Source organism: Phocoena phocoena, chromosome 6 (assembly GCF_963924675.1).
Source record: "Phocoena phocoena chromosome 6, mPhoPho1.1, whole genome shotgun sequence".
Taxonomy (NCBI): Eukaryota; Metazoa; Chordata; class Mammalia; order Artiodactyla; family Phocoenidae; genus Phocoena; species Phocoena phocoena.
Genome location: NC_089224.1, coordinates 27473881 through 27545969, shown reverse-complemented (window position 1 = coordinate 27545969; position 72089 = coordinate 27473881). Strand labels below are relative to the sequence as shown.

Sequence of the window (72089 nt, the reverse complement as noted above, 5' to 3'; positions counted from 1 at the left end):
AAGAAAGAAAGGAAGAAGGTAATGTAAAATAAAATAAAGTAAAATATAATAAAGTTATTAAATTAAAAAATACTTATTAAGAAAAAAATTTTTAAAAAAAGGACCAATAGAACCTTAGGACAAATGTTGGAAGTAAAGATATACACACAAAATCTCATAGAGAAGCATACACATACACACTCACGAAAAGAGGAAAAGGGAAAAAAATCATAAATCTTGCTCTCAAAGTCCACCTCTTCATTTTGGGATGATTCATTGTCTAAAGGAGGGAAGGAAGGAAGGAAGGAAGAGAAGAAAGAAAGAAAGAAAGAAAGAAAGAAAGAAAGAAAGAAAGAAAGAAGGAAAGAAAGAAGAAAGAAGATAAAGTAAAAGAAAATAAAGTTATTGAAATTAAAATTAATTATTAAAAAAAAAAACGGATGGATAGAGCCCTAGGACAAATGGTGGAAGCAAAGCTATACAGACAAAATCTCACACAGAAGCATACGCATACACACTCACAAAAAGAGGAAAAGGGGAAAAAATCATAAATCTTGCTCTCAAAGTCCACCTCCTCAATTTGGGTTGATTCGTTGTCTATTCATGCATTCCACAGATGCAGGGTACATCAAGTTGATTGTGGAGCTTTAATCCGCTGCTTCTGAGGCTGCTGGGAGAGATTTCCCTTTCTCTTCTTTGTTCGCACAGCTCCCAGGGGCTCAGCTTTGGATTTGGCCCCACCTCTGCGTGTAGGTCGCCGGAGGGTGTCTGTTTTTCGCTCAGACAGGACGGGGTTAAAGGAGCTGCTGATTCGGGGGCTCTGGCTCACTCAGATCGTGGGGATCAAGGGGCACGGAGTGCAGGGCGAGCCTGTGGTGGCAGAGGCCAGCATGACGTCGCACCAGCCTGAGGCCCGCTGTGCGTTCTCCCGGGGAAGTTATCCCTGGATCCCGGGACCCTGGCAGTTGCGGGCTGCACAGGCTCCCTGGAAGGGAGGTGTGAATAGTGACCTGTGCTCGCACACAGGCTTCTTGGTGGCGGCAGCAGCAGCCTTAGCGTCTCATGCCCGTCTCCGTGGTCCGTGCTGTTAGCTGTGGCTCGCGCCCATCTGTGGAGCTCCTTTAAGCAGTGCTCTTAATCCCCTCTCCTCGTGCACCAGGAAACAAAGAGGGAAGAAAAAGTCTCTTGCCGCTTACGCAGCTCCAGACCTTTTCCCGGACTCCCTCCCGGCTAGCCATGGTGCACTAACCCCTTCAGGCTGTGTTCACGCCACCAGCCCCAGTTCTCTCCCTGCGCTCCGACCAAAGCCTGAGCCTCAGCTCCCAGCCCCGCCCGCCCCGGCGGGTGAGCAGACAAGCCTCTCGGGCTGGTGAGTGCGGGTCGGCACCGATCCTCTGTGCAGGAATCCACCCGCTTTGCCCTCCGCACCCCTGTTGCTGTGCTCTCTTCCGCGGCTCCAAAGCTCCCCGCCTCCACCACCCGCAGTCTCCGCCCGCAAAGGTGCTTCCTAGTGTGTGGAAACCTTTCCTCCTTCACAGCTCCCTCCCACTGGTGTAGGTCCCGTTCTTATTCTTTTGTCCCTGTTTTTTCTTTTTTTCTTTTGCCCTACCCAGGTACGTGGGGAGTTTCTTGCCTTTTGGGAGGTCTGAGGTCTTCTGCCAGCATTCAGTAGGTGTTCTGTAGGAGTTGTTCCACGTGTAGATGTATTTCTGGTGTATCTGTGGGGAGGAAGGTGATCTCCGCCTCTTACTCTTCGCCATCTTCCCCCGGAGCCCTCTAAATGGTAACTTTTAATCATGATTACGGACTGAGTTCTCTCATGGTGTATAAAGGTGTACAGGTCAAATTCTTAGGTAAGTTCAGAAATTTACTGCTCTGGAATTGGCTATTCATAGTCAATTTAAAAGTGGTTACAAGTATGAGACAAACCCCCAGGTCTGATGGTAAATATGTACTGAGGGAAACTTGTTAATCTACAAAGGTCAACTTAGATGACCTTTGATGTATCCTCAAGAAATTACAGTGTGATGTGAGTAAGATTACATATAAACAAATATTACAAGCACAATACATTTAAGGAAAGCATTCTATTATGAAAATAGAAGGGTGATAGTACACCTAGAGTGCAAGAAAAAGGGGGAAAAGTGAGAATGTATGGGGTTATGGGGTTTTGCCACTGTTCTGATTCCATAGTCACTAAGCACCATTCTCTGGTTAATTTGGCCCTGAATGTTGGCCTTGCTTTGCAGGTGGAAGCATTCACCAAAAAGTTGGTACAATGATTTTGAATCACCTAATCAAAATATTCCTAGTCCCAAATTACTATACTGTTATTCAGATTTATATCATCTTTTGGATAAGTTTGGTTGGTGCTAATCTGTTCCATAGCCTCCAAACTGCTTTGATCCTTCAGGAGCCCACCATCTGTGGGGTGGTGAGATGCTTTAGACTTGCCAGTTAACAGTATTTTGGTTTAAATGGAACATTTTGAATTTGAGCATTTGGTCTGTTTAAAGTCCCATTGGATATCAGGACTGGTTTAAATATTCTCTTACGTATGGCTCTTAGACAAAAGCTCAGTCTTTGGGATGTCACCAACCTGTTTTTCCCCTTCTACAGCATGGTGTCCCAGAGTATGAAGTTTGTTATTTATAATAAAGAGTTTGCCTGGCCTTTGTCTTTGGTTCCTGGGAGGGAGACTAAATCCTAGGAATTTCCTGAGTAATAAGAGTGTCTTTGTTATGCATGAGCCTCTGGGATCACACCCGCGTTTATCCTAACAAGATAACTCAGAATGGAGGTTGGTTACCAGAAAGACCAGCCATGTAATTAGAGGGTTGAGGTTTTGAGCCAGTCTGACCTCCAGGGAGGGGAGAAGAGCTGGAGATTGAGTTCAATCATGTGGCCAAGGACTCCACCAATCATGGCTACATAATAAAATCCCAATAAATACTCTGGTCATTGAAGCTTGGTGAAAATTCCTGGTTGGTGAACACATTAACGTGCTGGGAGGGTGAGGAACCCTGATTCCATGGGGAAAGGGCATGGAAGCTTTGTGTTCATAACACTTTCAGATCTTGCCCTATGTATGGTTTCTTTTATCTGGTCCTGATTTGAATCCTTTGTAATAAAACCGTATTTATAAGGATAGTATTTTCCAAAGTTCTGTGAGTCATTCCAATGAATTATTGAAACTAAGGGGACTCATGGGGACGTCCTGGACTTGTAGCCATTTGGTCAGAAGTACAGGTGGCCTGGGAATCCCTGAACTTGTGGCTGGCATCTCGAAGGGGGACAGTCCTGTTGGGGACCTGTGGAGTCTGATGCTAACTCTGGGTGTTTGCATCAGCCTTGAATTGTATTGCCTTATACAAAGGTTGTACTCATGGCACAAGAAGAGATATATCTGCCCTGCCCTGGTGTCCTTGGAATTCTTGCTGGGCCACATCCCCCAGGTAAGATTAGTTTCTCTTAATTCATTTATTCCATGTCTTTTATCTCTAGAGGCACATGTGTCTTGGTAAAGAATCATCAATGTATAAGCTGGCATTTTTGGTTACTGTTATACCAGTGAAACAGCTTGTAACTTTTCTTTCTTACATAGTTAAAAAGTCGAAATTTCTCGGGAGGTCTGAAAATCATATTTTCAACAAGTGGTGGTAGTGCATCCAGTATATGGGCTTTATCCAAAATGATGTTGAGCCAATTGATGTCAGTGCCATTCTCTGAAAAACTAATTCCAGGATTAAGCATTGAAGGGGACAAAAGGAACTGCTCATGAACATGGAAGCTCTGCTGCCTTAAGAAAAACTCACCCAGAGGAGACAGAGTTGGAGACCAACCACTCCCACCATTATTCATCTCAGCCTGCTACACAAAATCCCTGGATCATGGGGTCTGTTGAAGGACCTTCTGCTCCACCTCTGGGGTATCTTCTGTTCTCTTGGTAACTGCAGATGCTCCTCTGGCAGCAGCTGCCATCATCCACTTCAACACTAGTGCAGGTTCCTCATCCCTAGCTACAGGTTAGAATTACCACAGCTGTCCTTATCTTCAGAAATTCTTGACTACCAAGGCGAGGTAGTTCTCCTAGGCTCTGCTCATCATGGCCTCGCAAGGCATAGCACTTGCCTGCAGTCTTCTGGCTTGTTTAACACCAGAGAGAAAAGACCTCTCCCTAGCTGTGTCTCCCAGTTCACTCTTGGACCAGGTACATTCTGTCTCACTCTTAGGTTTTATACCTAGAAAGAAAGTTGTCAGCTTGAAATGCTTCATCTAGTTTTTCAGTTCCTATGACACATCTCTAAATTAATATCAACAAAACCAACAACTACCTTATTTAATGAGAACTTACACTGTGCTAAGGGTTTTACATGCATTTTCTTTTTCTTAGCCTTTTTATTGTGAAATATGACATATACAGAAAAAGTTTATCAAACATAAATATGCATCCAAGAGAATTATCACAAAGCCAACACTCATGTAGCCATCACTCTTTCTCATTACACCCTCATTCCCCATCAAAAGTAGCCTCCACCCTGACATTTAAGGTAATCACTTCCCTGTTCTTTTTGATTGTCCATCACCAAATACGCATCTCCAAAGTTGGGTTTTATTCTGCAGTCTGTCAATTTCTCACACATGGAATCTCACGTATGTGTTTGTCTGTGTCTAGCTTCTTTTGCTCAGGTATCACTTTTGAGATTCATCCATCTTGCTGTATGTAGCTGTAATTCATTCATTTTCATTGCTATATAACATTTCATTACATTAAAAAATCCTCTTATCCGCTCTATTGTTAGCATCTGAAGCAATTCCCAATTATGGTCATTTTAACAATGTTGCTATGAATATTCTTGCATGTGCCTTCTGATGCCCACATATTAGTTCTCATGTTAGCTGTCCTGATGAGTGTGTATGACAGCCCACCATTGTTTTGCTTTGCATTTCCCAATACAGTGAGGTTGAACACCCATCCTCCTATATCTTCATTGACCACCTAGACATCTTCCCCCGAAAAGTGGCTGTTAGTTCCTTTGCTCATTCTTCCACTGGGTTATCTGCTCATCTCTTATGATTCTCAGAACATTCTGGATGCAAGCCTTCTCTGTTATAAATGATGAAACACCCCCTTCACTTCAAAGCCTGACTCCTCATTCTCTTAAATGATATACCCAGATGAATGGAGGTTTCAATTTTAAAGTAGACCATGTACATTTTCTCATGTGATCCTTCTAAAATTTCTGTGAAGTAGAATTATTTTCCCCACCCTGAGGGTGAGGAAACTAATGCTTATGGAGGTTCACTAACATGCCTAGTAATTGGTAGACCTGAGATTAGCTCCCATGTCTGTCTGACTCCAAAGCCCATACACTTGACTCCTTGGCTCTACTAATAACAACCTTGTCACAGTCCCAGCAAGCAACACTTGAAAACCAGACTTGTAGGTTTCTGTTCCCTTTGTTAATCACTCTCCCAACCATGAGAGTTGCCCATTAACATTTGACAGTTAATTATTAAATATTTACTTTAAAATACTGAGAATTTAATCCTGGGAAGAGTCTTGGAATATAAGTATCTTCAGGTCACACTTGGTAAAAAGTTAGCTCCAGTTAACCACTCTTATTTATTTATTTATTTTGCGGTACACGCGCCTCTCACTGTTGTGGCCTCTCCCGTTGCGGAGCGCAGGCTCAGCGGCCATGGCTCACGGGCCTAGCCGCTCCGCGGCATGTGGGATCTTCATGGACCGGGGCACGAACCCGTGTCCCCTGCATTGGCAGGTGGACTCTCAACCACTGCGCCACCAGGGAAGCTCTAGCCACTCTTATTTTGTAAATCAAGTTTTAACACCCAAACTTTATCACTTGGCATCATCCTCCCACTCATAAGACCTGACTGGGAAAAGAGCAAACATGATAACTCAAGCGGCATCTTCTGGGACCCCTTCATGTCCACTCATCATCACAGGGTCTCCACCCTGTGCTGCATTTGGGGGCACTTAGTTTACTTAATGTGGCTTAGTTGGCAGGTAGATAGGACAAGAATGATGTCACATTCGTGATGTTTCACCATATGTTCAACGCGCGTCAGACCAAGACAGTGGAAAATAGAGAAATGGAAAAAGAATACCCAAAAAATGCCAAACAAAGAAAACTGGGGTAGCAATATTAATGTTATGTTAAGTCTAAACCCTGTGATTTCTTTGTTCCACATTTCCAACCCCACTTGCCAGCCACATTGCTCAGTCTTCTGTACTCACCCAGAGGATGAATCCTTGCATTCTATTTATTTTCAAATGGTCTTAAAAGAAAGCTTAAGGTTCTTCTTGGTCACAACCCAGACACTCTCGTAGTGCGAGGCTGACAAGAGAAGGCTCAGCTCTGACCTGACCTTGAGGCATTGCCATTGATCCTGAGGTTTTGCACCAAGACTGGTTTCTCTTGAGACCTGCCTCTGTTCTCAGCTGTTTATGATCAAATCCTCAGAGTCAGATCTTATGTTTTAAATTAACTTCTGGAAGGAGGAGGAGCACTTGTCAGTTGACCTGGAAACAGAGATGGGTCAACCTGAAGGCTCACCCCCTGACTAGGGGAAGACTGCCTGGGACAGGGATCCAGGTGGTGCTGTGGGACTTCGCTCAGCTGGACCCTCCAGGAGACTCCAGGTGCTGGTGAACAAATGGATACTGCAGAAAAGAAAATGCTGATTACTTGGTCTTAAGAAGTTCAGCCTACTCTGCCTCTCCCTCTTATTTAAGCTAGAGAAAGAGGTGGAAAAGAGTAAGTACAGAGAGACAAATAGTCAAGGGAGTGAGAGAGGGAGGAAAAGAATCAATGTTTAAATGCTGATCCTTGGAAAATATTTGATCAGTCTCCAGGACTGGGCCTTCCCTGCCCTTGCAGCTCACTCACCTTCCTGTGCTGTGGAAGCCTGGGAAAATTTTTGCTCTGTGAGGGACCCTTCCTCAGTATACTGTGAACTTTTATCCTAGCCGTGGCTATATGCTACTATTTGAATTTTTAATACAGTTGATATCTGAACAATGTGGGGGATAGAAGCCTGACTCCCTGCAGTTGAAAATCCACATAACTTTACATTTGGCCCTCTGTATCTGTGGTTCTGCATGTAGGGAGTCAACTAACTGTAGATTATATAGTGCTGTAGTACACATTTATAGAAAAATCAGTATGAGTGGATCTGTATAGTTCAAACCTGTGTTGTTCGAGACAACTCTACACTGAAATAAATGTGCGACTGTCAATACCTGTTTAGTGCTCTGGAGTGACCAGGACTTCTCACATACCGATCAGACCAGGACAGTGGGGGCTCCTGTGCTGTCCTTACTCTGGGGAAGGAGCCCCAAACCTCCACTGCTCCAACACCACGGACACAAGTTCCAACATATTTATGTACCATCTGTCTTGTTATTTGCTTAATATTTAAAAAAAAATATGCTCACTTCCTTTTACTTAAGTAAATATAAATATAAATATATATATATATATATATATATATATATATATATATATATATATCCTTTATAAGTCTCAATCAGTTTTTCACCAATATATGAATACTTATACACATCAATTAAGCATTTTCTTAAGAGCTTTTTACCATCATTGGTCTGTCACCTAGTGGGAGGTACTGGTAATGAGAAAAGACTGAAAAGACTCATTACCAGTTAGGATCAAGTAAAGGAGGCCTCTTCCACCCAAGGTTTCTGAGGAGCTGTACCACCTCCCTGGCGATGGATGGGGCTTTTAAGGAGCCAGCCTGCATTTATTACACTGGGGTGACACCCTGGGAATCAAAGAGGTATCTGAAGAGAAAAGAATGTTCTCCTTGGGAGGAACTATAACATATTTTGGTACCAGCCCCAAACGAACAATGTTTAAAATATTGACCTCATGACACAAGTTCACAGGCAGGGGTGTCTGACAGGGACTTGTGGTTAAGACCACCACCACTGGAAATGTCCTGAAATGCAATGCAATTATGAACAGCCTTGTCCATCTGCCTCTTCCTCTCCCATTCCAAGAAAACAGAATGTGTGGGATCTAAAAGAAACAAATCTCAAACCACAACCCTGCACAAACCTCAGCTGAGAAGAGCAGCCTTGGCAGGAGGAGCACCCCCATTGCCTTCCAGCAGATGCACTGTGACCACAGCTTACACAATGAAGAAACTCAGTGGGCACTAAAGCCAGTGTGGAGGCCAGAAGTCAAGGTGACCTTGGCTCCCAGCTGACTCCTTTGATCTAATTGCTTAAATCATATTCTTCCACTGTCACCTCCTCTCCACCAGCCTCCTGCCAGGTCAGCAGACTAGAGTATGATCTGCTCACTGCCCTCTTGTACTTGGACTTGGGTACAAGAGTCGTCAGATGAGGTAATAATGGGAAAAGTACATTGTGGACTTTAATGCTAAAATGTTAATAGCTAACATTTATTGCAGTCTTTTGGTGTTTCAAGTGTTGTTCAAGCACTCTGCTTATCTAATCTTGACAGTAACCCTATAAGGTAGGTACTTCAGAGATGAGGGAACGGAGTTTCAGAGAGGTTAAGTGACTTGCCTATGGTCTTCAGCTTGGAAGGTGCAGCCCAGGACTCTTAACTGGTACCCTGTGGGCTAGCTGGCCAGAGGCCCCCCTCTCCCCCACTTCCCCCCATACTCTGAAGATCCAGACCACATGGAGCCTTTGGAGAGCCTGACGCACATTAGTATGCTAATGCATCTGAGAAGTTCAGCAGTAAACACTTAAAAATGAAGTTGATTATATTTCTTCAGTCTAAAGCGTCTCACACTTAGTTGAGCAGCCCCCTACCCCACCCCCACCTTTAAATGGGATTCTTATTCCCCAAAACATAGAAGGAAGTGAGCCAGGGCTCTGTGAACATCTTTGTGCAGGCACGGGAGGAGCTTCCTTTTCCGGGGCAGCCACTAATGCTGATGTGCTTGTCTCTGGCCAGGCTCTGGGCCAGTATCTAGCCTGGGATCAGTCATTGTAGCCAGACATTCAGGCAGTATCATTAGGTGCAACCTAGTCAGGGCCCCGGGGCTGGTGCCTGTGTACTGGGAACTAGGTCCAGAGAAGGACTTCTTTTTCTTTAACCATTATTTCCTTACTCTTTACTTTTTTTTTGTTTACAAGAGAGAGAAAGACAACTAAAATGTTTTAAGAAAAAAAAAAGGGTGAAGAAATCAAATGGTCTAGGGGTGAAGTTGGCTCCAGATCTTGTGCTTTGGCCTCATTCATGGACAGCACTGTCCCCGTGGTGACTGACAGCAGCTTCAGGCTCCATCAGCTTTATTGCTGGCAGATCCTATAGTTCCAGCCCAGGCCCTGGACCTATTTAGGTCCTGGGCCGTCCCTGCAACGATCTTTAGCACTTCTTTGATCAGCCAGGCTTGTGTCACAGGTCTGGGGGTGGGGATACCTCTCTTTACCACATGCAAAGTGAGTTGGAGATGGGCCTCTACCTCATCCCCCACCCCATTACAGTCTGTTTTAAGGGAAAGGGGGAATTGACACTGGTCAGGCAAAACCAACAGCACCAGTACGAAGGGGTCTAGTATGAGCCAGGAGTTGTCTTCTCTTGCATGGTCACTCTTTGACAGAGCAGTTTCACCTCTTAGAGTTTATTCTAAGTAGATAATTGGACAGATATATTAAAAAAATATTAAAGAAAATAACATTCATTGAAATGTCCTTTGTAGTGAAAAACTAAAAAGTCTGTCAGAAGGGAATTGTTTAAATTAATTATTTACATCCAAATAATACACAGCCAACAAAAGTATGATGTACAAAAGATTTTTTAATCAATTTTATAATGTCCAGAATATATTGTTGAATGGAAAAACAGGTAAAAAATAATTTGTGGTAAGGTTACACTTTTGAAAAATTATTTATCTTTCTGAAAGATAATATATCTAAATAGAGGGATGCTTGAAAGTTTAAAAGATATTAGCAGTGTTTATTGCTAGTTGGTGAACTTTGGGTGATTTTTATAAGCTTTTTACTTTCCTGAAATTTTACCACAAACTTGTCTATTTTTACAATCAAAAATTATTTATTACAAGTGCAATTATTTACTCTCTTCAAAGAAAACTATTATTTTCTAAGATAATTAATCTAAGGTTCCTGGCGTGGGGGAATGCTATCTTCCCCCTTTAGCATCTATGTTCTCAAGGGGCACATGGGCAAGCAGAAGCTGAGGGGGTTGCCTGTCCTCATTCCTGTCCTGTTGTGGTCCTCTGGGGAAGCCTGGCTTTGTTCTTCACCTGCATTTCAGCAGTGTTTCAGTGCTCATGGTGTTTAGGGGAGGTGGCCCAGGGTTGCAAATAATCCTTTGATTTATCTAAGGATTATTAGGTCTTTGGGTGCTGCCCATCTCGTCTGAAAGCGTAGGACAGTAAATCTTTTCTAACCAGTGTCCACCCCTCACTCTATGCCCATCTACCATGTCTCTGGTAGCAAAGCCTTCAAGTGCCATGTTGTCTCCTGGCTGGGCACGTGTTTCCGCTTGTCTGAACCAAAGACAGCCTGAGGGCTTGGGCGCTGATCTGGATGTTGAGAGCTCTTCACAATTTTACTGTTTAATTGCTTTTGTGAAAAGAGATATTTTCTGCTTTCATTTCTTCTGTCACTGATACTAAATCATTTGTCCAAAAGACAAAAGGCCTTTTATACCTTCTTATTATCAATCATAAATAAAGTTGTGGTTTAAATTCAGTAAAGCCTTTTTGAGTGGCTGAGCTCATCTCTAATTTGGTGCAATTCAAGATTTTGCCATTTTCAGTTTGTTTCACACAGGGTTATTAAAGGAAATGTGCTAATTAATTTTGAAGTAAAAAGCTGTAAGCTTAAGGGTTTTTTTTTGAGTCACGGCATAAGGCAAATTAGTCATGTTTTGGTCTCTATATTTAATCACTTTAGACCACATTTTTATTTGTATTTTCACTCACCTTGAATGGAGTAGAGATCACATAAGGGGTATAGTTTCCAAATCAAGTTGTTTGGATAAACATAGTTTTAACAAAGACTATCCCTAGCATCTGTAGAGTGCATGCTCCACACCGCTGCCAAGGGTGTTTCATTCAGTCACTTAAGACAAATTCTTAGCAAGTTACTGCCCTGCCTAAAAGCCTCTAATGTGTCTCCATTGCCTTTGGAGACTCATCAACTCCTTAGCCAGCATTTCAAGGGCCTCCCCGTTTAACCCCAACCCATCTCTCCAGTTAAAAAAAGCTCATTCCTGAGGAAGAATGCTGTTCCCTCTCCTTCAAGGCCTAATCTCACCCTCTCTGTGAGACCTCCATGCCTCTCCCAGGCTGGACACTCCACAGCATCTCATGTGCCCTTCTTATGGCCTTCCATGCTGACTCAGTTTCCATCCCTCTTCACTGAGGTATAATTGACAAATTGTATATATTTAAGATATACAACGTGATATTTTGATACATATATACTTTGTGAAATGATTACCACAGTCAAGCTAATTATCATTTCCATCACCTCACATAGTTACCGTTATCTGTATGTGTACGTGTGCTGAGAACACAAGTCTACTCTCTTAACAAATTTCAAATATACAATATAGTACTATTAAACTACAGTGGTTGCCAGGGGCTGGGGCCTGGGGGAAATGGGAAGATGGTACAAAGTTTCAGTTGTGCAGGATGACTAAGTTTTGGAGATCTAGTGTACACCCTGGTGACTGACTCTGTTTTAATTGTTTGTTTTTCTCCACTCAATCCTGTGCCCTCTGGAGAAGACATTTCCAAGTCTGGCTAAGCATCAGAGTCTCCTGGGTAGCTTGATAAAAATACAAAAATCCCTGAGCCCCATACCAGACCAACAGAATCAGAATCTCTGAGAGTGGAGTCCAGATATCCATAAATTTTAATCAGTTTTCTAGGTGATTCTGACCAGCAGGCAGGCTTGGTAACCACTGCCCCATTGCATTTTCCACGGACCCAGGCCAGTGAGAGCAAGAAATGGAATGAGGCAGAGAGTTGAGGTACATGGAGGATGCACTCTGTATCAGCTCCTCTCTAGGAGATTTTACATCTGTGCATTTAATCTCAACCGCCTCAAGAAATAGATTATAGCAAGCTCAAGCCTATTACTGTAGACAAGAAAACCACAGTTAAAGGGGTTAGGCCCTTGTCCAAGATTCCCACTGGTAACAAAACCAGCTCTGCTGTCTTTTTAGGCTCATTCTTTTTACTTAACTCATGTTAATTAAATGTTAGTTAAAATAAGTTAACATCGATGTTTTTAGAATCTCTGTGCCTTGCTCCCTTACATTCAATCAACCTGCAAGACCTACCTACTCTATCTGCCCATCTTCATTCTCTGCCATGTAGACCTCGGAAACAGCCTTCTAATTTGTCTCCTACCATTTCACCTCTAATCCGTTTTCCTAACTGTAGCTGAGTAATTATTTAAACTTGCAAATCTGCCAAAGCCACTTCTCGTGGTATATTTTACCACATATAAGCTTTTCTTTTTTACATATAAAAATATGCCTAATTTTACCTTTATAGCTTTGAGGTTTTCAGACTTGATAATGGGTGTTTAAGTGAGCCTTCCCTGCCCTTTAGACTTCTAATGCAAATGACAATATAGGGGTTAAGTTTTACAATGAATAAAGAGTTTGCACATATTGACGTAGGAAGGCAAACCTCAGAAGAATGGGCAATAGGTACGAGTAGGTAATTCACAGATGAGGAAATTAAACTAATAAACAAATAAATGAAAAGAAACCCCAATCACTAATGGTCAAAGAAACAAAGTGATGTCACTCAACTCCCCTCGGATTAGAAAAAATTAAAAACAGCTATGACCAGGACATGGAACCAACCTAAATGTCCATCAACAGATGAATGGACAAAGAAGATGTGGCACATATATACAATGGAACATTACTTAGCCATAAAAAGAAATGAAATTGAGTTATTTGTAGTGAGGTGGATGGATCTAGAGTCTGTCATACAGAGTGAAGTAAGTCAGAAAGAGAAAAACAAATACCGCATGCTAACACATAATATGGAATCTAAAAAAAAAGGTAGTGATGAACCTAGTGACAGGGCAGGAATAAAGACATAGACTTAGAGAATGGACTTGAGGACATGGGGTGGGGTGGGAGGGGGAAGCTGGGGCGAAGTGAGAGTGGCATGGACATATATACACTACCGAATGTAAAATAGCTAGTGGGAAGCAGCAGCACAGCACAGGGAGATCAGCTCGGTGCTTTGCAATGACCTAGAGGGGTGGGATAGGGAGGGTGGGAGGGAGGCTCAAGAGGAAGGGTATATGGGGATATATGTATGCATATGGCTGATTCACCTTGTTGTACAACAGAAACTAACACAGTGTTGTGAAGCAATTATACTCCAATAAGGATCTATTAAAAAGAAAACAACTATGATACATATTGCTGGCAGCAATGTGGGAGAAGAGTACTCTTGTGAACTGCAGGTTCACAGGGAAGTTTCGTCAGCCTTTTTGGGAAGTGTTCTAGTAACATTTTAAAAGAAACTGCAATACTGTTTGTTCTAATTCCCCACTCCTGGAAATCAGTTTACTTTCCAGCTCAAAGCCATTAGAATAAAGGACCTGTGAACAAGAGTATTTACTGCTGCGTTGTTCAAATGGCAGAAACCTGGATGTAGCATGATTGTCCATCCCTGAAAGAACTGTTGACTTTATTATGGAACATCCACATCCTGGATGTGGAGCTTCAAAAAAAAGGGGGGGAGCAAGTCAAGACAGTAAAGACAAGGGATAAAAGGTTAATAAAAACTAATAAAATCATATCAGCATATGTGATATGATCAAATTTATGCAGTTATATAAAATTATATACATATGTATGTATAGACAAAATCTGAAAAAATTAAAAATGCAAAACTAATCTGTTCATTTCTCTACCTAAAATCTGTCAATGGCTTTCTAATCCCCTGTGGATCAATGCAGGATCTTTAGCTTGGGCCCCAGAGGCCCCTGCTCATGTCTCCACCCTCCTATAAAACAGCTGCCCTCCTCATTCTGTGTCACAGACACGTTTCCTGGTTCTTCACCTCCCAGGACCCCCAGGCCCCCTCCACTCTGCAGCCCTCCTGCTCCTCTTTAGTTCTTCACACATGCTGTTTCTTTTCTTCTGCATGACTCTTACTCATTTTCATGTTTCAGCTTAAACATCAGTTTCTCAGGGGGCTTTCGCTGACTCTCAGATGTGGTTATGTATTCTGATATCTATTCCCATGGTTCTCTGTCCTTACTAAAATTCTATTTTATTATTAGCTTCTTTTCCCAAACTTTGCTCAGATTTTCCCAACTGTAATTTACTGCTTTGTTACATCTGAATTGGATAAGAGCCTATAGCAAAGACCTGAACATTGTACCCTGGATCTCATAACTGTGGGGATGTGGAATCACCTCTCCAACCCTGTTGCCACCCTGTGGACCTCTCAGCCATAAGGATCTCTTTTAGTTTTATAGGGACAGCAGTTTATGCCACCACATAGCATCTGTGAGTGCTGTGATACCCTCCCCAGCACTGTCTGTGTCATTCTCTGGGTCCCTCTGGCCATCTGTGCTCCTTGGCTGCCTCAGGCTTCCCACTCTGCTCCTGTCCCCTGTGAGGAATCCCTGGGTAGAGGAGCCCTAGTTCCTGTGATTGACAGAGTCCCTCCTGATCTGTGACCATGATCATGCTCTGGGCCTGAGAGGAGGCTGCAGTGAAAGTGACTTTAAATTCCAAAACATTCTAAAGACAGCTTGGAGTTGACACTTGCTATAGCAACAGAGAACTAACCACGACAGGCGTGAGGGGTTAACACAGGGCACACACCAGTGAGGGCACGACAACCAAGTTTATTAAGCATTATTTTGCTTTCACTGCATGTTTCTAATTAAATGTTTATTTTTAAAAAATCCAATTTATATGAAGAGAAAAAATTTAGTTCAGTTCATTTTCAAACCATAATGTTAAAAAATTATTATTTTCATAATAACAGCTTTCTTTCTGTAAGCAGTAGCATTTCTGTCTTCACAAAAAAGGGAGAACAGGAAAACAGATTGTATGACTATGTTTTTCCAGAAGACCTAGGTAAGCCAGTTTCCCAACAAGGTCATTGCCCCTGGTAAGCTTGGATAAAATAACAAGATTTTTTACATGAGAAGAAAATGTGGAAATAAATTACATTACATGTTAACTCAAAGAGGTTTTTATATTAGATAACCCGAGATTCTTATCCCTTTGGAGGTCATCCTGTCCTCTGTGGCAGGGAGGATTGAGTTGGATAAAGACTCCCATTAGCACTGGGGGAGGTTTCACATGTAAATCCCCTCACAAATGCGAGAGCAAATAGAGAGTGTCCTGCTTAGTAAGTCAACATAATTTGGGTGCTAGTTTTTTCTCTTAGAAAAGTGCCCTTGGTGGCTTGTTATCTTTGAAGTGGATGAGGCAGGAAGCTCTCAGCCCACAGTGTTTGCCTGCTTTTCCTTCCCATCAGGATTGTCCAACATCCCCAGCCTTTTCTCCAGTCTCTGCTTCCATTCTTCTCTGAGCCTGAGGAGGGGAAACAATATACGTGGTTAGTGCATTTGTCTAGACATCTGCTGGTCCAGAGAAGTTTTTTGTTTTTTGGGTTTTTTCCTTCTGAATAATATTTTTTAAGAGAAATAAATGGCTTTTACAAATTAATGAAGAAAAAAATCAGTAGAGTAATGAGCAGTCTATGAATATGTAGTTTTCTCCAAAATTTATTCCTTCCTACATTGGTATGCGGATTCAGAGTAATATCAATCAAAATCCCAGCAGGACTTTTCTGTAGCTATCAACAAGCTGATTCTAAATTTTATAAGGAAAGGCAAAAGAAGTCAATTAGCCAAAACAATTTTAAAGTAGAAGAAAGATGGGAGACTCATACTACATGATTTTGAGGCTTAATGTAAAGCTACCATCATCAAGACAGTGTAGCATTGGTGAAGGAAGAAACAGATCAATGGAACAGAATGGTGTGGAAATAAACATACACAAATATAGCCAATTGATTTTTGACAAAGTACAAAGGCAGCTCAATGGAGGAAGGATACTATTATTTTTCAATAAATGATGCTGGAACATTATATATCCATATTAAAAAATGGCCTTTGATCCACACTCCACATCTTATACAAAATTAACTAAAAATGGATCATAGACATGAATGTAAAATGTAAGACCAAGGCTTCAAGAAAAAAGCCACAAAATAATATCTTCATGACCTTGGGATAAGGAAAAAATTCTTATATACATTACAAAAAGCCTGATTCATAAAAGAATAAAAAATTTGGGCTTCATCAAAATTAAAACAATTTGTTCTGTGAAAGATACTGTAAAGAGAATAAAAGACAAGCCACAAACAGGGAGAAAATATTTGCAAAATATCTGATAAGGGAATTATTTCCAGAATATATATAGTTTCAAACTCAATGATAAGAAAGTAATATAATGAGGAAAATATTTGAACAGACATTTTCCTAAAGAAGTAACATGGGTGGCAAATAAACACGTAAAAGATGCTCAACATAATTAGGTAAATGCAAATTAAAACAACAATGAGGTACCACTTACCTCATAGAATAACCAAAACAAACAAACAAACAAAAAACCAACTCTTTCCCCCTACCTCCCCTGGCAAAACCAAAAACCAACCCCCACCCCCCAAACCAAAAAACCCTCACAACAAAACTCAAACCAAGTGTTGACCAGGATGCTGACTAACTGGAACTCTTTTTCATGCTATTAAAATGCAAAACGGTGCAGTTTGTAAAACAGTTTGGCAGTTTCTTATACAGTTAACCATACACTTGCCCTATGACCCAGTAATTTCAATCCTATTTGCTCAAGAGAAATAGAAATTTATCTTCACACAGAAATCTATATGTGAATGTTTACAGCACTTTTATTTATAGTCACCCAAAACTGGAAACAACCTAAATGTCCTTCAGTGGGGAGTGGATCACCAAATTGTGATACATCCCTACCACAGAAAAGTACTCAGCAATGAGAAGGAATGGATGTACACAATTGATACACACAACAAGAAGAAAAAATCCCAAGTACATTGTGCTAAGTGAAAAGAGCCAGACACAAAAGACTACATGCTGTATAATTCATTTATGACATTCTGGAAAAGGCAAAACTATAGGGATGAAGTACAGATCAGTGGTTGCTATGGACTGGAAATTGGGAGAGGAGTTGACCACAAAGAAGCTTAAGGGAATTTTTCAGAGTGATGGAACTATTCTATATCTTGACTGTGGTGATTACATGACTCTGAGCATTTGTCAAACTCATAGATCTGTACACAAAAAGAAAAGAAATGCATGGTGCTTATAAATCAATTAAGAAAAAGAAAGTCTATAATCAAACAGGCAGAGGCTACACAAAGGCAGTTTCTGAAGAAGAAATCCAGCTAGTTCCTATGCATATGAAAAGATCTCAACCAAACCTATAATTAATTAAATTCATTTTAAAACAGTGAGATGCCATTTTCACCTGTCAGATTAACAATGATTAAGAGTTTGACAACACACAGTGTGAGTGACTGTGGGAATTGGCATTCCCATACTTAGAGTGGAAGTTTAAAACAACCTCTTTGCAAGACAAGGAGGCAATAGCTATCAAAATTTAAAACACTCATCTTTTGACATATCTTCATTTCTATGAACTTATCCCATAATGCTTATCCATGTATGAATAATGTATGTACAAGTATTCTTATTACAACATTGTTTGTAAAGCCAAAAAATGAAAAACAACCTAAATGTCCTTCAGTGTGATTGTTTAAATTAATTGTCACATCATTATTGTGGAAAACATTAAAGAAGTACTGAAAGTGCCAATATAGAAAAACTTACAAGATAGCATAAGTTAAAAAAGGAAGGTGCATACTAATACTATGTATAAAATAGATAACTAATGAGAACCTACTGTATAGCACAGGGAACTCTACTCAGTGCTCTGTGGTGACCTAAATGAGAAAGAAATCCAAAAAAAGGGGATGTAGGTATATGTATAGCTGATTCACTCTGCTGCACATTATAAACTAAAACAATATTGTAAAGAAACTATACTCCAATACAAATTTTTTTTAAAAATTAAAAAAGGAAAGTGCAGAATATTGAAGATTGTGTAGATCCTATTTTGCATAAAAATACAGCACTTATTTATTTGCTTAGAAAAACTAAAGTTTTGGAAAGATATATATGAGAAACTGTTGATGTCAGTTTTCTCTGGAGAGCAGATCTAGGAGCCTACGTGTGAAGGACACTAGTATTAAAAAGTATACACTTGGGGAGACCTTCAAGATGGCAGAGTAGTAAGACGTGGAGATCACCTTCCTCCCCACAGATACATTAGAAATACATCTACATGTGGAACAACTCCTACAGAACACCCACTGAATGCTGGCAGAAGACCTCAGACTACCCAAAAGGCAAGAAACTCCCCCACGTACCTGGGTAGGGCAAAAGAAAAAAGAAAAAACAGAGACAAAAGAATAGGGATGGGACCTGCACATCTGGGAGGAAGCGGTGAAGGAGGAAAAGTTTCCACACACTAGGAAGCCCCTTCACAGGCGGAGACGGGTGTGGCGGGGGGCGGGGCAAGCTTCGGAGCCACAGAGCAGAGCGCAGCAACAGGGGTGCAGAGGGCAAAGTGGAGAGATTCCCACACAGAGGATCACTGCCAACCAGCACTCACCAGCCTCAGAGGCTTGTCTGCTCACCCTCCGGGGTGGGCAGGAGCTGGGAGCTGAGGCTCAGGCTTCAGAGGCAGACCCCAGGGAGAGGACTGGGGTTGGCTGTGTGAACACAACCTGAAGGGGGCTGGTGTGCCACAGCTAGCCGGGAGGGAGTCCGGGAAAACCTCTGGACCTGCCTAAGAGGCAAGAGATTGTTTCAGGGCACGCAAGGAGAGGGGATTCAAAGCACCACCTAAATGAGCTCCAGAGACGGGCGTGAGCCACGGCTATCAGCACAAACACCAGAGATGGGCATGAAACACTAAGGCTACTGCTGCAGCCACCAAGGAGCCTGTGTGCAAGTACAGCTCACTATCCACATCTCCCTTCACAGGAGACTGTGCAGCCCACCACTGCCAGGGTCCCGTGATCCAGGGACAAATTCCCTGGGACAACACACGGTGCACCTCAGGCTGTTGCAATGTTACGCTGGCCTCTGCTGCCACAGGCTCACCCCGCATTCCGTACCCTGAACTCCCTGCAACCTGAGTGAGCCAGACACCCCGCATTCCGTACCCCGACCTCCCCCAGCCTGAGTGAGCCAGAATCCACAAATCAGCTGCTCCTTTAAACCCATCCTGTCTGGGCGCCCAACAGATGCCCTCAGGAGACTTATGCGCACAGGTGGGGCCAAATCCAAAGCTGAACCTCAGGAGCTGTGCGAACAAAGAAGAGAAAGGGAAATCTCTCCCAGCAGCCTCAGGAGCAACAGATTAAATCTCAACAATCAACTTGATGTACCCTGCATCTGTGGAATACCTGAATAGACAACGGATCATCCCAAAATTGAGGCGGTGGACTTTGGGAGCAAGAGTAGACTTGAGGTTTGCTGTATGCGACAGACTGGTTTCTGGTTTTATGTTTATCTTAGTTTAGTAGTTAGAGTTTATTATCATTGCTAGATTTGTTTATTGATTTGGTTGCTCTCTTTCTTTTTTTTAAAATAGATACATATATATATTTCCTTTTTCTCTTTTTCTGAGTGTGTATGGGTATGCTTCTTTGTGTGATTTTGTCTGTATAGCTTTGCTTTTAGCATTTGTCCTAGGGGTCTGTCTGTTTTTCTGTGTTTTTTTTAAATATAGTTTTTAATGCTTGTTATCTATGGTGGATTTGTTTTTTGGTTTGGTTGCTCTCTCTTTCTACTTTTATAATCACTTTTTAATTTTTTAAATTTTAATACTTTAAAATTTTTTTATTTTAATAATTTTCTTTCTTTTTCTTTCTTTCTTCTCTCTTTCTTTTTTTCTCCCATTTATTCTGACCCATGTGGCTAACAGGGTCTTGGTGCTCCGGCTGGGTGTCAGGCCTTTGCCTCTGAGGTGGGAGAGCCAAGTTCAGGACATTGGTCCACCAGAGACCTCCCAGCTCCATGTAATATCAAACAGTGAAAAGCTCTTCCAGAGATCTCCTTCTCAACGCTAAGACACAGCACCACTGAATAACCAGCAGGCTACAGTGCTGGACACCCTATGCCAAACAACTAGCAAGACAGGAACACAACCCTACCCATTAGCAGAGAGGCTGACTAAAATCATAATAAGTTTACAGACATCCCAAAACACACCACCGGACGTGGTCCTGCCCACCAGAAAAACAAGATCCAGCCTTATCCACCAGAACACAGGCACCAGTCCCCTCCACTAGGGAGCCTACACAATCCACTGAACCAACAGCCACTGGGGGAAGACACCAAAAACAAGGGAACTACGAACCTGCAGCCTGTGAAAAGGAGACCCCAAACACAGTAAGTTAAGCAAAATAAGAAAACAGAGAAACACACAGCAGATGAAGGAGCAAGGTAAAAACCCACCAGACCTAACAAATGAAGAGGAAATAGGCAGTCTACCTGAAAAAGAACTCAGAGTAATGATTGTAAAGATGATCTAAAATCTTGGAAATAGAATGGAGAAAATACAAGAAATGTTTAACAAGGACCTAGAAGAACTAAAGAGTAAACAAACCTTGATTAACAACAGAATAAATGAAATTAAAACTTCTCTAGAAGGAATCAATAGCAGAATAACTGAGTCAGAAGAACAGATAAGTGACCTGGAAGATACAATAGTGGAAATAACTACTGCAGAGCAGAATAAAGAAAAAAGAATGAAAAGAACTGAGGACAGTCTCAGAGACCTCTGGGACAATATTAAACTCACCAACATTCTAGTTATAGGGGTCCCAGAAGAAGAAGAGAGAAAGAAAGGGACTGAGAAAATATTTGAAGAGATTATAGTTGAAAACGTCCATAATATGGGAAAGGAAAGAGTCAATCAAGTCCAGGAAGTGCAGAGATTCCCATACAGGACAAATCCAAGGAGAAACATGCCAGGACGAATATAAATCAAACTATCAAAAATTAAATACAAAGAAAAAATATTAAAAGCAGCAAGGGAAAAATAACACACAAGGGACTCCCCATAAGGTTAACAGCTGATCTCTCAGCAGAAACTCTGCAAGCTAGAAGGAAATTGCAAGACATATTTAAAGTGATGAAAGGAAAAAACCAACAACCAAGATTACCCAGCAAGGATCTCATTCAGATTCGACAGAGAAATTAAAACCTTTACATACAACAAAAGCTAAGAGAATTCAGCACCACCAAACCAGCTTTACAACAAATGCTAAAGGAACTTCTCTAGGCAGGAAACACAAGAGGAGGAAAAGACTTACAATAACAAACCCAAACAATTAAAAAAATCATAACGGAACATACATATTGATAATTACCTTAAATGTAAATGGATTAAATGCTCCCACAAAAAGACATAGGCCGGCTGAATGGATACAAAAACAAGACCCATATATATGTTGTCTACAAGAGAAACACTTCAGACCTAGGGACACATACAGACTGAAAGTGAGGTGATGGAAAAAGATATTCCATGCAAATAGAAATCAAAAGAAAGCTGGAGTAGAAATTCTCATATCAGGTAAAATAGACCGTAAAATAAAGACTATTAGAAGAGACAAAGAAGGACACTACATAAAGATCAAGGGATCAATCCAAGAGGAAGACATAACAATTGTAAATATTTATGCACCCAACATAGGAGCACCTCAATACGTAAGTCAAATGCTAACAGCCATAAAAGGGGAAATCGACAGTAACACAATCATAGTAGGGGACTTTAAAACCCCACTTTCACCAATGGACAGATCATCCAAACTGAAAATAAATCAGAAAACCCAAGCTTTAAATGATGCATTAAACAAGGTATACTTAATTGATATTTATAGGACATTCCATCCAAAAACAACAGAATACACTTTCTTCTCAAGTGCTCATGGAACATTCTCCAGGATAGATCATATCTTGGGTCACAAATCAAGCCTTGGTAAATTTAAGAAAATTGAAATCATATCAAGTATCTTTTCTGACCACAACACCCTGAGACTACATAACAATTACAGGAAAAAAATCTGTAAAATATACAAACATATGGAGGCTAAACAACACATTACTAAATAACCAAGAGATCACTGAAGAAATCAAAGAGGAAATCAAAAAATACCTAGAAACAAATGACAATGAAAACACAATGACCCAAAACCTATGGGATGCAGCAAAAACAGTTCTAAGAGGGAAATTTAGAGCAATATAATCCAATCTCAAAAAAAAAAAAAAATCTCAAATAAACAACCTAACCTTACACCTAAACAATTAGAGAAAGAAGAACAACAACAAAAAATTAGCAGAAGGAAAGAAATCATAAAGATCAGATCAGAAATAAATGAAAAAGAAATGAAGGAAACAATAGCAAAGATCAATATAACTAAAAGCTGGTTCTTTTTTTTTTTTTTTTTTTTTTTTTTTAAATTTATTTATTCATTTATTTATTTTTGGCTGTGTTGGGTCTTCGTTTCTGTGCGAGGGCTTTCTCTAGTTGTGGCAAGCGGGGGCCACTCTTCATCGCGGTGCGCGGGCCTCTCACTGTCGCGGCCTCTCCTGCTGCAGAGCACAGGCTCCATACGCGCAGAGCTCAGTATTTGTAGCTCACGGGCCCAGCTGCTCCGTGGCACGTGGGATCTTCCCAGACCAGGGCTTGAACCCATGTCCCCTGCATTGGCAGGCAGACTCTCAACCACTGCGCCACCAGGGAAGCCCAAAGCTGGTTCTTTGAAAAGGTAAAATTGATAAACCATTAGCCAGACTCATCAAGAAAAAAAGGGAGAAGACTCAAATCAATAGAATTAGAAGTGAAAAGGGAGAAGTTACAACACACACTGCAGAAATACAAAGGATCATGAGAGATTACTACAAGTAACTCTATGCCAATAAAAAGGACAACCTGGAAGAAATCTACAAATTCTTAGAAAAGCACAACCTCCCGAGACTGAACCAGGAAGAAACAGAAAACATAAACAGACCAATCACAAGCACTGATATTGGGACTGTGATTAAAAATCTTCCAACAAATAAAAGTCCAGAACCAGATGGCTTCACAGATGAATTCTATCATACATTTAGAGAAGAGCTAACATCTATCCTTCTTAAACTCTTCCAAAATATAGCAGAGGGAGGAACACTCCCAAACTCATTCTACGAGGCCACCATCACCCTGATACCAAAACCAGACAAAGATGTCACAAGGAAAGAAAACTACAGGCCAATGTCACTGATGAACGTAGATGCAGAAATCCTCAACAAAATACTAGCAAACAGAATCCAATAGCACATTAAAAGGATTGTACACCCTGATCAAGTCGGGTTTATCCCAGGAATGCAAGGATTCTTCAATATATGCAAATCAATCAATGTGATAAACCATATTAACAAATTGAAGGAGAAAAATCATATCATCATCTCAATTGATGCAGAAAAAGCTTTCAACAAAATTAAACACCCATTTATGACAAAAACACTCCAGAATGTAGGCATAGAGGGAACTTACCTCAACATAATAAAGGCCATATATGACAAACCTGCAGACTACATCATTCTCAATGGTGAAAAACTGAAACCATTTCCTCTATGATAAGAAAGAGAAAAGGTTATCCTCTCTCACCACTATTATTCAACATAGTTTGGACGTTTTAGCCACAGCTATCAGAGAAGAAAAAGGAATTCAAATCGGAAAAGAAGAAGTACAGCTGTCACTGTTTGCAGATGACATGATACTATACATAGAGAATCCGAAAGTTGCAACCAGAAAACTACTAGAGCTAATCAATGAATTTGGTAAAGCAGCAGGATACAGAATTAATGTACAGAAATCTCTTGCATTCCTATACACTAATGATGAAAAATAAGAAAGAGAAATTAAGTAAACACTCCCATTTACCATTGCAACAAAAAGAATAAATTAACTAGGAATAAACCTACCTAAGGAGACAAAAGACCTGCATGCAGAAAACTATAAGACACTGATGAAAGAAATTAAAGATGACACAAACAGATGGTAAGATATACTATGTTCTTAGATTGGCGGAATCAATATTGTCAAAATGACTATACTACGCAAAGCAATTTACACATTCAATGCAATCCCTATCAAACTACTAATGGTATTTTTCACAGAACTAGAACAAAAAATTTCACAATTTGTATGGAAACACAAAAGACCCCAAATAGCCAAAGCAATCTTGAGAAAGAAAAACGGAGCTGGAGCAATCAGGCTCCCAGACTTCAGACTATACTACCAAGTTACAGTAATCAAGATAGTATGGTACTGGCACAAAAACAGAAATATAGATCAATGGAATAGGATAGAAAGCCCAGAGATAAACCCACGCACCTATGGTCACCTCATTTTTGATACAGGAGGCAAGAATATACAATGGAGAAAAGACAGCCTCTTCAATAAGTGGGGCTGGGAAAACTAGACAGCTACATGTAAAAGAATGAAATTAGCACACTCTCTAACAGCATACCCAAAAATAAACTCAAAATGGATTAAAGACCTAAATGTAAGGCCAGACACTATAAAACTCTTAGAGGAAAACACAAGAAAAACACTCTATGACATAAATCACAGCAAGATCCTTTTTGACCCACCTCCTAGAGAAATGGAAATAAAAACAAAAATAAACAAATGGGAACTAATGAAACTTAAGAGCTTTTGCACAGTAAAGGAAACCATAAACAAGATGAAAAGACAACCCTCAGAATGGGAGAAAGTATTTGCAAATGAAGCAACTGACAAATGATTAATCTCCAAAATTTACAAGCAGCTCATGCAGCTCAACAACAAAAATACAAACAACCCAATCCCAAAACAGGCAGAAGACCTAAATAGACATTTCTCCAAAGAAGATATACAGATTGCCAACAAACACATGAAAGGATGCTCAACATCTCTAATCATAGAGAAATTCAAAACAAAACTACAATGAGGTATCACCTCACACCAGTCAGAATGGCCATTATCAAAAAATCTGCAAGCAATAAATGCTGGAGAGGGTGTGGAGAAAAGGGAACCCTCTTGCACTGTTAGTGGGAATGTAAATTCATACAGCCACTATGGAGAACAGTATGGAGGTTCCTTAAAAAACTACAAATAAAACTACCATATGACCCAGCAATCCCACTACTGGGCATATACCCTGAGAAAACCATAATTCAAGAAGAGTCATGTACCCAATGTTCACTGCAGCTCTGTTTACAATAGTCAGGACATAGAAGCAACCTAAGTGTTCATTGACAAATGAATGAATAAAGAAGATGTGGCACATATATACAATGGAATATTACTCAGCCACAAAAAGAAACAAAACTGAGTTATTTGTAGTGAGGTAGATGGACTTGGAGTCTCTCATACAGAGTGAAGTAAGTCAGAAAGAGAATAATAAATACCGTATGCTAACATGTATATATGGAATCTGAAGAAAAATGGTTCTGAAGATTCTAGGGGCAGGACAGGTATAAAGACACAGACCTAGAGAATGGCCTTAGGACACGGGGAAGTGGAAGGGTAAGCTGGGACGAAGAGAGAGTGGCATGGACTTAAATATACTCCCATATGTAAAATAGATAGCTACTGGGAAGCAGCTGCATAGCACAGGGAGATCAGCTTGGTGCTTTGCCATGACCTAGAGAGGTGGGATAGGGAGGGTAGGAGGGAGACACAAGAAGGAGGAGATACGGGGATATATGTTTATGTATAGCTATTCACTTTGTTATAAAGCAGAAACTAATACACCATTGTAAAGCAATTATACTCCAATAAAGATGTTAAAAAAATATATGCTTGGTTAGTTTCTTAAGTTGGATAAATCATTTTAATCACTTAATAGGGCTGCCATAACAAAATACCAGGCTTAAACAACAGACAATTATTGTCTCAGTTTTGGAGGGTGATAGTTCAAGATCAAGGTGTTAACAGGTTTGATTTCTCCCAAGGCCTCTCTCCTTTACATGCAGATGTCCTTCTTGCTCCATCCTCATGTGGCCTTTCCTCTGTGTTTGTGCATCCCTGGTGTCTCTTTGTGTATCATAACCTCTTCTTCTTATAAGGACAACAGTTACTTGGATCGGGTCCCACCCTAAAAGCTCTCACTTTAACTGTCACTTGTTTTAAAGGCCCTATCTCCAAATACAGTCACATTCTAAGGAGCTGGTGGTTAGGACTCCCACATATGAATCTGGGGGGACACAATTCATAACAATGCTAAAGCAATGCATGATTATTATGGATAAATTAGAATACATAATAATGAATAAAGAAAAATTGGATTCAACCTTAATTGTTTACTCTTGTAAATAACCCTAAAATGAGTATGATAATAATTAATACTCTTTCCATATACCAGTCTACTTTCCTTGAAAAGATCCCCAGAGGTGAATAACTAGAGGGTATAAATATTTTGAAAGCTGTAGGCACCTATTATCAAACTGACTCCAAGAAACTACTTATGTAAAACTCTGCTCAATTATGGGCCCAAGAAAGAATGGAAAGAATTTGGAATGTTGGCCTGTTGTTTGCTGGTGATGTTGCTTAAGCACATTAGCAACCAAGGATTAAAAGTTGAAATACTGAGAGAATAGGGACATGGGGGGATATCATCCTCATTCTACCTCAACTTTAAATAGAATGAATGACATAGAAATATAGTTTGCCGGTTTGAAAGGGAAGATAAAACATGCAACTGCTGCTCTCCCATTAGTGGACACAGGTCCATGCACATTTTTCTTAAGAAGTGATGATTTATTGAGATTATATGACCTTGTATTAAGATCCACCTATTAGTAATTTTAATAATTATATCCCTTCATTATGGTTATTAAGTAATCATCTTGTTATTTTATTTGCAATCAACCTTTCCAACCTGGGAAATATCCAAGCTCACAAGCTCCCGTTGTTAAGCATCTCTGAAAGCCTCCGTAAATAAATCTGCCTCCAAATGTACATGACTTTTGTCACCTGGGGTCTTTTAAAGCTCAGTAATAAAGGTTGCTGCCTATATGTTTCATTGAACTGTAGGGGCATAATATAATGTGAATTCATCATTAATTAAAGGGGCTTTAACTTTTCCTTGGTGTGGTGGGTATGAAAATGTGTTACTCAGAGATCCTGCTGGCCAATTGCCTGTTTTTGTAAATAAAGTTTTATCAGAACACAGCCCTGCCCATTTGTGACTGTTGTCTGTGACTGCTTTCATACAATGGCAGGATTGAGCAGTTGCAACATAGAGTACAAAGCCCAAAATATTTACTACTTTGTCCTTTATAGGAAATATTTGCCGACCCCTCATCTAGATTTAAGAAAGTGATGTGCCCTGTCTTCTATAACTATTATGTTGTGAATGGCAGAAAAAGAATGTGGAAAAGCTCTTCTGGCACTAGAAAACTATAATCCTTAACAATCTGACTTTGCTGAATTGTATAGTAATAAAATATTTATTCGTTGTCTGATTTTGTCCTATCGTGGCTGAATTGTAACCATATGTTGGCTATAGAGACAAAAGGTTGGCAAAAACCCATAGAAGGATGCTGTGAGAATCAGCTGGATATATGAAATGTGTAATAAAGAGCATTGCATGTTTTATTCTTATTTGTAAAGTATATGTCACACATCTTTATAAAAGTAAAATTCATAATAAAATTATGTACATATATATGTGTATACACTTTTCCCACAGAGAGACAGTCATTAAATGTTTACCAGCACACCATAACTTGCTTCCCATTTTTCTCTCACAGGTGCTTCCCCCAATAAATCTCACACCCATCTAATTTCATCTTGCCCTCTGCTTCTTGGAGGAACCAAATTAACACATTTGGAATGACGAATTTATTCTAGGAACAGAATTTAGGAATCTGGGGTTTATGACACATTTATTCACTTTTTGTATTAGCTATATCACCATTTATTGCCAGATGGATGATAGATGCCACTATCTACCTAGTTCCCATTAAATCCTATTTTATGAGTATTTAGACTGTTTCCTGCCCCTTTCTGGTCAATATCTTTCATCACTGTATTGCTTCTCTTTATCTTTGTGCTCTCAGTAAGCTGGTGAATATAAGTGTATATATGGATCTTTTCTTTTATAGTAAGGAAGGTCAATATGAGAAAGATAATGCTTAAAAATTGGTATGCAGAGTCAGATACAGCAGAGGAGCAATAAAACTGACATTAAACTTGAAGAGAACATTTTTTTCCTTAAGTCTAGAAATACTGACCTCACTTTTCAAATGGAGACCAAACGATATTTACTATTTATTGTTCTAGATTCATCTGATTTGTGGAGTTGTAATTAATATCTAGGAACACAGATTCTGCTTGATAAGTATGGGATTTGACTAGAAAGGAGGACTTTTTTTAAGAACCATAAGCCAGAATCACAAACCAGAATCACAATGTCCTTACTAAGAACCACAGAAGATCAACTGGGCACATAATTAGTTTTTTTTTTTTTTTTTCTATCATGTGCTTGCTAGGCCCTAAAAATATGCGCCAGTTTGGGTCCTCCAAGAAGCAGATTCAAAGGAATCAACCATGAAAAATAAAGCAGGGGTTGGGGGAAGAAACAGAAATGGTAAGGGATAGCCTTCAGATTAGCATGCTGGTCTGACACCTGTGAAAGGAAAGTGAGAAGTAAGGAATGATTGGGTAGGAAAAGGCCCGCACCACAGCATAGTTCTGAGAAAGCTTAGCTGAGCTGATGAGGAGTCCCTGGGTAAAAGTTTCCCAGTAGAGGAGGTCTGTCACACAGAAATTTACCAGGACTAGCTACCCCTGCCATGCTCAGTCATTGGCTAGAGCAGTCAGGGGTAAATGTGGCCTCAGCTCAAATAAAATGGCAGATCCAGAAAGGCAGCATCTAGGGCTCTTAGTCAACTTTCTCCCCATTGCAAGTTTAGAGCACCTCTGTGGCTACCTCAATATGTAAAGAAGAGCAGTAAAATAATAATCCTTGTCATCAAGGAATTTATAATTTACTGAGTCCTTGATCTCCCAATTTAGATTTCACACTATAATCATAATCTCTGTGCTTTTGTTTTAATATGAAAGGTCAGATGATGCTTTTGCTGCCCCTATTCCTGTGTAATAATGAACATGCCTTTACAGTGGTTTTTCCATAGTGGGGAGAGGTGGGCCTGATCCTGGTTCCCTTTGACCTTCAGCTCACCAGCTGGGTCTGGTCACGGAGCAGCTCAGCATACTGCTCTGAACAACTCAGTTTACCAGCCATATACCCCATCCCCTCAGTTTGAATGAAAAAACTAACTAAAAATTTTCTCACTGGTTATTTTTCGTAGACTAAATCTTATAAAAAGTTTGAAATGATGATTTCATCTGGCTTGGAGATTATGAGTTGGATATTTTGTTACCTGCTTCTGAAAGCATCCTGATTGACATAACTGATAAGTAGGAATCAAAGCAGAGGGAGGTGAGTGGTCTTGGGGTGAGGCCTGATAAACCCCTCTCCTCACTTAGACACTCTGAGCTCTGCTAAGTTCTGAAGAGGTATTTTGAAGATCATACTTCTTGCATTAAAACATTATTATTTTCATATAAGCATTGTACATTTACTCAGTTATAGTTACAGGCTGGTTATTTAGGCTTAGGTGTTCATATAATTTATCATCTAAATTGAGATACTTTGGAAATAAAAGGGAGCACAATTCATAATTATAACAAATTGATATACATACATCTGGACTGTCCCAACACACCAGGAGATTTGTTCATTGTACCTACAGTACACTTGACTTCTCTCAAATTGCCTCAATCAGTTATTTGAAAACAGACTTCAACTTCTCCAGGGGACTGACGCCTGCTGTGTTGCTTCTTTCTAGCCAGACTCAGAGAGAGTAAGAGGGTTTCTAGTTCTGAGGCCACCCACTTTGGCTTGTGATCTCACCTCCAGGGCTTCTTCCACACACATGTGTTCCTAGGGTAAATGGATTCTCTGCAGCTCTGGTTGCATTCCTCTCAGTCAGTGAACCTGTAGACATCTGCTAATGAGCATGTCCATGGTGAAACACCTGTTTCCACTCCACTCAGCTTTGGCACAAGGCCTTGCTGGTTAGCCCAGCTGAGGAACATAAGGCATTATTGGCTCTGTTCTACTATCAGCAAAGGCGTTGGTGGAAAATTTTGAGGTTTTTTTTTTTTTGAGGTTTTTGTCTTCTACTGTTTATTTAGAACGTTTCTTGATTGCACAGTGGCTTGAAATTGCCACTTTTATAAATGGAGGGTAAAATAACAAAAGGTGTCAGTGTTATGTGTGTGTCTCAGGTTATGCACTTACATATAAGCATTTTGGAAAGCCATAGCCTTAAGTGAAATAGGGACCCAAGGTTTTATGCCATTCATTGGTCTGGTCAAGTGTATCCTGGAAGATAATTATTCTAGGACAATATTTCAAACTGTTTGCTTACATAAGCAATATTTAAGCAAACATTCTGACATTCTGGTTTTGGTTTAAAAATATTTATATTCTTTCTGTGCAACTTGGTTCATCTGGGATATATGTGGCTGTATTTTTTGTTTTGTTTTTGTTTTTGAACAAAAATAATAACAAAACCACTATGTTGTCATTCATTGTTTACCAAATTAAGAAGGCTTTTTGAGTTTTATATTCATAGTTGATAGGGGGCAACAGCTCTGGTAAGTGAGACTCAAGAACAGAGGAGGAGACCATAGAAGCTGCCTCTCCTCCCCCAGCCTCTGCGTATTTTCCTCTTCTCTGAGCAAGGCAGCAGCTCTGTCTCCATCCTCAAACGTTTATTTGGGAGAGACAATGCTAAAACGTTTCATGATGAGCACATTTTGAAGATTTATTCTCTTGGCTATAGAAGGAAGAGAAAACTGCTCCAAACTCTGAAGGGAGTCTTTTTAGGGGGCACATTAGAACCTGGATAATTAATTCATTTGTTCTATGGGCCATTTGCAAATGGTTGCTTTTTTAAATAGCGTTTTTCCTAATTATAATATGGTACAGTGTCATTTTAGAAACTTTGGAAAAAATAGAAGAACACATGCACACAAAATTTGCCATTCCACCAGTCAAAAATAACCCTCTTAATAGTTGAGTATTTTCTTCTAATCTTTCCCTATACATATGGATAAACTGCATCTATACATTAAAAAAGCAGATCATATTGCAAATTTTGCTCTTAATCCCACACCCCAGGGCTTCTGGAAAGGAAGATGCAGTACAGGGCTCATGTGGGGATCTGGCTCCCAGTGGGCTTGTGCACCAGGACTAAGGGAGGAAGATGGCAGGGACCATACAACTGACTCTTCTTGCTCCCCTGGACTCTTCAGGACTGGGTGCTCTAACATGTAACTCTTTTAGCATTTAGAAAAACCTGGTTTTTCTTGCTGGACAACCAGGAATGTAACTGGAATAATGGTAGAGCTCTTCTCTGGATATAGAGAGAGGCTATTTCCCCTCAGGAGCTGAAGAAAAATTTTTAGAAGTTAATGTTGGTGCAACACATGTGAATTACACATGTTTGTAGCTCAGCATACTCAGAAACATGGAAGCACATGCCTTGCTGTCCAGCAGAACACACAGATGCGATTCCACTTATAAGTGGGCATCTCAGCAAATAGACAGCGTGGCTGGGCTGTTCCCACTTTAGGGACAGAGAACCCAGACAGTCCCTGAAAAGTTGAGCTGATCTGTCTGCTCCAGGGCACTACATGTGTGAGGGCAGGTGCTGGCCCTTTTAGTCAGAGCAATGTTGACACTTGTGACACATGTCTTCTCACGTAAATAAATGTTCCCCTCTCAGCAGACTTCTTTGACTAGAACAAGTTCAACTGCCAGTAAGAGGAAGATCACATTATTCTTCCCCCAAGAAACCTAATATGTATCATCTCAGATGTGGGATCTTTCACACTTATGCACATCTGTTGACCTAACTCTGAAATTTAGTGTATCCTCGTGTGCTGAGGATTGCAACAGAGGCAGGGTGAGGAAGAGATTTTTTCAGTTCATTAAGATATAAATAACAGAAACTCATTTTTGTTTACACCAAAAAAAAAGCTTGTTCATATCTATAAGTCATTGGTTCTCAATAAGGGGTAACTTTGCCCTCCAGAGGACATTTGGCAATGTCAGGAGATATTTTTGGTTGTCACAATGTGGCAGGGGAGTACTAGCAGCATCTAATGTTTTGAGGGATGCTGCTAAGCATCTTACAAAGCATAGGACAGCTGCCTTAGTAACAAAGAATTATAAGACCCTAAATGTCAGTTGTGCTGAGGCTGAGAAACTCTGATATAGATGGTAGCAAGACTAAATGAGTAGATGAATTAATCATGTCTTTAATTTTCTATATTTTATGACATTTTGACATCTTAAAAAGCTTTCTGGCTGCCCTTGACAGGGCTAGCTTTCTTCTGCATGTCAACCAATCCCGAGTCTGTGGCCCTAAGCACCTCCTTATCTAACTCTCATAGGTAAAGCCATATTTCCCCTGCCCTATATCATCCCAAGACCAGGCCAGGCACCAGACAACTAGAGACCATCCCTAAATCCCACAACCCTCAGGAATTATTCAAACTAGCCAATCCTAAACTGTTTACTCTGCCTTTCCTTGGAAACCCTGATAAAGGCTCTGGCTTAGACTTTCCCTCTGTTTCATCTTCTGCCACGTGGCCAAAACCTGGTGCTTATCCTGTGGCCCTGAGTGGCATGCAGTGATACTCTCTCTGAAAGCTGTGTGTATAATAAATGTCTTCCTTCTAAGCCTCATTCTCCTTTTGTCTGTGGCTATACCGACTTGACCATACCACCTCCAATATTTGCATTATTAGAACAGTAGGTAATGAAAACAATTCAGCTTCCCCATCTTCACATCTGGTATATTTCTGGGGAAATCTACCTTAAAAAATAGTGAAGAAATAATCCACATACTTTCTCAGGGCACTCCTTCCCTGACGATCTTCCTCCAGTTCCCGGTAACCAGTCTGTTTGCTAATTTCTTTCTCCCAGAAGCTTTTGAGCTCATGACAAGTTTCACAGCAGAAGACTTCTCGACGTATGTATTGATTGTTCATCCTCTGAAAATAAAAAACAAACCCAAGTACTTCAAATAAAGCCACTCTAATTTTGGAGTGATGAAAGATGAGTTTGAATCCATACACTGCCAATTACACTTTTTGTGCCTGTAGACAAATCACACAGTCACTATGATTTTGTTTGTCAACTGCAGATAGGGATAATAATGGTTAATGTCAGAATATACTGTGAAAAATTTTGAAATGAGCAAAAATACAAAGGATGTCTGATAACCCTTCCAGATTATCTGATTCTACAAGGGCCTGTCCCTTTTATGCCTTTGAGCTATTTTACAACTCTGTAAATTATAGAAAAAGTATAGTAATGCAAATGATTTTTGAACATAGAGATTCAAATATATTTTGTCCAGTGGAATGTGATCGATATCGCTGTGAATATCAACCAATTTTCATCTACTTATAAATTCATTTTAATATTCTTGATTGTCTATATATGTGTTTTTTAAATTCTCCTTGAATCAGTTGTAGTATCTTACTAGTTTTCTTATTAATTATAGTAAGTTAAGTAAAATATCTGATACAAGTTCATTTTATATTTGTATGAGAGTCATGGTTTTAACTTAAAAAATTATCCTTTAACAATTACTTCACAGCTTTGTGTGTGTGTGTGTGTAGAACGAGATGGTGTATGCAAAGCTCTAAACACAATGCAAGGCAAATAACAGGCACCCAGAAAATGTTATGTTCTTTCCATCCTTCCTCACATAATAACATCTACCATTTATTGAGTATATAATGTGCAATAGGCTTTTCTTACACACTGTCGTCCCATTTGATCCTTACTACAACTCTGTGAGATGGGTGATTCTTAATTCATGGTTCAGATGAGGAAACTGAGAGAGAATTTGCTTATAGACTCATAACTGAGCATGAAAGAGCAGAAATTTGGATCTAGGTCTGTCCATCTTCAAAGTGGATGCCCTCTATTCTATCAATCCTCATCACAAGAAATGGTGACTGTATTTGGAAGTATACATGTTTACTGCTAAAAAACATTTACTTTTTACTTAAACATTGCCCGTTTTCCAGACCTTAGTGGCTCTGGTGGGCAGGTAGATGAAAAGAACTGCAAAACAAATCCTTTTCTGCCTGCTGGTGAGTGCCTGCTCAGAGAAGAGCTTTATCCCTGGCTGGAGATTGGAAAGGACCTGGACCTTCACTCCCTTGCTACAGAATCCCAGTGATCCCATTCAAGCTGGATTGTCTGCGGGGGCAGCCCAGAGGATTGGGGGTGAGAGAGAAGTTTAGAAAAGCTTTCAGGGAATAAATAACCCATTTATTATTTCATATTTATAATATAGAATGGTAATTCTATATTATAGAATTATAATATTTTATGCTATAGAATATGCAATTTATAATATAGAATTATTTATAATACAGAATAACATAGAATATTTTATTTATATTGTATTTATAATAACAGACTGACATCTGTGCCAGAGGCGGCAAGACACTCCCACTTGTAGATATATATAAATGTCCTAAAGTAGGAAGAAACTTTGTTTTCTGGAACTGAAGGCCACTTTGAGTATTCTGTAAAGATTTTTTAAAAATTCACTCCTATTTTTCCTCCTAGACCCATCTTCTATTCATCTGGTCATTTCTGTAGCCACAACTGACTTGGGCAAAACTGTGCCAGAAGCGTGTGGGAGGGCACTGTACCCTGGAGCTCTCCAGGTTCTCTCTGAGCCTGAGCTCTGAAGAGTGGCGCAGGGCCCGTCCTGCAGCCTGATAGGAGCACATGTTCTCTCCTGTAAGCACATATTTCCCATTTATTTTCTGTCCTTGGCTAATGGATTCAGCACACAGATTTCTAATAAATTCCTAGTCACTTGACATTGAAAGAATTGTTAACATTGAATCTATAGTCATTTTCACAATATTGATTCTTCCAATCAAAGAACACGGTATATTTCTCCATCCATGTATTTCATCTTTGATTTCTTTCATCAGTGTTTTATAGTTTTCTGAGTACAAGTCTTTTGCCTCCTTAGGTAGGTTTATTCCTAGGTATTTTATTATTTCTGTTGCAATGGTAAATGGGATTGTTTCCTTAATTTCTCTTTATGATTTTTTTGTTGTTAGTGTATAGGAATGCAAGAGATTTCTGTGCATTAATTTTGTATCCTGCAACCTCACCAAATTCATTGATTAGATCTTGTAGTTTTCTGGTAGCTTCTTTAGGATTTTCTACGTATAGTATCATATCATCTGCAAACAGTGACAGTTTTATTTCTTCTTTTCCAATTTGGATTCCTTTTATTTCTTTTTCTTCTTTGATTTCCATGGCTAGGACTTCCAAAACTATGTTGAATAAGAGTGGCAAGAGTGGATTCAGTGCAATCCCTATAAAATTACCAATGGCATTCTTCACAGAATTGGAACAAAAAATTTTACAATTTGTATGGAAACACAAAAGACTCCAAATAGCCAAAGCAATCCTGAGAAAGAAAAAGGGTGTTAGAGGAATCAGCCTCCCTCAAGTCAAACTATACTACAAAGCCACAGTAATCAAGACAGTATCGTACTGGCACAAAAACAGAAATATAGATCGATGATGCAGGATAGAAAGTCCAGAAATAACCCACGCACATATGGTCACCTAATCTATGACAAAGGAGGCAAGAATATACAATGGAGAAAAGACAGCCTCTTCATAAGTGGTGCTGGGAAAACTGGACAACTACATGTAAAGAATGAAATTAGAACACTACCTAACACCATACATGAAAGTAAACTCAAAATGGATTAAAGACCTAAATATAAGACTGGACACTATAAAACTCTTAGAAGAAAACATAGGAAAAACACTCTTTGACATAAACCACAGCAAGATCTTTTTTAACCCACCTCCTAGAGTAATGAAAATAAAACCAAAAATAAACAAATGGGACCTAAAGAAACTTAAAAGCTTTTGTACAGCAAAGGAAACCATAAACAAGATGAAAAGGCAACCTTCAGAATGGGAGAAAATATTTGCAAAAGAAGCAACAGACAAAGGGTCAATTTCCAAAATATACAAACAGCTCATGGAGCTCAATATCAAAAAAACAAACAATGCAAATAAAAAATGTCTGGAAAACCTAAATAGACCTTTCACCAAAGAAAACATACAGATGGCCAAGAGGCACATGAAAAGATGCTCAACGTCACTAACTATTAGAGAAATGCAAATCAAAACTACAATGAGGTATCACCTCACACCAGTCAGAATGGCCATAATCAAAAAATCTACAAAAAATTAATGCTGGAGAGGGTGTGGAGAAAAGGGAACCCTTTTGCACTGTTGGTGGGAATTTAAATTGATACAGCCACTGTGGAGAACAGTTTGGAGGTTCCTTAAAAAATTAAACATAGAACTACCATATGGCCCAGCAATCCCACTACTGTGCCTATACCCTGAGAAAACCATAATTCAAAAAGACGCACTTACTCCAATATTCACTGCAGCAGTCTTTACAATAGCCAGGACATGGAAACAACCTAAATGTCCAACAAAAGATGAATGGATAAAGAAGATGTGATACATATATACAATGGAATATAACTCAGCCATATAAAGGAAATAATTGGATCATTTGTAGAGACGTGGATGGACCTCAAGTCTGTCACACAGAGTGAAGTATGCCAGAAAGAGAAAAACAAATATCGTATATTAAGGCATATATGTAGAATCCAGAAAAATGGTACAGATGAACCTATTTGCAGGGCAGGAATAGAGATGCAGACATAGAGAACGGACATGTGGACACAGGGTGGGAAGGGGAGGGTGGGACAAATTGGGAGATTAGGATTGACATATATACACTACCATGTGTGAAATAAATAGCTAGCGGGAACATGCTATAAAGCACAGGAAGCTCAGCTCAGTGCTATCTGATGACCTAGATGGGTGGGATGGGGGGTGGAGTGGGAGGGAGATCTAAGAGGGAGGGGATAGGTATACATATAGCTGATTCACTTCATTGTACAGCAGAAACTAACACAATATTGTAATGCAATTATACTCCAATTAAAAAAAGAGTTGTTAACAAAAGCATATGTCAGACTTTAAAAAGTATGTATCATATTTAAATTTTTATTTCATAGAACTAGAGTCTAGGATGTGTGCAATTAGGTTTCCTGTGAATTTCAAGCTGCAGGAGTGTCTAAGCCTCTCACTTTCCTGATGTGACCTCTGCCTCTATAAATGCTAGATAAGAAAGTAGCACTTGCTTTGAACTGGGAGGAAGGTGTTAATGCAGACTTGCAATTTAAGTAGACAAAAGGTAATGCAAGATTCATTCACACATTCTTTTATTACAAAATGTCCTTAAAAATTTAAAGTTTATGTTAGGTATCTGGTATTCAAAAAAGGATAATTTGGTCTAATAGGAACTCATTAATTTTTTTTTCTTGAAATTTTGAATTAATATTTTTTTCTAAAGAGATTTTCATTTTTTAAAAAAGAGGTCTATTGAGCAACACAGACTGCTCACATCATCATTTCATCATGTCATTTCACACACATTCCATTTGGATAAAAGGTGTAGTTTGGATATGGAAGGAGGATTTATTCTAAAAAACATTGTAGTTGTGTAATTATGAGCTAGGTTAAGAGAAACAGCTGAAAGCAGGGTGGTATCTATACATCCAAGGAATAAATTAAATCAGCGTAAGCCTTTGGGAAATCAGGCAGCAGTCTCTGAAGAATCTGATGCATGCTGGCTCTCCTTCCTGTTCCCTTTGGGTCAGGAAGCACTTCTGAGGCTGTGACCTTTGGGAGGACTTGAGGAAGGGTTGAACTCAGACGTCCTCAGGGGCCAGGCCAGGCTCCCTTTACTCATAAGGAAGTGAAGCTACTAGACCTGAGCAACAGGGAGCAGTGGGCACTGTGGTCATCTGCAGAGCACATGCTTTGCTTCAAGACATCCCATTCAAGGAGGCGAACACTGTGCTTGCTGAAGAAAAGAGGGTTTTCGGTTACATGAAGTCTGATGGCTCCCTAGTTGCTCCTCTTAAGGGATGTATTCTCTATCTGTAGCTTTAGCTTTATGTCTTTCTTCCTTAGCTTTTCTCAAAACGTCCTCCCCAGGCTCTCCCTGAAGGGCATTCTGAACTATTTCACTTTCTCTCTGCCTCCCTTCTTCCTACACATTCCCGCCTCCAAACCTGAATGTGCAAATAGCATCCTCACTGTCCACACTGGTTCTTGCTGTCATCCCAGCAGCAACTGGGATTGAAACATTTTACCAAGCCTCACCTCACTCACTAGAGGACATGTGGACACAGCTACCTACCAAACACAACTTCGGTTTTGGTCTCACTCACCAGACCTGGAGGCTGTGCTCTGACAGCCAGGATGGCCAGGGAGTTAAGAAGGAGGATGGAGGACTGTTGTCACTACTGTGACTTTAGGCAATAACCCCTTCAGGTGCTCTGAGTCCCAGTTTCATTATCCATGAACTAGAGTTTAAATGTGGCAATACAGAGGAAAGCACCTAATACACTGCCATTCATTCTCCAAATGTTCATCTACCAATACAATACATGCTTGCCCTCAGGGAGCTCAGTTTATTGTCCCATCCCTGGTAAGAGATCAAAAATGTTAACTGAACTTGACCCATCACCTAAATAAGCTCTCATCGTCTCTATTTTATAAATGATATTAAATGCTTTGCTCCTTTGTGACTCAGACCATATTTAAGGTTTATTTATCTCTATTGCTGAGCTGTCAGAACTAGAAATCCTTACACCTCAGGGATAAGAGGCTTCCCTTCTTGTCCAAGGCCCAGGGTTGGACTGTGAACAGAGAACACTTTAACAAAAGCTCTTGGTGATGTTTTGCCCTTATATCACTTAGGATGCTATATTTGGGGACCTTTGGTGTCAGAGCTTATAATTATATTCACTAAGTGATGCCCAATATGTTTAAGAAGTGATTGTCTTACTAAAGTTGACAGTTGCCACTCTGCTAAAGTTTGGACTCAAATCCTCCCACGCTACTTCATAACCTAAGTGCTTGTTTTGCTGGAAACTGCTGGGAAATTGAACTTCAGCATTTGGGATCATGACAACTTGTAAGAACTTCTATAAGAGGAAATGCATTTTGTTTTGCATGAGCTATGCCACACCAACTTCTTTTTTTATTTGTTTTACATCTGTTGCATTATATACTGTGCTGTGAGCAGCATGGTAGGAGCTGGTATCCTCTCCTTTGTACCCTCAAGAAACAGAATTGACAGTAACTCTAGAAATGCATTTTTTCAGGAAAATATCAAAATGAGACAGGGAACAGAAAATAAAAGGTGTCCAGTTTTCCTAAAGGGTAATGATGAGAAACCTAAGCACTGAGAGTTACTTTCTCTGCATCTTCACCTGGTCCTTCAACTATGTATGTGGTGCTGCCCCTGTAGGGGCTCCAATGAGAATGAAAAGGTATTACTTTCCCAAGTTGTTCTCTGAGTAGAGTCAGGAAGAAGGGGAAACCACTGTGATCTCCTGTGGGACAGATCAGTGGTGCTTTTATAGTCACAGAAATAAGAAATAAGTCACAGAAATAAGAAATAAGCAAGTTCAGGTATGAAGTGAGTTCATGCCCCCATGAAGGGACCAGAGAAAACCTGCTGCCATGCCTTCTGCTACTGGCTGGTGGGCTGCTAGTCTGTGATCTCTGGCTTATTTTTATGCTCTTTATTGAGTACTTACTGAACACCTTCATTTTTCAAAATGCTTTATATCTTGCATTCATTTCTTACAACGCTATTCTTATCCATATTTGACTGAAGACATGCAAAGAGGCAAGCCATTGCCCAAAGTCACCTAATCTATGGTGATGGAGCTGGGATTCAAACCCTACCCAACTCCAAAGCCTGTGCTCATCACAGTCACACTTCCCAGTCAGCCCAGCAGAAAGATGGCAACTCATGGGAAGAGCTGGGTAATGTGAGAAGCATACACCCTGGTTAAATTTGTTCTGAGTGATATGCAAATCATTAGTTCTTTCTCAAGGCAGAGCTAGATTAATTTTTTTCCAAGATTATTTTATGATTATTGAATTAAGACAAACTTCCCTTCTTCTCTCCAGTACCTTTATGAAAGGTGCCCACCATTATCAGTTTTATGTGCATCATGATAGGAACCAAAATACACATACACAAACTAGAGGCACCCTTCCCCCATCCCACACAAATGCTGATCCCATCACCTGGAAATTCTGCCTCTACAAGTGTCAGGGGACACAGCTACCACTTCATCTCCTCTCAGGTTGTCTTTTTCACCCATAGTGAAAATAACTTTAGGAGTGATGTTCCTAGTACCAGTTGCTAAGATGACTGCAACTGACAGTGGCTCTGAGATATTTTGATGGGTTTCTCCTCCCATCCCACCTTTGGGCCCCCCTGGATGAGAGTAAAGTGAGTTTTCTTACCGTCTCCTCCTTTGCAGTTGGAAGTTGGAGGATTATGTGAAAGCACTTCTCCTCAGTTTAGCACTTTTTCAGAAAACATTTTCTCTTAAACCTCCCCTCTCCTCTTAAAGGCTATTTAAATTTATCTTGAGTCCCTCTCTATAGTTTTCCCTGCAATTAATATACTTCAAAGCCACCTCAGATTTTTGCCCACTGTATGATATTTGGGTCTTAAGAAAAGGTGCAGGTGAAATAAAAGACTGCCATGGCAGTACGAGTGAGTTCTGAGATAGCTGAGCATTTTAAGTAAAAGAAGATTAATAAGAAAAAAATGCTTATATTGAACGTGCCCATAATAACTCAGCCCTGTTGTTTCCTCTGGGATTTATCTGAATTTATTGAAATGACACAAAGTCATGAAGGAGGGATGCCAATAATGACTAGGCAAATAGCTAACAATTAAGTAAGGAAATGGCCTTGAGTCCATGTGACCTTGGGAAACTTAAATAACCTTTCTAAAGCTTAAGTTTCTCTACAAAAAAAAAAAGATTGTTGGGCTTCCCCAGTGGCGCAGTGGTTGAGAATCTGCCTGCCAATGCAGGGGACACGGGTTCGATCCCTGGTCCGGGAAGACCCCACATGCCGCGGAGCAACTAAGCTCGTGTGCCACAACTACAGAGCCTGTGCTCTACAGCCCGTGAGCCACAACTACTGAGCCTGGATGCCGCAACTACTGAAGCCTGTGTGCCTAGAGCCCGTGCTCCACAATGAGAGAAGCCACTGCAATGAGAAGCCCGTGCACCACAACAAAGAGTAGCCCCCGCTCGCCACAACTAGAGAAAGCCCGCGTGCAGCAACGAAGACCCAACACAGCCAAAATTAATAAATAAATAAATAAATAATAAATTAAAAAAAAGATTGTTGTGAGAAGTAAATGAGATTAGCATCTAAAACACTTAACATAATACGTGGCCTATGGGAAAACACTCACCATCGTCCTCATCATTCTATATTCAAATTATCGACTTGCATGGAGTACAGTACTAACTGTTATCTCATTTAATCCTCAGAATATTGTGGTAGGTTTTATTATTTCTGTATTTGTGAATGAAAAAGTGAGTCTGAGGGGCTTAGAGACTTACCCACGGTCACTGAGCTAATAACGGGGAAATCCACGAATCTAGCCCAGACCTGGGGATTTCACGGTCCCTGGTCTGTTCACTCATCAGGTGTTGACATCACACAGAAGTAACAGTGGGTGATGAATCATGCTTTGCAGTTGCTAACGAGATCTTGAAAATTATCTTATTTAATGATATAAATAGCTCTGGGAAGTAGGTCTTATTATTTCCTATTACCAGACAAAAAGTCAGGCTTAGAAGGTTTAAATTTTTGTTCACATCACAGAACAAGTTAATGCTGGTGCTGAGCTCTGAACCTATACTGTCTGATTCCAAAGGTCCTGTCATCACTTCCCACAGTTTGAACCAATTTCCCCACTCATTTAGGGGAAAGTTCACCTACCCTAGAAAAACTAAAGACTGCTTAGTTTCTGTCATCAGAGAATATAATTATTCTCTGCAAGGGCATTTGTTGGACTCACCCAGGTCCAACCTACAGTTTCAATCCTGAGGGTTTTTGTATCTCTGTGGGGTTAGACTGGGAGCCTTGGTAACTAGATCAGAACTATTCTTGTAACATTTCACAATCTTGACATTTTTTTCCAAATAAAAACTTAAAAAAATAAAACTTACTTTTTTCTTCTTTCAAGAGACAAATTGTTATTTACCTTTTTCTCTCACATTTACTGCCCCCTCCCACCCCCCACCAACTTCTTATGCAGAGCACTGAATAAATCCTGGACACACATTACCGTTTAAAATCCTTGGTACTGAGGAGCATTTTGTAATGCCAAAAAGTAAGAAAGAGCTTAAAAAAGTGAGGGGCATTGAAGAAAGATGAGAAGCCAACTTGAAAGAGCACCCAATATCTAAAACTGGGAACAATTTGAGCAACAAATGACATGATATTATTTATGACCAAAGAATGGATCCAATATAAATTAGTGAAATAAATAAAGGGGGGAGAAGGAACACATTCCTTTCAGAAGAATTCCAATGAATACATGTAGAAGGAATGAGGGGAATAGAAATATCATCATGAGAATACCACAACAGTTGCTGCAGGTAGGATCCTTTGATGAATGATAAAATTAGTGGATGAAACTTTAAGGAGAAATCGTGTATTTGCATAGCCTCAAAAAAATCTCTCCAAAAATTCAGTAACCACTGTGGTAATTTTAACATATGACCACAAATTCTTGATTGCCGGCCCCCCATCCTGAGAATGGAGCTGAATTCCCCTCCCCTTGAGTCGGGGATGACTTGGTGACTGAAGGGAAAATAGTAACTTTACAGTAGAGAAACAAATAGCACCCTTAACCACATGACCAAGGTTCACATCCTTAGTAATAAGCAATATTGATATCACATGTCCTCTGATATAAGACAGAGGGACACATCACCTCTGTGGTATACTTTCCTTAACACCAGAAAGTTAAATCTGTCTATTCATGAGAAAACTGCAGACAAAATCAAATTCTGGAACACTCTACAAAATACCTGATCACTACTTGTTAGAAGTGTCAAGGTCACAAAAGACAAGGAAAGACTAAAAAACTGTCACAGACTGGAATTGATCTAGTTACCATAAATACAATGTAGTATTCTGGATTGGATCCTGAAACAGGAAAAAGGACATCAGTGGAAAAAGTGGAGGAATCAGAACAAAGTCTGCAGTTAATTTTTTTTTTTTTTTTTTTTTTTTTTGCGGTATGCGGGCCTCCCACTGTTGTGGCCTCTCCCGTTGTGGAGCACAGGCTCCGGATGCGCAGGCTCAGCGGCCATGGCTCACGGGCCCAGCTGCTCCATGGCATGCGGGATCTTCCCGGACCAGGGCACGAACCCGTGTCCCCTGCATCGGCAGGCGGACTCTCAACCACTGTGCCACCAGGGAAGCCCTGCAGTTAATTTTATTGTACCAATTTTTATTTCATAGTTTTGATAAATGTACCTGGTTATGTAAGATGTTAATATTAGAGAAAAGTGGGTGACAGATTTGCAAATTTGTCTAAATCTAAAATGATTTCAAAATAAAAGTTAAAAAAATTTATATCAAGTACATGCATCTTCCTGGCACTATTGACAGTTATGAATTATGGACCATTCTTTAGCAGAGGAACATTTTCAATGAGCTCAGAATTAACCCCTCCAGGAGCACAACCCTACCTGAGTCATGGAAACAGCCGTGAACTAGGAGTTAGGAGACCTCTACGTTCCACATGGGCAAGTTACTTGAACCAGGTCTGTTTTCTCATCTGTAAAATGGAACAATACACACTTTCACAAGATTAAATTAATTTTCAACTGAAAAAGCTGCTGTGATAAGTATTTAGCACCTGACAGAGTAATTGCTTAATAAAATCCTGGGTGGTCTAATTCATATCCATAACATTGATTGCCTACAAGTCACGGGCCACAGACTCAGAAGCCTGCAGGGTCCAGGTGCATTTAGATGGCTCTGTAACAAATTCTAGAATGCATGGCTCATTTAAAGGAGACACTGTCACTCAGCTCGAAAGGACTGTTGCCAGCAGAGCTTGGCCCCAGAGTTGCCAAAAGTTTTTCAAGACAAGCTAAAAATTCTGATTTCTAAAAATGTGTTATCTCCTTATTTTTAAAATGTTGATAATGAATTTAAGACATTTTAAAGCATTGTATGAATATCAGAAAATGTCTGTTGGCTAGATTTGGCCTTTCGGTCACCAGTTTCTGAGTCCTATGTGGTCTAATGGGAAAAAGCTTGGAGTTCTCCGTGAACCATGTAGCTATGCCTTAGACTCCAGGAAAAAATATACACTGGGCACGTGTAGAGTTAAAATAAAACACTACAAAGCAAAAGCAAACAGAGTTTAGCCTTCTCCACCTCCCTGGTCACTGCTAACCACTGTAGGTTTATACTGGTTACATCTAGACTGTTCCATTTGATGTCTAGCCACCTTACTGGGGTTGGAAGGGAACTGGGGGGCCATAAAGCCCATCCTCCCAGTCACTGAGAAGCCCCTGGGTCTGCATTTGCCCAACTCCATTGAAGCACAGAGAGCCTCTGTGTCTGGCTGAGTTGGGACCAAGAGCCAGGTCTCCATCCCCTTTTCCCATTAACTAAACTCTAAACACTGTGGGCCAAGGACCTTGCTTAATAGAACACCCTTCACCCAGTGCATCGTAAACTTTCTTGCCCAATGGACAAAACACCTATGATTCCCTCATGATGACATCACTCATCTGGTAAGTCAAAATTCTCCAAAGAATTTTGAGCTAAAAGTGATAACTTCTCTAGCAAATTTTATATTCTACTCCCATTTAAAAAAATCTTTAAAAGTAAGTGGTAAGATGGCTAAGATATAAAATTTGGCTAAAATATCATTTCTCTCCCCATCCCCAATTCCAGCCCAGTGGCTACTTGACTGTCATTAATCAATGTTACTTTTTCCTGGACAGAAAATGATCTGTGTATCTTCTTTAAAAAAGTGGGCTTTAGCCAGAGTCTGATTTCCCAAATAGTTGCATGTCCAGAAACATTTCTTTTTCTTTTAGAAAGTGGAATATATGGAACAAACCTCCTTAATCATCTTTATTGCTCTGCTGAGTGAGAATAAAATCATGGTGGTTGTTATCTCACATTTCTGCCCCACAGAGAGCAGGTTCTAAATAAGCTGGATCATTGTGATCAATAAAGCATAATTCTTTAGAAAATCAAGAGATGTGAGAGAGGCAGCTGTGTCCAAACAGACAAATTCTGGAAGACTGGAGTGCGAGGAGAAAACAGTGAGCATGGCTGACAAGGAGGACAAACACAGTTGGCACACTTGGTGGTGGTATTGAAGGAGATAAGACACTTGAGACCAAAATATGGAGACTTAGAGCAGCATTCACCTTCCTTTTTCTCTCTGAGTATTGTAGGTCACTTTTAAAATTTTTCCCCTTTTGTTGTGATGGTCCATATATTGGGGATACATATGAAAATTATTGCATGCCACAATTTATTCAATCTTTCTTGTCAGAAAATCCCCCAAATAATTTGGTCAACCAGTTTTGAAGTTTTACACTATAAGCAAAGATGCTCCTTAAAGAATGTGAAAATACAGTAGTACACAGCAAAACATTTCAAAAAGTATTGAAGGATATAAAACTCAAAATCTTCTCTTTCCTTGCTGTTGCCAGATACACTTCCCAAAGTTGTCCACTGTTAATGATGTCTTATTTATATTTCCATTTTAATGAAACCACATGTGTGCATATTTTTTGCAAGTAGAACCATACTATATACACTGTTCTGTATTTTTCTTTTTTCACTTCAAAAAATATTTCCTTACCAGCCCGTATTGTTTTTCATGGTTGCCACTTTTAATGGATATGCCATAATTTATTTAAGCATTCTTGTATTGATGGACATTAAATTAATTCTTATTTGGATCTATTACAAAAAAATTATAGAGTGAATCATACATTTTGTTCACAAGTATATATGGAGCATAAACTCCTAGAAGTATAACTGCAGGTCAAAGGCTATGTATTATTAAACGTTGAATGTATAATTCCATATTGCACTCTGCAGTTATGGAAATGTTGGAATGTTTATGGACTTAGATAATCCTCTTCTATAGCGGTGCTTTTAGTCTCCACTAGGGCAGAAAATACCAGACTGTAAATGTATTCAGCTCTTAGTGAAAAGACGAAAGCACAGCTTCTAGTCTGGTACTCAGGAGAACATATGTGAATGTGCCACCCCAAGATAGACCCTGGAAAGTAGTTGGCACTCAAAAAATATTTGTTGAGTTAATGGACAAATAAACCATGGCAGTGCCAATATAGAGTTAGTATGTGTTTTAAGTCAATTGTGTTCAAACATAAAATAAAACTCATTTAAACAAATAAATGTAAAATTTAACAAGTTTTATTGCATTCTTGTGCTAAAAGGAAAGACTAAGTTATCCATTAATCAACATGAGGTGTATTCTGTATTTTATTTATTTAATCTTAAGAGAGCCTTGTTCAGTGAGATAAAAAACTGATTTCTGGTTTTTTTTTCACACTCTTTAACTTGAAATTCATGCATAACTGACATGTAGAAATCAAGAGATGGAAAAGTCTTATTGGCCTGTCTAACTCTATTTCCAAACTGGTACAGGGTGGGGTGTTCAAAGTGAGGGGAAAAAAATGAGTCCAAATGGCCAAAAAGGACACATGTATAAAAATTGGGACTCAACTCCCAGCCCCAGATGTAAGCTATTCCCACACCTGACAACACAAAGCTGAACACACTGTACCTTAAAGATGAATTTACAGGTGAACTGATATCCTGCTGGGATGCAAAGGAGGGCAAGTCTCAGAGTCCCACTCCTGGATCCTCAGCTCTGATTTGTGGAGAACACAGGTGCTGTCCTGAAATCTCATTGTTACAGTCCTTTATATATGGAGTGGAGGAGTTACAGAAATCCCTCAGCCTTCCAAGGTCATTTGAACCAAATTAGTAGCAGAATTAGATAATTATCTTTCCAGGGACATTGTAGCCTTCCCTTGTGGTGAGAGATGGCTCTAAACAAATTCCATCTCTTGCTATCCCACCCACCCCGGGGCAGGGGAGCTTCTGTTTTGGCAGATCCCACAAGTGCCATGACTTGGCCTGAACCAAAAGAGATGATTTAGAACATGTATTGGATTATCCATGTGCCCTGTTCCTCTGAGACTTGTGGAAAGCCATCCTCTGCCCCTTGGTGTGCAAAGGCGACTAGAATGGAGGGACAAGTCACTATTGGGTGTAACATTACAGGAAGACTTAGAGAGGCATCTTGTTCTTTGGAGCCATTAATCCTTGAATGGAATCTGGTGATGACATATCACAGTCTGCTTAGTTCTCTACCAGCTGAAGCAGGAATTGACCCCTGGTGAGTGTTTTCCAATAAACTGTATCCAAGTGAGATGACTTCTCATTTTAGAGTGGCTCTTATCCCATTTTGGAGGAGCACATTTTGTCCTTAAAATAAACGTTTAGAATACTCATTCATCTGATAACACAAATAGCTCTGGTTTTCATCATATCCTTCTACTGTGTTACTAATTAATTGCATGCCCATTACTTGGTTCAGTGGGTTAAAAATGTATAACTGATGTTACATGTGACAACCTTGTCTAATATTCATGTTCAAATTTTATCTTATTGAAGTGGTAATATTTAATATCGAGTCTATGAAAGTAATAAACCTGTTTACTTTAAACTGAATGCCTACTTTAATAGCAGAACCAAATTTTACAGGTGAAAACTTTTTTACATAAGGAGAGAGAGGAGTTAATTCTGAAACTATTTTGTAGGGTACCACCTATACAAAAGCAACAATTTAAAGAAAGAAAAACTCAATAAAAAATGTTTCCAAGGAGCTCATTGAAACCGCAGAAAATACAGTGAAACTGAATAACTACCAGGTGACAGATTACCTGATGACAGTTTCCTTCTCTCCCTCCTGATGAAATAAAATTCATACTTTATGACAAGATAAGAAAAATTTAAACATAAAATTTTTCTTTTACCATTTGGGCCTCCTCCCACCCCTTTAGTGTGTGTTGTGCATCTGCATTAACCAGACCTTCTTAGGAGATAACATTCCATCTTAATCTCATCAAGGATCATAATTCCTTAGGAGATAACCTTTCTTTATCTTGTAAGGGGCTATGATGACCCATGACCTTCTACTGATACTTGCTTTGTATGTGTACATCTGGATTGTGTAAACTGTTAACAATACATAGTTTTTACATATAACCCTTTATCTCAAATACTTATTTAACTGTGCTTTGACCTCTAATGGGTGCAGTCCTCAGAGCTTTCTTTTTTTTTTTACATCTTTATTGGAGTATAATTGCTTTACAATGGTGTGTTAGTTTCTGCTTTATAACAAAGTGAATCAGTTATACATATACATATGTTCCCATATCTCTTCCCTCTTCTGTCTCTCTCCTTTCCACCCTCCCTATCCCACCCCTCTAGGTGGTCACAAAGCACCGAGCTGATCTCCCTGTGCTATGTGGCTGCTTCCCACTAGCTATCTATTTTATGTTTGGTAGTGTATATATGTCCATGCCACTCTCTCACTTTGTCACAGCCTCAGAGCTTTCTGAAAGCCTGTTTCCTGGGTTGTAATCTTCAGGGTGGTTCAAATAAAATTTTCCATCTTTTTCTTAGGTCAACTGATTAATTTTTTCTTCAAACATGCATGGTGTAGCCAGCAGGATATCAGAGATACCCACCAGAGGACACCTGGAGTCCACCCCAAACTGGTGCTTGGTACCAAGCATGGACCCATTGAGCCCCACTGGCTTCTCAGTACTCCTCAGGTGTTCTGGTGAGTTCTTCTGACATCCAGATTTCATTGTTTGAGTGATGATCCTGAGTTTTATTCAAGCTGTTTTTACTTAAGACTTGGAGTCTCAAGGGGCACTGGTACATTTCCCAGGCATGGTCCTAGGAGGACCTGGGCAGAAGGCCTAGGAAAATATAGGTGGCTGGGTTTTTGTTACATTTGGCTTAAACTGAAAAAAAAAAATCCAAAAAACAATAAACAAGTTGAAACCTAAATGTCTATCAACAGGTGAATGGATAAAGAAGACATGGTACATATATAAAATGGAGTAACACTCAGCCATAAAAAAGAGTGACGTCATGCCATTTGCAGCAACATGGATGGAGCTACAGATTATCATACTAAGTGAAGTAAGTCAAAAAGAGAAAGACAAATACCATATGATATCACTTATATGTGGAATCTATCAATAAAATATACAAATGAACCTATCTACAAAACAGAAACAGACTCACAGACATACAGAACAGACTTGTAGTTGGGGGAGGGATGGACTGGGAGTTTGTGGTTAGCAGATGCAAACAATTACATATAGAATGAATAAACAACAAGGTCCTACTGTATAGCACAGGGAACAATATTCAGTATCCTGAGATAAAACATAATGGAAAAGAATATAAAAAAGAGTATATATGTATATATTGGAATCACTTTTGCTGTACAGCAGAAATTAATACAACATTGTAAATCAACTATACTTCAATAAAACAAACAAACAAAAACAAGTTGATATATGGTCTGAACAAAACTTTTGCTAGTGAAACGAGAGATTAAATTATGCAGCTTCAAAAAATAAGGGAGACCCAGTACAACCAGTAATTAACCTCTCTGGGCCTCCATTTAGAAATTTAGAAATCTGTCAATACCTGTTGGGGTAATTGATGATGAGTGACACGGCATGAGAGCTCCCTCTACGGGGGGGCCTTCCAGACTCCAATTCTAGTTGAGGTTTCCTTTTGTTAACATTCACAGCATGTTTTATTGGCAGGAGGATTCACAATGAGGGAGAAAAGGCCACAAGACTCACCAGAAAGAAGGCTCAGAAATTCTTGGGTGGGTCCAAGGGAGGCACAAGGTGGCTGTAGGGTCAGCTGGTGGCTACAGTGATCACATGGTTCCCTCTGATGTTGCAGATAATGGCACAAATCACAGTGCTGTTGTGAGGATTAAATATGTTAATAAATGTAAAGTGCTTACAACAGTGTTTAGCATGTAGGGAGTATCATATAAATGTTAGCTGCTATTATTTCAACTCACAGAAATCCAAATCATGACTCTTTGACTCAATATACATTACAGCCTGCAGAATGTTCTCTTAGCAAAGCTATATTTCATTCTTTCATGTCTTGAGCAGAATTGTTGGCTGAAGTCTGAAATCATCCCTGCCTTTGAGGACTGCATAGAAAGTAGCAAAATATAACACACCCAAGTTAAAATTCTTGATTTTTTTTCTTTTATCATTTCTCCTTACACTATATTTTGTGTCCCAGGATAAGTACGTACATGTTCGATCACACATTTTCATCAACATGTAATAAAGATGTCTAATTTTCTTGCCTGGAATAACTGAATATTCTCTTCTACCCCCATTCAGCCAATTTTAAATATTGAGGTCTGCATCTCGAAATGCCATTTCCAGGTGGGTCATTCTTTACCAAGAATACAGGAAATTATACAGCAGTGGCTTAAATATATTGCAGTTTATCCTTCTCACCTAATAAGAAATCCAGGGATGGAGAGATAGCTCAATGATGTGATGAAGGACCCAGGTAAGTTTTTTTTTTTTTTTTCAGGTAAGTTTTATCACCGTGCCACATCATCTTTGGAAAGTGTTCTTTTGCCTTCAAGTGTGCATGACTGACCTATAAAGGACAACAGAAGTTGGAAGGAGTCATGCTGGATCAGGAAAACAAGTAAGTTCTCAGAATCTCTCAGGTGGTATTTCATTGGCAAGTATTGTGTCAAACTGTAACTATTTTGTGGCCAGTGTTCAGAACAGAAACAAAGGGGGGGGGCGGTGTCACACTCTAAGTAATTAAAGGGAAACACCTGTTCTTCTGTTCCTTTGCATTGTAGCTTAAAGAGAAAGAAGAGACAAGTGCACCCCAATGTTCAGAGCAGCCCTATTCACAATAGCCAGCACATAGAAACAACCTAAATGTCCATCAGCAGAGGAATGGATAAAGAAGATATGGTACATATATACAGTGGAATACTACCCATAAAAAGCAACAAAATTGGGTCATTTGTAGGGATGTGGATGGACCTAGAGACTGTCGTACATAGTGAAGTAAGTCAGAAAGAGAAAAACGAATATTGTATATTAACGCATATATTTGGAATCTGAAAAAATTGGTAGAGACGATCTTATTTACAAAGCAGACATAGAGGCACAGATGTAGAGAAAAAACGCATGTATACCAAGGGGGAAAGTGGGTGTGGGATGAACTGGGATACTGGGATTGACATATATACACTATTGATACTATATATAAAATAGATAACTAATGAGATCCTACTGTATAGCACAGGGAACTCTACTCAGGGCTCTGTGGTGACCTAAATGGGAAGGAAATCCAATAAAGGGGGGATATATGTATATGTATAGCTGATTCACTTTGCTGTACAACAGAAACTAACACAACACTGTAAAGCAAATGTACTCCAATTAAAAAAAAAGACTCCGCATTCCAAATGCAGGGGGACTGGGTTTGAACCCTGATCAGGGAACTAGATCCCACATGTGACAATGAAGATCCCGCATGCCACAACTGAGACCTGGCACTGTCAAATAAATAAATATTAAAAAAAATAAAACAGAAACAAAAGGGGAGACTGTCATTCTGTCTCTTTGCATTGTAGCTTAAAGAAAAAGAATGCCTACAGAAAATACTATTTTTAGCTTCACTGTGGGCCAGCATGGAGTCAATGAGAAATCCCTGATACAAATTTTTGAAGTGTCACTGAACATTTTCAATAATGGACAGAACATACAGACCTCAAATCAATAAAGGAACAGTTAACTTTCAACAACATTATAAAACAAATGGACCTAAGAGCCATATGTAGAAAATTCTACCCAACAGTTATATATTAGTCTCAACTCTAAATGGAACTTTCTCCTAGATCACGTATTAGGTCACAAAACAAGTCTTAATAAAATTAGCAAGACTGAATTATACTAACTATTTTTTCTGTCCACCATGGAATGTAAATAAAAAGCAACATAAAAAGGTGGAAAATTCACAATGTGTGGAAATTAAATAATATAATCTTGAGAAAGATTATTTTGATTTCAAAAATGAAAACAAAAGAGAAATTAGAAAACATCTTGAAAAGAATTAAAATGAAGACAGTATACCAAAACATATGGGATACATCAAAAGCAGTTCTACAAGGGAAGTTTATAGTCATAAATCCCTAGATTGAGATAAAAGAAAAATCTCAAATAAACAACTTAAAATCATACCTCAAGAAACTAGAAAAAAGAAGAACACAGTAAGCCCAAATTTAGCAGAGGGAAGGAAATAAAGAGCAGAGCAGAAATAAATGAAATACAGACTAGAGAAACAATAGAAAAGAATAATGAAGCTAAGAGCCAAGTTTGCTTTTTTTTTTGCGGTACGCGGGCTTCTCACTGTTGTGGCCTCTCCTGTTTCGGAGCACAGGCTCCGGACGCGCAGGCTCAGCGGCCATGGCTCACGGGCCCAGCCGCTCCACGGCATGTGGGATCTTCCCAGACTTGGGCATGAACCCGTGTCCCCTGCATTGGCAGGCGGACTCTCAACCACTGCGCCACCAGGGAAGCCCAAGAGCCAAGTTTTTTAAAAAGAAAAACAAAAATTGACAAATCCTTAGCTAGTCTAACAAAGAGAGAGAGAGAGAGAGAGAAGATCCCAATAAAATCAAACAGGTATGAAAGCAAACATAAAATGGATTCCACAGAGATAGAAAGGATTATAGGGACTGTTATGATTAATTGTATGCCATGAAATTGGATAACCTAGAAGAAATGGATAATTCCTAGAAACACAACCTGACAAGATTAAGTAAAAAAGAAATAGAAAACCTAAAGAGATCTAAAACTAGTAAGGAGATTGAATCAGTAATCAAAAATATCTCAGCAGATAAAAGCCCAAGATTAGATGTCTTCACAGATGAATTCTGTCACCATTTGAAGAAGATTAATGCCAATCTTTCTGAAACTCTTGCTTACTCCATGTGGGATACTCTAACAAAATACCACTGACTGAGTAGCTTATGAATAATAGCTCACCATTCTGGAGGCCCGAAGTCTGACATTATGGCATCATCACACTTGGATGAGACTATTCTTTCTGACTCATAGTTGGTACCTTGTCTCTGTGTTCTCACATCATGGAAGGGGCTAGAGGTATCTTTGGAGCCTTTTATTAAAAAAAAAAAATAAGCGCACTAATCCCATTTATGAGCGCTCTGCCCTCATGACCTAAGCAACTCCCAAAGGCCCCACCTACTCTTACTATCACATCAGGCATTAGGATTTTAACATATGAAATTTGGAAAGACATATTCAAACCATAGCAAACTCCTGCTAAATACTGAAAAACTGTGAACTCTTCCAAACTAATTTTAAAAGGCCAGCATTACCCTGATATCAAAACCAGGCAAAGACACTATAAGAAAAGATAAAATATCCCTGATGCACACAGATGTTAAAAACCTCATCAAAATACTAACAAACCAAATTAAACAGCACATTAAGTGGATTATACATATGACCAAGTGGATTATACATATGACGCTGGGATTCAAGGTTGGTACAACATCCATAAATCAATCAATGTCATGATACGTGACATTACCAGAATGAAAAAAACATAAAACAACCCCCCCCATGATCATCTCAACAGATGAAGAAAAAGGATTTGGAAAAAACTCAACATTCCTTCAGATAAAAATCCTCCATAAAATGGGAATAGAAGGAAATGAACATAAAGAAGCCAAATATGAAAAGGACACAGCTAATATCAAACTCAATAGTGAAAAAGTGACAGCTTTTCCTTTATGAACATGAAGGCAAGGATGTCCAATCTTGCCACTTTTATTAAGCATAGTTCTGGAAATCCTAGATGGATAAATTAAGTAAGGAGAAGAAATAAAAGACATTCACATCAGAAAGGAAGGGGTAAAATTATCTTTGTAGATAACACAATTTTTTTGGTAGCAAGTCTTACCAACTCCACAGAAAATGAATTCACTGAACTGGAAATACCTAAAAATCAAATACAGAAGTCAATTACATTTCTACTCAATAACAAGGAAAAATCTGAAAAGTAAATTAAGAAACCAATACCATTATCAACTTCAGTGCAAAGAATAAAATACTTAGGAATAAACATAATCAGAGGTGAAACACCTGTACACTCAAAAGTATAAAAAAATGATGAGGAAAATTAAAGAAGACACTGATAATACAGAAAGACATCCCGTGTTTGTGATTACTATTTTCAGAATGTACATACTACCATAGTCGTCCACAGATTCAATCACGTCCCTATTAAAATCCCAATGGTGTTCAATACAGAAATAGAGAAAGCAATCCAAAAATTCATAGGGCACCACAAAAGAACCCAAATAGCCAAAACAATCTTTTGAAGGATAAATCTCAAGGGATCACACTTCCTGCTTTCAAAACATATTACCAGGCTTCCCTGGTGGCGCAGTGGTTGAGAGCCCGCCTGCCGATGCAGGGGACACGGTTTCATGCCCCGGTCCGGGACGATCCCATATGCTGCGTAGTGGCTGGGCCTGTGAGCCATGGCTGCTGAGCCTGTGCGTCTGGAGCCTGTGCTCCGCAACGGGAGAGGCCACAACAGTGAGAGGCCCGCATACAGCAAAAAAAAATAAACAAAAATACATATTACCAAGCTACAGTAATTAGAATAGTACTGGGTTAAATACAAACATATCGACCAATGGAACAAACTAGAGAGCCCAGAAAGATACCCATGTATATACAATAAACAAAATATCACCACTGAATACTCTCAATCAAATACTTATGAAAAGTCCTAAATAAACTTTTGTCAAATGCTTGAATCTTAAACGTTAGTAGCATGGAACATAAAAATATATCCAATAAACCAACACCATATTATATTAATTTAAAATAAAGTCACAAAAAAATGGTATGGGCTTCTCATATCACAAAGCTTCCTTTCAACCTATAACAACCATTACATCTTCCCAAATGCAAGCTAGATTTCAACAAACATGTGCAATACCACCACCACCAACAACAACAGTAACAAACAGCTGTAACAGAAAATCCTGATGGGAAGGGAGAATCTGATTTCCAGAATTTCTACTTTATATTATTTCACATATAAATTTTCAACAAAGAGTTATGAGGCATGAAAACAAACAACAAAGTATGATCCATGAATGAGGAAAAAAATGTGTATATATATATATATATATATATATATATATATATATATATATGCACTCGTGTGTGTCTGTATATATATATGTACATTGTCCACACAATGTGGACATACATATATACACATTGTCCAGGCATTAAAAAGACTTTAAATCACTCTCTTAAATATTCCCACAGAACTAAATGAAATTTTGGACAAAGAACTAAAGGAAATCATGAAAATGGTGTCTCACCAATTGACGAATACTAACAAAGAGAAAGAAACTACAAAAAGGAATCAAATATATATTCTAGAGTTGAAAAGTGCCACAACTGAAATAAGAAAGTCATTAGGGGGATTCATTAGCAGACTTAAGCAGGCAGAATAAAGAATTGGCACATTTGAAGAAGAACTGATTGAGACTATCCACTCTGAGGGGTGCAAAGAGAAAAGAGTGAAGAATAATGAGCAGAACGTAAAAGACCTACAAGACATCATCAAGTATGACAACATATCCATAATAGGAATCCTGCATGGAGAGAAAGGGATAGAAAGTCAGGGAAAATATTTGAAGAGATAATTGTTCCAAACTCCTCAAATATGATAAAATACATGAAAGTACATATCCAAGAAATTCAGTGAACTCCAACAGGAGATCTACACAAAAGCACTATATTAAAATTGCAAAAACTAACCACAGAGAGAATTTTGAAAGCGTCAAGGGAGAAGGCTGGTGGATTTCATATTCACATGTTGAAAGAAAAACACTGTTAACCAAGAATTCTATATCTGGTGAAACCATCTTCCAAAAATGAAGGACAGCAGTGATATAGGTAAGATGGCAGAATAGGAAGCTCCAGGTCTGTAACCCCATGAAAACACTGAACTAAACAATAGAATACAAATAGCTTTGTGGGAGCTCTAGAAACCAGTCAGTAATCTGAAGCAACAAAGTGAATGCCCAGTCAAGAAAGAGTCACTCTCAAAATGATAGCAAATTTCGTGACATTTTTGCTCACTCTTATCCTAACCCATTCCTGACTCAATATGGTGCAGTAGAGTGAAAGCTGCCCAATTACTGGTCCTCCATTGGGAGAAAAGTAAAAGAGTGCAACTTGATTGCAATGTGTGGCATGCCAGGCAATGTCTGAGAGTCTGGTTTCTGTCTCACATGACTCACAGCTGAGATAGCAATAGTGGAGTATTTTTTATATCAGATTGGTGGCTGTGAAAGCAATGATGGATTCAATGGCCCATGAAAACTTCATGGCAACTGTACACCTGCACACACTTGGAGGGCAGAGATTACTGACAGAGGAATACAACAGAACATTTAAGGGCCAAGAAGACAGGGGTGCGGCTCTTGGGGAAATGAAACATCTGTGTGTGGCAGAAGTAGGGGGCTGTAGCTGGGCTTCAGACACAGGTCCAGTGAAGGCACATCCTCAGAAAAGATCTGAGAAGACCTTAAGTCATTACACCAGGCTGATTAGTGAAGGCCTTCCTCTGCAAGTATCCAGTCTACAAGGCTGGGAGAGGTGGCTGTTTTTTTCAATATGCAATTTTTCACAAAAGCTCACAAAACACAGAAAAAAACAGGGAAATATGACCCATTCACAAGAACATAATAAATCTTTAGGCTTCAGAGTTGCTAGATGAACTCTTGAAAACAACTGCCTAGGAAATCAGGAAGATGATATATCAACAAAGTGAGAATATCAACAAAGAGACAGAATTTATTAAAAAAGCAAATGTGGAGTTAAAAGTGTAAGTAAATTAAAAATTTCATGAGAGGGGTTCAAAAGCAGACTGAAACAGGCAGAGGAAGGCATCAGCAAACTTGAAGACAAATCATTTGAAATTATTAGTTCTCAGAGCCAAAAGGAAAATCAATGAAGAAATGTGAACCGACCCTAATGGAATTATGGGAATCCAAAAAAGAAGACATTATGGGAATCCAGGAAGAAAAAAGAGTGAGACAACAGCAGAAACCTCGTCTGAAGGAATAATGGACAAAAACTTCCCAAACTGTGAATACTTGGATAGAAAAGTACAAGTTAAACGAACTGTAGGGTAAAATCAAATAGACCCACACTAAAACACATTATAATCAACCTGACAAAAGTAAAAAACAAAGAATCTTGAAAGAATCAATAGACAACTGAATCATCATGTATTAATGATGCCAAATAAAATTTTTAGCAGATTTTTCAGCAGAAACCTTGCAGTCCAGAAGGCACTGGGATGATGTATTTTAAGTACTGAAGGGAAAAAAAAAAAAGCCTTATAAACTGAAAATCCTATATCGGCAAAAATGTACTTCAAAATAAAGGAGAAATTAAGGCATTCCAAGATAAACAAAACTTGGAGGGAATTACTATCATTAGAACTTCCCTACCAGAAATACTAAAGGGAGTCCTTCAAGTTGAAATGATAAAATCCTAGACAAGTAGCACAAAGCTAGAAGAAGATATATAGCTCTCTGGCTAAGGTAAATAAGTGGGGAAATATAAAAAACATGAGTATTGCAACATGGGTTGGTAATCACACTTTTTATATATTATAGGATTAAAAGTAAAAAAATTAAAAATTAACGTAATTTCTATGTTAATGGATACACACAATATATAAGAATGTCTTTTTTACATCAATAACAGACTGGAGGAATGGTGCTGTGAAGGAGTAGAATTTTTGTATGTTATTGAAGTTCAGCTGTTGACAGTTTAAAACAGATTGTTATGACTTTAGGATATTGTATGTAATCTCTGTGATAACCAAAAAGATAATATTTACAAAGTATACAGAAAAGGAAGTGAGAAGGGAATCAAAATGTGTCACTCCAAAAACAATAAACACAAAAGAAGGTAATAAGGAAGGGACAAAAATTTAATGAAGCATACAGAAAAAAAATGTCACAAATAGCAAAAAAAAAGTCCTTCTCAATCAGTAATTACTTTAAGTATAATGGATTAAACTCACCAATTAAGATGCATAAGCTGGCAGAATGGATAAAAAACAGAATCCAACTATAAGCTGTCTATACTGTCTACAAGGGATTCAGTTTAAATTTATGGACATACACAGGTTGAAAGTGAAGAATGGAAAACTATCCCATGCAAATAGTAAGCAAAAGGGAACAAGGTGCCTATACTAATATCAGGCAAACTAGATTTTAAGTCAAACTTTTTACAAGGAACAAAAAAGGAATTTATATAATGAGAAAAGGATCAATTCTCTAAGAAAAAATAAAAATTATAAACATTTGTACCAGAGCTCCGTAACAGATGAAGCAAACCTTGACGGAAGGGAGAAACAGTAAGAGTTGGAGACTTTGATAGCCTTCATTCAGAAATGGGAGAGAACAACTACACAGAAGATCAGTAAGGAAACAGAAGACTTAAACAACAGTATAAACCAATAGACCTAACAGACACATATATACAGAGCTCTCTACCCAAAGATAGTAAATTACAGATTTTTCTCAAGTGTACGTGAAACATTTCCAGAATAGGCCATATGTGAGGCAAAAAACAATTCTTAATAAAAATTAAAACTACTGAAATCACACAATGAATCTTTTTCCATCACAATGGGATAAAAGTGGAAATCAGTAACAGAAGGGAAACGAAAATTCACAAATATGTGGAAATTAAACAGCGCGCTGTTAAACAACCGATGGGTCAAGGAAGAAATTACAAGAGAAACTACAAAATACCATGAGACCAAAGAAAAAAACTACATAATAGCAAACCTTACGGGATGGAGCACAAGCAGTGATGAGAGGGAAATTTATAGCTGTAAAGGCTTACATTAAAAAAGAATAAAGATCTCATATCCACAATCTAACATTTTCCTTAAAGAAGTAGAAAACACTTAACCCAAGGCCAGCAGATGGGAAAAATAATAAATATTACAGCATACATAAACAAAACAGAAAAACAACATAGAAAGTCAAGGAAACCAGGAGTCGGTTATTAGAAAAGATCAACATGTACTTCAAGATGGACACAGAAGACACTCCTGAATTTCCCTCCTTCCATGGATGCACTACATACAGATCAATTCCCTCTGAAAGATATCAAGAAACTAACTTTAGTGACTCCTACACATTGGGAAACTGAGAAAATACCCACTCAGAAATGTGTAGGAAAGGATGAGACACACTCTTACTATAAACCCCACCCAAGAACAGCGCCTTATAATCTTTCTGAAACCAACAACTCCTAGCCTCTTCCTAATTAGCACGGTGTTTGCACCATATTTCTAATGTCCCAACTTTTAAGGCTGCCACCTGAGGGATGGGTCCCCAAATCATCTAGCTCTGAGAGCCAAAAGGGCTTCCCTTCAGAAGTCCCATGATATTATAGCAAACAAATAAGCAGTTTTTACAAGGTGCTTGAGCACTCCCTCTGCCTATCTCCACAAGCTCAGAGCAGAGGGAACACACAAATGCTTATCTCCCAATTTCTTCCTGGAGGGTGTTGGACTACATACTTTCCCAGCTACTGTCTGAAGGTCCAGCTTCTAATCAGCTTGTATTTCAGCTGACTGGAATCCTGCCCAGAGCCCAAAGGAGCCAGTGGGTACTTACTCTGACCTCTCCCCACAGCTTCCTTCAACAATAAAGCCAAATCTCCTGCACGTCCCTGGAGGGAGCTTGTCTACACATTTAGAACCCTGACTTTTAAAACTGCCATCTGAGGGATGGACCCCAAAATAACCTACCTCTGACAGTCAATTGGGCTTGCATTCCTCAGCACCACAGTACTATAGCAAACAAAGAAGCAGTTTTTAAATGGATGCATAAGGATTCCCCGTAGCTATACACCCAGACCCAGCATGGAGGGAGACGACAAAAAAATGCCCATCTCCCAGCAAGAATGTTTCTCCCTGGAAGGAAGTTGTATATTTTCCTAGCTGCTACCTGTGGTTCTGGCTTCCAGTTAGTCTGCATGTGGAAGCTCACGGGGATCCATCTGGGAGCCTGGTAAAGCTGGTGGGCATATCCCCTGCTATCTCCCCCAGCTCCAAGTAAGACCAAATTTTTATCTTCTCTCCTGGAAGGAGCTTGTCCACACATCTAGCACACCAGTTTTCAACTGCCACCTAAGGGACTAGCCCCCAATTCACCTAGCTCTGGGAGCTGAAAGGGCTCAGCCTTCATGAGTGCCTGGGACCACTAAAAACAAAGACTGTTTTACTCGGACACAGAAGCATTCAGAGCAATTATTTGCCTTGACTCAGCACAGAGTGAGGAAGAAGAAACTCTTCCAGCTCTGGATTCTTCTTCATAGGGGCTAGACTACATATGTCATATTCTGACTTTTCCAGCTCCTGCCTGATAATTGGGCTTCCAATTAACCTGCATCAGGGAGTTAAAGCGGCAGGCAACTGGCAGTTGTCCAGAAGCCTAAACAGGCATATGAGCATTAACCACATGGTTGAGGACGCTGATGGGTCTTGGAACACCCTCAACTGCTGCAAGTCACTAAGAACAAACACAATGATTTCAACAACCAGGCCAGGCTGATTAAGGCCAATCTGTCAAAGCTGGGAAAAGGGGCTGTTTTATACAAAAACGAACACAGAGAGTCAAGGAAAGCAAAGAAACGGGGATGTTTCAAACAAATAAACAGATCTCTAGGAGCTGACCTTAATGAAGTGGATATAAGTAATTACCCAACAGAGTTCAAAATAATGGTAATAAAGATGCTTACTGACCTCAGGAGAATAAAGCATGAGCAAAGTGTGAGTTTCAACAAAGAGATGGAAAATATTAAGAAGTACCAAACAGAAATCATAGATTTCAAGAATAAATGAACTGAAAAATTCAATACAGGGCTTCACAAGCAGACTAGACCAAATGGAAGAAAGAATCAGACAAGGTAGTGGAAGTCATCTAATCAAAAGAGCAAAAAGAAAGAAGAATAGAAAAAAGTGAAGATCACATAAGGGACACCAGTAAGTGGATCAATATATGTGTTACAGGTCTTCAAGAAATAGAAAGAAAGAAAGGGCAGAGAGCATATTCAAAGAAATAATGCCTAAAAGCTTCCCTATTGTGGGGAAAGAAAGAGATATTCAGATCAAGGAAGCCCAACACTCTCCAAAGAAGATTAATCCAAAGAGATCTACAAATAGACACACTATAATGAAATTATCAGAAATTAAAGACAGAATCTTAAAAGCAAGAATAGCCACTTGTTTATACACGGGAATCCCCATAAGATTAACAGATTTTTCAGCAAAACTATTGCAGCCCATAAAGGATAGCAATGATATATTCAAAGTGTGCAAAGAAAAAGAAATGCCAAGAATGCTCTATCCAGCAAACATGTCCTTTAGAATTGGAGTGACAGAGTTTTCATTAACAAAGAAAAGCTGAAGGACTTTATACAAAAGTTGTTCAAAGGAGTTCTTCAATCTGAAATGAAAGCGTGTTAATTAATTAGGAACATGGAAACACATGAAAGTATAAAACTCATAGGCCAAAAGATAGTTCAGAATACTCTAATATTGTGATGGTGATGGGTAAATCTCTTATAACTTTAGTATAAAAGTAAAAGACAAGAACAACTATAACTGCAATAATTTTTTAATGGATTCATAATATAAAATGATGTGAATTGTGACATCAAAGCACAAAATAAGGAGAGTGTAAAATTGTAGGGCTTTTGTATGTATTCAAAATTAAGTTGTTATCACCTTAAAATAGTCTGTCATAACTCTAAGAGGTTGGATGGAAGGCTCACGATAACAAAGAATCAAAACCTTTAGTAGATACCCAATAAACAGAGACAAGGATCAAAGCATACCACAACAAAATTATCAATTCACAAAGAAAGACAGCAAGAGAAGAAGAAAGCAGTAAAAGAATGACAAAAAATACAGGAAACAATTAATATGATGGAATTAGTAAGTCCTTCCCTGTCAATGATTCCTCTATATGCGAATGAATTAAATACTCCCATTAAACGACACAGAGTGGTTTTATGAATTTGAAAAGAAGACCCAACTGTCTGCTGATAACAAGAGTCTCATTTCAGCTTTAATGACACACTTACACTGAAAGTAAAGGGATGGAAAAAGATATTCTATTCAAATAGAAACCAAAAGAGAGCAGTGGTAGCTATACTTACATGAACTTGAAGTCAAATACTGTAACAAGAGAAAAAGAAGGTCATTATATAAAGGTAAGGAGTAAATTTACTTATAAGAGGACATACAATTATACATTTTTATCCCTGCACTATCAGAGCACCCTAAATATATAAAGCAAATAGTAACTAACCTGAAGGAGGAAATAGGCAGCAAATCAGTATTTCGCGACTTCAATACCCCATTTTCATCAATGGATAGGTCATCATCCAAAAAGAAAATCAATAAGGAGACATTGGACTTAAACTACACATAATACCAGATGGACCTAACAGACATATGCAGAACAGAAGAATACACATTCTTGCCAAGCATACATGGAATACTCTCCATGACAGATCATCTGTTAGGTCATAATATAACTGAAATCACTGTATCGTTTCCGACTACAATGGTATGACACTAAAATACATTATAGGAGAAAACCCAGAAATATCACAAATATCTGGAGGTTAAACAACAGGCTCCTGAACAAAAGGGTTGAAGAAGAAATCAAAGGGCAATTGACAAGATATTTTGAGACAAATGAAAATGAAACACAATGTACTAAAACTTAGGAGCTGCAGCAAAAACAGTTCTAAGAGGGAAGTATATAATGATAAAAGTCTACATTAAGAAAAAAGAAAGGTCTAAAATAAACAACTAAAAAAACCTCAAGGAACTAAACAACATACTAAGCCTAATGTTATCAGAAGTAAATAAAAGATAGGGCAGATATAAATGAAACAGGGACTAGAAATACAAGAGATGACCACTGAAACTAAGAGCTGGTTTTTTAAAGGTTAGAAAAAAAAAGGATGTGCAAGCCTTTAGCTAGACTAACTAGGCAAAAAAGAAAAGACTCAATATTGTCAGAAGTAAAAAGGGATATATTACCACACATAACAGCAAAGGTAAAGGATCAGAAGAAATTACTATGAGCAATTTTATGCCAATAAATTAGATAACCTAGAAGAAATGGGTAAATTCCTGGAAACGTACAACCTACCAAGAAGGAATCATAAGGAAATAGAAAATATGAACAAATTACAAGTAAGGAGATTGAATCAGTAAATAATAAACCTCTCAACCAAAAATAGTTCCAAGACCAGATGGCTTCACTGGTAAATTCTACCAACACTTTAAAGAAATTAACCATTCTATCTCAAACTCTTCCAAAGAACTGAAGAGGAGGGAAAACTTCCAAACTCATTTTACAAGGCCAATATTACCCTGTTACCAAAGCCAGGCAAGCAAACTACAAGAAAATAAAATTAATGCTCAACATGATTGATGAGCACAGATGCCAAAATCCTCAACAAAATATTATCAAACAAACTTCAACAGCACATTACAAGAATCATACACCAGGACCAAGCAGGTTTATTCCTGGGATGCAAAGATGGTTCATCACATGTAAATCAATAAATGTGATATAGCACATTAATAAAAGGAGGGATAAAATCATATGATCATCTCAGTGGATGCAGCAAAAGCTTTTGACAAAAGTGAACATTATTTCATGAAAAAAACTCAGCAAACGGAATGGATACAAAATCAAGACCCATATATGTGCTGTCTACAAGAAACCCACTTCAGACCTAGGGACACATACAGACTGAAAGTGAGGGGATGGAAAAAGATATTCCACGCAAATGGAAATCAAAAGAAAGCTGGAGTAGCTATACTCATATCAGATAAAATAGACTTTAAAATACAGAATGTTACAAGGGAAAGGAAGGACACTACATAATGATCAAGGGATCAATCCAAGAAGAAAATATAACAATTGTAATATATATGCACCCAACATAGGAGCACCTCAATACATAAGGCAACTGCTAACAGCTCTAAAAGAGGAAATCGACCGTAACACAATAATAGTGGGGGACTTTAACACCTCACGTACACCAATGGACAGATAACCCAAACAGCAAATTAAGGAAACACAAGCTTTAAATGACACTATAGACCAGATAGACTTAATTGATATTTATATGGCATGCCATCAAAAACCGCAGATTCAACTTTCTTTTCAAGTATGCATGGAACATTCCCCAGGATAGATCACATCTTGGGTCTCAAATCAAGCCTCAGTAAATTCAAGAAAATTGAAATCATATCAAGCATCTTTCCTGACCACAACGCTATAAGACAGGGACAAAACCGTTAAAAGCACAAACACATGGAGGCTAAACAATACGTTACCAAATAACAAGAGATAACTGAAGAAATCAAAGAGTACGTTACCAAATAACCAAGAGATAACTGAAGAAATCAAAGAGGAAATCAAAAAATACCTAGAGACAAATGACAATGAAAACACGACGATCCAAACCCTATGGGATGCAGCAAAAGCAGTTCTAAGAGGGAAGTTTTTAGCTATACAAGCCTACCTCAAGAAACAAGAAAAATCTGAAATAAACAATCCAATGTTAAACCGAAAGGAACTAGAGAAAGAAGAGCAAACAAAACCCAAAGTGAGCAGGAGGAAAGAAATCATAAAGAGCAGAGCAGAAATAAATGAAATAGAAACAAAGAAAACAATAACAAAGATCAATAAAACTAAAAGCACGCTCTTTAAGAAGATAAACAAAATTAATGAACCATTAGCCAGACTCATCAAGAAAAAGAGGGAGAGGACTCAAATCAATAAAATTAGAAATGAAAAGAGAACTTACAACAGATACCGCAGAAATACAGAGGATTATAAGAGATTACTACAAACAACTATATGCCAATCAAATAGACAACCTGGATGAAATGGACAAATTGTTAGAAAGGTATAACCTTCCAAGAGTGAACCAGGAAGAAGTAGAAAATATGAGGAGACCAATCACAAGTAATGAAATAGAAACAGTGATTAAAAATTTTGCAACAAACAAAAGTCCAGGACCAGATAGATGGCTTCACAGGTGAATTATATGAAACATTTAGACAAGCGCTAACAGCCATCCTCAAATTCTTCCAATAAATTGCAGAGGAAGGAAAACTCCCAAACTCATTCTATGAGGCCACCATCACCCTGATACCAAAACCAGACAAAGATACCAGAAAAAAAGAAAAGTACAGACCAATATCACTGATGAATATAGATGCAAAAATCCTCAACAAAATACTAGCAAAGAGAATCGAACAATACACTAAAGGATCATACACCATGATCAAGTGGCATTCATCCCAGGGATGCAAGAATTCTTCAATATATGCAAGTCAATCAATGTGATACACCATATTAACAAATTGAAGAGTAAAAACCATATGATCATCTCAATAGATGCAGAAAAAGCTTTTGACAAAATTCAACACCAATTTATTGATAAAAACTCTCCAGAAAGTGGGTACAGAAGGAAACTACCTCAACATAATAAAGGCCACATAAGACAAACCCACAGCAAACATCCTCTCAATCGAGAAAAACTGAAAGCATTTCTCTAAGACCAGGAATGAGACAAGGATGTCCACGCTCACCACTATTATTCAACATAGTTCTGGTAGACCTAACCACAGCAATCAGAGAAGAAAAGAAATAAAAGGAATACAAATTGGAAAAGAAGAAGTAAAACTGTCACTCTTTGCAGATCTCTATACATAGAGAATCCTAAAAATGCCACCAGAAAACTACTAGATCTAATCAATGAATTTGGTAAAGTTGCATGATACAAAATTAATGCACAGAAATCTCTTTCATTCCCATACACTAATGATGAAATATCTGAAAGAGAAATTATGGAAACACTCCCATTTACCATTGCAAGAAAAAATACCTAGGAATAAACCTATCTATGGAAACAAAAGACCTGTATGCAGAAAACTATAAGACACTGAAGAAAGAAATTAAAGATGATACCAAAAGATGGAGAGACATACCATGTTCTTGGATTGGAAGAATCAATATTGTGAAAAAGATTATACTACCCAAAGCAATCTACAGATTCAATGCAATCCCTATCAAATTACCAATGGCATTTTTTACGGAACTAAAACAAATCATCCTAAAATTTGTATGGAGTCACAAAAGACCCCAAATAGTCAAAACACTCTTGAGGGAAAAAAACGAAACTGGAGGAATGAGACTCCCTGACTTCAGACTGTATTACAAAGCTACAGTAATCAAGACAATATGGTACTGGCACAAAAACAGAAACATAGATCAATGGAACAAGATAGAAAGCTCATAGATAAACCCACGCACCTATGGCCAACTCATCTATGACAAAGGAGGCAAAGATACACAATGGAGAAAACACAGTCTCTTCAATAAGTTGTGCTGGGAACACTGGAGAGCTACACGTAAAAGAATGAAATTAGAACACTCCCTAACACCATACACAAAAATAAACTCAAAATGGTTTCGAGACCTAAAGGTAAGACCAGACACCATAAAACTGTTAGAAGAAACGACAGGAAGAACACTCTTTGACATAAATCACAGCAAGATCTTTTTTGATCCACCTCCTAGAGTAATGGAAATAAAAACAAAAATAAACAAATGGGACCTAATGAAACTTCAAAGCTTTTGCACAGCAAAGGAAACCATAGACAAGACAAAAAGACAACCCTCAGACTGGGAGAAAATATTTGCAAACGAATCAATGGACAAAGGATTAATCTCCAAAATATATAAACAGTTCATGCAGCTCAATATTAAAAAAACAAACAACCCAATCCCAAAAGGGGCAGATGACCTAAACAGACATTTCTCCAAACAAGACATACAGATGGGCAAGAAGCACATGAAAAGCTGCACAACCTCACTATATTAGAGAAATGCAAATCAAAACTACAATGAGGTATCACCTCACACCAGTTAGAATGGGCATCATCAGCAAATCTACAAACAACAAATACTGGAGAGGGTGTGGAGAAAAGGGAACCCTCTTGTACAGTTTGTGGGAATGTAAATTGATACAGCCACTATGGAGAACAGTATGGAGGTTCCTTAAGAAACTAAAAAGAGAATTACCATATGACCCAGCAATCCCACTACTGGGCATATACCCAGAGAAAACCATAAGTCAAAAAGACACATGCAGCCCAATGTTTGTTGCAGCACTGTTTACATTAGCCAGGTCACGGAAACAACCTAAATGCCCATCTACAGATGAATGGATAAAGAACATGTGGTACATATATACAATGGAATAGTACTCAGCCATAAAGTGGAACGATATTGGGTCATTTGTTGAGACATGGATGGATCTAGAGACTGTCATACAGGGTAAGTAAGTCAAAAAGAGGAAAATATCATATATTAACGCATATATGTGGAACCTAGACAAATGGTACAGATGAACCAGTTTGCAGGGCAGAAATAGAGACACAGATGCAGAGAAAAAACGTATGGACACCAAGGGGGGAATACCGTGGTGGGCTGGCCATGGTAGGGTGATGAATTGGGCGATTGGGATTGACATGTATACACTGATGTGTATAAAATTGATGACTAATAAGAACCTGCAGTATAAACAAACAAAGAAACAAAAAACAACTAATACTAAACTTTCTTTGGGTTATTTGTATGGAAATATGTTAATATAAATGTTTCAGACATTACATGAATTTTCTAAAAATCTTATATGTTCTGGTATAATGTTACAAGTCATAATTCTAGTTATTACTTTAAAATGTATATCTCAGCAATAACTAAATTTCCTTGTCAATTGCATTATTATGAACTTTCATCAAATCTTGAACCGTGGTCATTTTTAAGTCTTTTGTCATTTACAGACAGTTCTGGGTGTACTCTGATGCTTTCGCAAAAATGTTCCTATAAAAGGGTTTCATATTCAAGCATTCCTGGAAATGACTCTGACAAGTACAGGTTTCTGGTAACTGACTATACTGCTGAACTGAATGAATAAGCATTTTCAGAACTCTAATGTAAAACTCATGAATTCATAAAAGATGAAAAAAATTAATTACATGGGACTGAGTGAACTGATGAGGATGATTATTATTTTTGTGACTTTCTGTTTGAATAAAAAAAAATCACACAAGGACTCAGAGGCAAGAAATATAAATATCAATTTTCACTGCAAAGTAAAGGAGCTGCTACAGTGGAGGTTTACTGGACTGAATGTCAATATTATGACAGTATGAGTGTGTTTCATGTTTGGTAATTGCAATCATTGTTTATTTTTTTGTCGTCATCCATTTACAATGCTCGGTGCCAGTTTATCTCTTGTAAAAATAAAATACAGTGTGTGTGTGTGTGTGTGTGTGTGTGTGTGTGTGAAAAAACAACTCAGCAAATTATGTATACATATAATGTACATTATCATAATAACGGCCATATACGATACGACTACAGCTAACATTACACGCAATAGTGAGAAGCTGAAAGAAGGAACAGCATCCTCTAAGATCAGGAACAAGACAAGGATGCAACTCTCAGCACCCTCATTCACCGTATGACTGTAAGTCCTAGCCAGAGTCATTAAGCAAGAAAAACGAATAAAAGACATCCAAATTGTATAGTTATAAGTAAAATAAGTCTGTTTGTAGATGACATGATATGATATGTGGAAAACCCTAAACACACTGCAAAAAAAAAATAAAAACCTGTTAGAATAACTGAATTCTGTAGAGTTTCAGGATCAATATACAAAAATCAGCTGCATTTGTATATCAACGAATATCAACTAACAATGAATTATCAGAAGAAAAATTAAGAAAATAATCTCATTTACAATAGTATGAAAAAAGTTAAATACTTAGAAATAAATTTATCTAATGGGGTGAAAGATCTACACACTAAAAACCATAAAACACTGATGTTAGAAATTGAAGAAGACACAAACAAATGGATAGATATTATGTGTTCATGGATTGGAAGGGTTAATATTGTGCAAATGCCCATACCATCCAAAGTGACCTACAAATTCAATGCAATCTCTATCAAAATTCCAAAGCAGTTTTTAAAGAAATAGAAAAAAAAATCCTAAAACTCATATGAAACCACAAAAGACTCCAAAGAGCCAAAGCAATCTTGAGAAAGAAGAACAAAACTAGAGACATCACACTTCCTGATTTCAAACTATAATACAAAGCTATAGTAATCAAATAAGTACTGTATTGGCATAAAACAGAAACGCAGATCAACAAAAATGAATCGAGAGCTCAAAAATAAACCCATGCATATATAGTCAACTAGTTTTCAGCAAGGAAGTCAAGAATAAACAATGGGAAAAGGAGAGCCTCTCCACTAAACGGTTTTTGGGGAAAGTGCATCGCCACATGGAAAAGTCACATTACGCCAGATACAAAAATAAACTCAAAATTAATTAAAGACATGAACATAAGACCTGATCCTTAAAATTCTTAGTAGAAAATATTAGGGGTAAGCTCCTTGACACTAATCTCATCAATGTGCTTTTGGATTTGACACCAAAAGCAAAGGCAACGAAAGCAAAAATGTACAAGTGGGACTACATCAAACGAAAAAGGTTCTGAACAGCAAAGGTAGTAACCATGAACAAAATGAAAAAGCAATATATGGAGTGTGAGAAAATATCTGCAAATCACGTATCTAAAAAGAAGTTAATATCCAAAGTATACAAGGAGCTCATACAACTCAGAAGCAAAAACACCATATAACACAATTTAAAAATTGGCAAAGGACCTATAAAGACATTTTCCCAAAGATGACAAACATTTGGGAAACAGGTATATGAAAAGGTGATTCACATCACCAATCAGCAGGGAAATGCAAATCAAAACCACAATGAGATATCACACCACACCTGTTAGTATGTATATTATGAAAAAGATAAATGTCGGTGAGGATGTGGAGAAAAGGGAATCTGTGTGCACTGTTGTTGAGAATGTAAATTGGCTCAACCAGTACTGTAAACAGTATGGAGATTCCTCAAGAAAATAAAATTAGAATACCATGTGATCCAGCAATTTCACTTCTGGTCATATAGCAAGAGAAACAATATTTTTTAGGAATTCCCTGGCTGTCCAGTGGTTAGGACTTCGTGCTCTCACTGATGAGGGGAGGGCCTGGGTTCAACCCATGGTTGGGGAACTAAGATCCCACAAGCCACGTGGTATGGGAAAAAAACAAAAACAAAAACAAAAAAGCTTTGAAATGTTATTCACAGTAATGGTATGGAAAGAACCTGCCTGTCTCTAATAGATGAATGGATAAACAAATTCTGATACACACACACACACACACACACACACACACACACAAATACACATACATAACATACACAATGGGATATTATTCAACCTTAAAGTAAATCCTGACACTTGCAAGAACACGAATGAGCCTGGAGAACATTATGCTAAGTGAAATAAGCCTGATGGAGAAAAGACAAATGCCGCATGGTATCACTTACGTGTGGAATCTAAAAAAAAAGTTGGAATCATAGAAACACAGAGCAGAAATTGTTGCCTGCAGTTGGGCATGGGGGGAAATTGAAACACGCTGGTAAATGGATACAAATTTTCAGTTATAACGTGAGGGATAAAATGAAGGAATAAGGTCTGAGGAGCTAACGTATAACATGGTGACTAACTGATGATGCTGTATTCTGTAACTGAAAATTTCTGAGAGAGTAGAATTTGTGTCCTCACACACAAAAAGTAAATATATGACAGGTGATGGGTATGTTAATTAACTTGATTGTGAGAATCCTTTTACAATATATACGTATATCAACTAATCATGTTATACATTTTAGATATATTACAGTTTTGTCAGTTATGCCTCAAAATAGTTGTAAAAGGAGGAAAACGATCAACAAAATTGACAAAACTAGTTAGACTGACTATTAAAAAAAGAGATAAGAACAAAATATGTAAAATCAGAAATGAAGAAAGGGACATTACTACCAATTTTGTAGAGACAAAAAGGCTTACAATAGAGTACTATTTACAGTTGTATACCAACTAATTTGATAACTTAGATGAAATGAACACATTCCTAGAAACACACATCTTACCAAGAAATACAAAATCTGAACAGATCTACAAGTTAAGATATGGAATCACTTATCAAACATCTTCCAACAACTGAACGCCCAGCACCAGGTAACTTCATGGTGAATTCTACCAACTATTTAAAGAAGAATTAACACCAATCCTTCTCAAGCTCTTCCAAACAATTTAAGAGGAGAGAATGTATTTTCACTCATTCTATGAGGTTAACATTATAGCAATTACAAACCTAAAGACACTACAAGAAAAGTACACTACAGACCAATATCCCTTATGAATACTGATGCAAAAATCCTTTAAAAAATAATAAGAGACAGAACAGCCCATTATAAAGGATTATACATCATGACCAAATGGGATTTATCCTTGCAAGGCAAGGTTGGTTCAACATATGAAAATCAGTCAATGTAGTATAGCACATAAAGAGATTGAAGGGACTAAACGCCATGTGATCATCTTCA

General features: G+C 38.7%; 1 protein-coding gene across 1 annotated transcript; it reads right to left on the bottom strand.

Annotated features, from left to right (window-relative positions):
- Positions 1–15469: 15469 nt before the first annotated feature.
- Positions 15470–33245, bottom strand: FAM240B (family with sequence similarity 240 member B). The gene is made up of 2 exons (XM_065879819.1): positions 33103–33245; positions 15470–15563 (listed from the first exon to the last, which is right to left on the bottom strand). Exons 1-2 carry the CDS (start codon positions 33243–33245, stop codon positions 15470–15472), a joined length of 237 nt encoding a protein of 78 aa, XP_065735891.1.
- Positions 33246–72089: the final 38844 nt, after the last annotated feature.

Bases quoted from the DNA above. Each gene is read 5' to 3' on its own strand.
- FAM240B (XM_065879819.1), bottom strand. From the start codon at position 33,245: ATGAACAATCAATACATACGTCGAGAAGTCTTCTGCTGTGAAACTTGT. The intron at 15,564-33,102 runs GTATGTGGATTA...TCCCCTCCTCAG, and splicing joins GGAAGGAGTGCCCTGAGAAA to GCTCAGAGAAGAATGGAAGC.